At 42.9% G+C, this 72089-nt stretch overlaps 1 protein-coding gene across 1 annotated transcript; it reads right to left on the bottom strand.

The window, feature by feature from the left end:
- Nucleotides 1-13332: 13332 nt before the first annotated feature.
- On the bottom strand, nt 13333-60335 carry LOC109904324 (FERM domain-containing protein 6-like). Its single transcript, XM_020501584.2, has 14 exons — nt 59844-60335; nt 34751-35064; nt 34280-34370; nt 32498-32577; nt 30607-30683; nt 29968-30154; nt 28183-28338; nt 28035-28100; nt 27862-27930; nt 21941-22115; nt 21205-21516; nt 19850-19987; nt 19113-19204; nt 13333-16900 (listed from the first exon to the last, which is right to left on the bottom strand). The coding sequence occupies exons 2-14, from the start codon at nt 34850-34852 to the stop codon at nt 16604-16606; spliced, it is 1842 nt and encodes a 613-aa protein (XP_020357173.1). The 5' UTR covers nt 34853-35064; nt 59844-60335; the 3' UTR covers nt 13333-16603.
- Between the last annotated feature and the right edge of the window lie 11754 nt (nt 60336-72089).

The raw sequence follows: 72089 nt of genomic DNA, 5'->3' as shown, positions 1-72089 counted from the left end.
TACATAAACACTATTCACACAACCATAAACACTATTCACTCATACATAAACACTATTCACTCATACATAAACACTATTCACTCATACATAAACACTATTCACACATACATAAACACTATTCACACATACATAAACACTATTCACACATACATAAACACTATTCACTCATACATAAACACTATTCACACATACATAAACACTATTCACACAACCATAAACACTATTCACTCATACATAAACACTATTCACTCATACATAAACACTATTCACTCATTCATAAACACTATTCACACAACCATAAACACTATTCACTCATACATAAACACTATTCACTCATACATAAACACTATTCACTCATACATAAACACTATTCACACATACATAAACACTATTCACACATACATAAACACTATTCACTCATACATAAACACTATTCACTCATACATAAACACTATTCACACATACATAAACACTATTCACACAACCATAAACACTATTCACTCATACATAAACACTATTCACTCATACATAAACACTATTCACTCATACATAAACACTATTCACTCATACCATAAACACTATTCACACAACCATAAACACTATTCACACATACATAAACACTATTCACACATACATAAACACTATTCACACATACATAAACACTATTCACACATACATAAACACTATTCACACATACATAAACACTATTCACACATACATAAACACTATTCACACATACATAAACACTATTCACACATACATAAACACTATTCACACATACATAAACACTATTCACTCATACATAAACACTATTCACACATACATAAACACTATTCACTCATACATAAACACTATTCACTCATACATAAACACTATTCACTCATTCATAAACACTATTCACACATACATAAACACTATTCACACATACATAAACACTATTCACAATACATAAACACTATTCACACATACATAAACACTATTCACACATACATAAACACTATTCACACATACATAAACACTATTCACACATACATAAACACTATTCACACATACATAAACACTATTCACACATACATAAACACTATTCACACATACATAAACACTATTCACACATACATAAACACTATTCACTCATACATAAACACTATTCACTCATACATAAACACTATTCACACATACATAAACACTATTCACACATACATAAACACTATTCACACATACACAAGCTTTGAGAAATTGATATTAGTAACAACGTTCTCTGACCTGTTTCCTTGGAGACAGAGCACATAGTGAGGGGCAATAGAGAGACAGGCATGTCCAATCTATGTGCAATGTTTGTGTGTGTGTGACTAAACATTATGTAGCGTCATGATCCCTCATGTCTCCATTAAAAAACTTGCAGTTATGGTTTGTCAACTTGATACACAGACAATTAATTTATCATATTGAATGTTGAATTACATTGAAATATAATTTTAAAACTATATTCATTCAGTTCAGTATCAAAACATGAAATACAAGTTCAATTTATGAATTCAATGATTCAATTTGTGAATTACAAATGCAACAATATTGAATTAAAATAGTTAGGGTTAAGGTTATTTTTTGGGACACAGTCAACCCTTCTCAGACTGCACAGCTCTGGCACAGTGTTTTGGGACAAAGACAACACTGCCACTTGGTGGCTAACTATAGTATGATGAGGCAGAAAACTAATGACTGCAGAGGTGAGATGTTTTCTACGGGCAGCAGAGGGGAGCATGTCTCCATGGATACAGAATGTTGGCTTCTCCCAGTGTTCTCAGAATGTCAGTCGAGAGGAGAGGTCTCAGTTCCAATACTTCCCTCTTTTAAGTAATTATCGATCTGACATTATTTGGACATAAAGCAGGGACTCCACCACATATATTTGCTTTGATAAGCCCACTGTTAGATCAGTGAAAATGTCAAGGAAGGTTTAGGTATAAGAGCATTAGTCATTTAGTATACGCAATTTACAGTCAGTGGTGCATTCAAAAAAGTTTTTGAGTAGGGCACTGCGTTTGACTCTGTTTTCATTGCTCCGTCTGTTATACACAGAGTATACCAAAAACTAAAGACAACTTCCTGATATTGTCACCTAAAACTGTCAGGAGAATTCTATACTCCTGTTAATTTACTAATTAAATTATGTTACCTTCAGTCTGTTATATCAGGATATATCAGTCCCAGTCTACCAAAGTTAAATGTTTATTCACGGGGACGTTCTGACGGGTACAGTACAGGACCTTCAATTTATAGCAACACACATACTTCCACACCAACCATCAAATCCGCCCACCAATAGAGCCTAGGGGAGTACGTGAGAATAGTGTCTTCCTACCCTCCCCTAAGATAGGGAGAGACCTGGGACTGGGAAGTGTGCCAGCCAAGGTCTCCCCGGATCTGGCTCAGAAAGATAGTCTGTTCTCAAAACACTAGACACACTGTTCCCAAAACGTTGATTCTATCTAAAACCACACACAGTATTATAATATAATCATCGAATGAGTCTAACACTTACACACATGTATTATAATAATCTATTGATTCAAATTAATTTCATACAATCACATGGTATCAGACCTATGGTTTCAGGACTGTAACATTCTAATCATTTATTCAAACACATTTCCTTATCAAAAACCCTGACAAACTTTTACAGATGCACAATTGAGAGCATCCTATTTGGGTTATATCACCACCTGGTATGGCAATTGCACCGCCCTCAATCGCAAGGCTCTCCAGAGGGTAGTGCGGTCTGCAGAAAACATCACTGGGGGCAAACTACCTGCCCTCCTGGACACCTACACCACCCGATGTCACAGAAAGGCCAAACAGATCATCAAGGACAACAACCACCCAAGCCACGGCCTGTTCACCCTGCTACCATCCAGAAGGTGAGGTCAGCATAGGTGCATCAAAGCTGGGACCGAGAGACTGAAAAACAGCTTTGATCTCAAGGCCATCAGCCTGTTAAACAGCCATCACTAACACAGAGAGGCTGCTACCTACAGTTAAAGTTGGAAGTTTACATACACTTAGCTTGGAATCATTAAAACAAATTTTTCAACCACTCCACAAATTTCTTGTTAATTCTTGATGCACCCATCCCGTTAGCGGGATCAATTTCGTCAACATCCGCTGATTGCAGAGTGCCAAATTAAAATTAAAATACTAACAATATTTAATTTTCATGAAATCACAAGTGCAATATAGCAAAACAGAGCTTAGCTTGTTGTTAATCCACCTGGCGTGTCAGATTTCAATAAAGCTTTTCGGCGAAAGCATACCAAGCGTTTATGTGAGGACATCTCAGTAGACAAAATATTACAAACAGCTACCAGCCAAATAGATTGGTCAGAAAAGCAATAAATTAAATCGCTTACCTTTGATGATCTTCAGATGTTTGCACTCACGAGACTCCCAGTTACACAATAAATGTTCCTTTTGTTCCATAAAGATTATTTTTATATCCAAAATACCTCCATTTGGTTGGCGCGTTATGTTCAGAAATCCACAGGCTCGAGCGTTCACGACATCGCAGACGAAAATTCCAAATAGTATCCGTAAAGTTCGTAGAAACATGTCAAACGTTTTTTTTATAATCAATCCTCAGGTTGTTTTTACAATATAAAATCAATAATATTTCAACTGGGACTGTAGCTTCTTCAATAGGAGAGAGAGAGAAATGACTGCTCCAAGCTGTTGGCGCATGCAAAACGCTGCTGGCACCCAGCCATCCACTGACGCGATGTGATCTTTCTCGCTCATTTTTCAAAATAAAAGCCTGAAACTATGTCTAAAGACTCTGTTCACACCATGGGGAAGCCATAGGAAAGGGAATCTGGTTGATATCCCTTTAAATGGAGCGAAGGCAGGAAATGGAACAAAGCTCTTTCAGGAAAAACAGCACTTCTGGGTTGGATTTTCCTCAGGTTTTTGCCTGCAATATCAGTTCTGTTATACTCACAGACACTATTTTGACAGTTTTGACTATTTTGACAGTATGTTTTTCATCCAAACATCAAAATACTGCCCCCTACACTCAACAGGTTTTAACAAACTATAGTTTTGGCAAGACCGAATTTTCCAACAACTGTTTACAGACAGATTATTTAACTTATAATTCACTGCATCACAATTCCAGTGAGTCAGAAGTTTACATACATTAAGTTGACTGTGCCTTTAAACAGCTTGGAAAATTCCAGAAATTAATGTCATGACTTTAGAAGCTTCTGATAGGCTAATTGACATAATTTGAGTCAATTGTAGGTATACCTGTGGATGTATTTCAAGGCCTACCTTCAAACTCACTGCCTCTTTGCTTGACATCATGGGAAAATCGGCCAAGACCTCAGAAAAAATCATTGTAGACCTCCACAAGTCTGGTTCATCTTTGGGAGCAATTTCCAAACGCCTGAAGGTACCATATTCATCTGTAAAAACAATAGTGCGCAAGTATAAACATCATGGGACCACGCAGCCGTCATACCTCTCAGGAAGGAGATGCGTTCTCCTAGAGATGAACGTACTTGGTGCGAAAAGTGCAAATCAATCCCAGAACAACAACAAAGGGCCTTGTGAAGATGCTGGAGGAAACAGGTACTAAAGTATCTATTTCCACAGTAAAACGAGTCCTATATCGACATAACCTGAAAGGCCGCTCAGCAAGGAAGAAGCCACTACTCCAAAACCGCCATTAAAAAGCCAGACCACAGTTTGCAAATGCACATGGGGACAAAGATCATACTTTCTGGAGAAATGTCCTCTGGTCTGATGAAACAAAAATATAATTGTTTGGCCATAATGTTTGGCCATCGTTATGTTTGGAGGAAAAATGGGGAGGCTTGCAAGCCGAAGACACCATCCCAACCGTGAAGCACGGGGGTGGCAGCATCATGTTGTGGGGGTGCTTTGCTGCAGGAGGGACTGGTGCACTTCACAAAATAGATGGCGTCATGAGGTAGGAAAATTATGTGGATATATTTCAGCAACATCAAGACATCAGTCAGGAAGTTAAAGCTTGTTCGCAAATGGGTCTTTAAAATGGACAATGACCCCAAGCATATTTCCAATGTTGTGGCAAAATGGCTTAAGGACAACAAAGTCAAGGTATTGGAGTGGGCATCGCAACGCCCTGACCTCAAATTTGTGGGCAGAACTGAAGAAGTGAGTGTGAGCAAGGAGGCCAACAAATCTGACTCAGTTACACCAGCTCTGTCAGGAGGAATGGGACAAAATTCACCCAATTTATTGTGGGAAGCTTGTGGAAGGCTACCCGTAACATTTGACCCAAGTTAAACAATTTAAAGGCAATGTTACCAAATACTAATTGAGAGTATGTAAACTTCTGACTCACTGGAAATGTGATGAAAGAAATAAAAGCTGAAATAAATCATTCTCTCTACTATTTGAACATCTTGGCCATGTTCTGTTATAATCTCCACCCGGCACAGCCAGAAGAGGACTGGCCACCCCTCATAGCCTGGTTCCTCTCTAGGTTTCTTCCTTGGTTCTGGCCTTTCTAGGGAGGTTTTCCTAGCCACCGTGGTTCTACACCTGCATTGCTTCCTGTTTAGGGTTTTAGGCTGGGTTTCTGTACAGCACTTTGTGACATCAGCTGATGTAAGAAGTGCTTTCTAAATAAATGTGATATTATACTGACATTTCATATTCTTAAAATAAAGTGGTGGTCCTAACGGACCAAAATCTGGGAATTTCTACTAGGATTAAATGTCAGGAATCGGGAAAAACTGAGTTGAAATGTATTTGGCTGAGGTGTATGTAAACTTCCGACTTCATCTGTACAAACTGACTAGAAATATCGGCCACTTTAATAAATGGATCACTATAATTCCACTTTAATAATGTTTACATATCTTGCATTTCTCATCTCATATGTATATACTGTATTTCATACCATCTATTGTATCTTGCCTGTGCCGCTCACCCATATATTTATAGGTACATATTCTTATTCCATCCCATTAGATTTGTGTGTATTAGGTAGTTGTTGGGGAATTGTAAGATTACTTGTTTGATATTACTGCACTGTCAGAACTTGATGCACAAGTGTAACAATTGCTTAACACGAAAGCTTAAACCCTATTGGACCAGTTAGGTTCTCTATTGGACCAGTTAGGTTCTCTATTGGACCAGTTAGGTTCTCTATTGGACCAGTTAGGTTCTCTATTGGACCAGTTAGGTTCTCTATTGGACCAGTTAGGTTCTCTATTGGACCAGTTAGGTTCGCTATTGGACCAGTTAGGTTCTCTATTGGACCAGTTAAGTTCTCTATTGGACCAGTTAGGTTCTCTCTTGGACCAGTTAGGTTCTCTTTTGGACCAGTTAGGTTCGCTATTGGACCAGTTAGGTTCTCTATTGGACCAGTTAGGTTCTCTATTGGACCAGTTAGGTTCTCTATTGGACCAGTTAGGTTCTCTATTGGACCAGTTAGGTTCGCTATTGGACCAGTTAGGTTCTCTATTGGACCAGTTAGGTTCTCTATTGGACCAGTTAGGTTCTCTATTGGACCAGTTAGGTTCTCTATTGGACCAGTTAGGTTTTCTATTGGACCAGTTAGGTTCTCTATTGGACTAGTTAGGTTCTCTATTGGACTAGTTAGGTTCTCTATTGAATCAAATCAAATCAAATTTATTTATATAGCCCTTCGTACATCAGCTGATATCTCAAAGTGCTGTACAGAAACCCAGCCTAAAACCCCAAACAGCAAGCAATGCAGGTGTAGAAGCACGGTGGCTAGGAAAAACTCCCTAGAAAGGCCAATACCTAGGAAGAAACCTAGAGAGGAACCAGGCTATGTGGGGTGGCCAGTCCTCTTCTGGCTGTGCCGGGTGGAGATTATAACAGAACATGGTCAAGATGTTCAATGTTCATAAATGACCAGCATGGTCGAATAATAATAAGGCAGAACAGTTGAAACTAGAGCAGCAGCACAGTCAGGTGGAAGTTGAAACTGGAGCAGCAGCATGGCCAGGTAGACTGGGGACAGCAAGGAGTCATCATGTCAGGTAGTCCTGGGGCATGGTCCTAGGGCTCAGGTCAGTTGAAACTGGAACAGCAGCATGGCCAGGTGGACTGGGGACAGCAAGGAGTCATCATGTCAGGTAGTCCTGGGGCATGGTCCTAGGGCTCAGGTCCTCTGAGAGAGAGAAAGAAAGAGAGAAGGAGAGAATTAGAGAACGCACACTTAGATTCACACAGGACACCGAATAGGACAGGAGAAGTACTCCAGATATAACAAACTGACCCCAGCCCCCCGACACATAAACTACTGCAGCATAAATACTGGAGGCTGAGACAGGAGGGGTCAGGAGACACTGTGGCCCCATCCGAGGACACCCCCGGACCAGTTAGGTTCTCTATTGGACCAGTTAGGTTCTCTATTGGACCAGTTAGGTTCTCTACTGGAGCAGTTAGGTTCTCTACTGGAGCAGTTAGGTTCTCTACTGGAGCAGTTAGGTTCGCTACTGGAGCAGTTAGGTTCTCTACTGGAGCAGTTAGGTTCTCTATTGGACTAGTTAGGTTCTCTACTGGAGCAGTTAGGTTCTCTACTGGAGCAGTTAGGTTCGCTACTGGAGCAGTTAGGTTCTCTACTGGAGCAGTTAGGTTCTCTATTGGACTAGTTAGGTTCTCTATTGGACCAGTTAGGTTCTCTATTGGACCAGTTAGGTTCTCTATTGGACCAGTTAGGTTCTCTACTGGAGCAGTTAGGTTCTCTACTGGAGCAGTTAGGTTCTCTACTGGAGCAGTTAGGTTCTCTACTGGAGCAGTTAGGTTCTCTACTGGAGCAGTTAGGTTCTCTACTGGAGCAGTTAGGTTCGCTACTGGAGCAGTTAGGTTCGCTACTGGAGCAGTTAGGTTCGCTACTGGAGCAGTTAGGTTCGCTACTGGAGCAGTTAGGTTCGCTACTGGAGCAGTTAGGTTCGCTACTGGAGCAGTTAGGTTCGCTACTGGAGCAGTTAGGTTCGCTACTGGAGCAGTTAGGTTCGCTACTGGAGCAGTTAGGTTCGCTACTGGAGCAGTTAGGTTCGCTACTGGAGCAGTTAGGTTCTCTATTGGACCAGTTAGGTTCTCTATTGGACCAGTTAGGTTCTCTACTGGAGCAGTTAGGTTCGCTACTGGAGCAGTTAGGTTCGCTACTGGAGCAGTTAGGTTCTCTATTGGACCAGTTAGGTTCGCTACTGGAGCAGTTAGGTTCGCTACTGGAGCAGTTAGGTTCGCTACTGGAGCAGTTAGGTTCGCTACTGGAGCAGTTAGGTTCTCTACTGGAGCAGTTAGGTTCGCTACTGGAGCAGTTAGGTTCGCTACTGGAGCAGTTAGGTTCTCTACTGGAGCAGTTAGGTTCGCTACTGGAGCAGTTAGGTTCGCTACTGGAGCAGTTAGGTTCGCTACTGGAGCAGTTAGGTTCGCTACTGGAGCAGTTAGGTTCGCTACTGGAGCAGTTAGGTTCGCTACTGGAGCAGTTAGGTTCGCTACTGGAGCAGTTAGGTTCGCTACTGGAGCAGTTAGGTTCGCTACTGGAGCAGTTAGGTTCTCTATTGGACCAGTTAGGTTCTCTATTAGACCAGTTAGGTTCTCTACTGGAGCAGTTAGGTTCGCTACTGGAGCAGTTAGGTTCGCTACTGGAGCAGTTAGGTTCGCTACTGGAGCAGTTAGGTTCTCTATTGGACCAGTTAGGTTCGCTACTGGAGCAGTTAGGTTCGCTACTGGAGCAGTTAGGTTCGCTACTGGAGCAGTTAGGTTCGCTACTGGAGCAGTTAGGTTCTCTACTGGAGCAGTTAGGTTCGCTACTGGAGCAGTTAGGTTCTCTACTGGAGCAGTTAGGTTCGCTACTGGAGCAGTTAGGTTCTCTACTGGAGCAGTTAGGTTCGCTACTGGAGCAGTTAGGTTCTCTACTGGAGCAGTTAGGTTCGCTACTGGAGCAGTTAGGTTCGCTACTGGAGCAGTTAGGTTCTCTACTGGAGCAGTTAGGTTCGCTACTGGAGCAGTTAGGTTCTCTACTGGAGCAGTTAGGTTCGCTACTGGAGCAGTTAGGTTCGCTACTGGAGCAGTTAGGTTCTCTACTGGAGCAGTTAGGTTCGCTACTGGAGCAGTTAGGTTCGCTACTGGAGCAGTTAGGTTCTCTACTGGAGCAGTTAGGTTCTCTACTGGAGCAGTTAGGTTCGCTACTGGAGCAGTTAGGTTCTCTATTGGACCAGTTAGGTTCTCTACTGGAGCAGTTAGGTTCTCTACTGGAGCAGTTAGGTTCTCTACTGGAGCAGTTAGGTTCGCTACTGGAGCAGTTAGGTTCTCTACTGGAGCAGTTAGGTTCTCTACTGGAGCAGTTAGGTTCTCTACTGGAGCAGTTAGGTTCGCTACTGGAGCAGTTAGGTTCGCTACTGGAGCAGTTAGGTTCGCTACTGGAGCAGTTAGGTTCTCTACTGGAGCAGTTAGGTTCTCTACTGGAGCAGTTAGGTTCTCTACTGGAGCAGTTAGGTTCGCTACTGAGCAGTTAGGTTAGGTTCTCTACTGGAGCAGTTAGGTTCTCTACTGGAGCAGTTAGGTTCTCTACTGGAGCAGTTAGGTTCTCTACTGGAGCAGTTAGGTTCGCTACTGGAGCAGTTAGGTTCGCTACTGGAGCAGTTAGGTTCGCTACTGGAGCAGTTAGGTTCGCTACTGGAGCAGTTAGGTTCGCTACTGGAGCAGTTAGGTTCGCTACTGGAGCAGTTAGGTTCGCTACTGGAGCAGTTAGGTTCGCTACTGGAGCAGTTAGGTTCGCTACTGGAGCAGTTAGGTTCGCTACTGGAGCAGTTAGGTTCGCTACTGGAGCAGTTAGGTTCTCTATTGGACCAGTTAGGTTCTCTATTGGACCAGTTAGGTTCTCTACTGGAGCAGTTAGGTTCGCTACTGGAGCAGTTAGGTTCGCTACTGGAGCAGTTAGGTTCTCTATTGGACCAGTTAGGTTCGCTACTGGAGCAGTTAGGTTCGCTACTGGAGCAGTTAGGTTCGCTACTGGAGCAGTTAGGTTCGCTACTGGAGCAGTTAGGTTCGCTACTGGAGCAGTTAGGTTCGCTACTGGAGCAGTTAGGTTCTCTATTGGACCAGTTAGGTTCTCTATTGGACCAGTTAGGTTCTCTACTGGAGCAGTTAGGTTCGCTACTGGAGCAGTTAGGTTCGCTACTGGAGCAGTTAGGTTCTCTATTGGACCAGTTAGGTTCGCTACTGGAGCAGTTAGGTTCGCTACTGGAGCAGTTAGGTTCGCTACTGGAGCAGTTAGGTTCGCTACTGGAGCAGTTAGGTTCTCTACTGGAGCAGTTAGGTTCGCTACTGGAGCAGTTAGGTTCGCTACTGGAGCAGTTAGGTTCGCTACTGGAGCAGTTAGGTTCTCTATTGGACCAGTTAGGTTCGCTACTGGAGCAGTTAGGTTCGCTACTGGAGCAGTTAGGTTCGCTACTGGAGCAGTTAGGTTCGCTACTGGAGCAGTTAGGTTCTCTACTGGAGCAGTTAGGTTCGCTACTGGAGCAGTTAGGTTCTCTACTGGAGCAGTTAGGTTCGCTACTGGAGCAGTTAGGTTCTCTACTGGAGCAGTTAGGTTCGCTACTGGAGCAGTTAGGTTCTCTACTGGAGCAGTTAGGTTCGCTACTGGAGCAGTTAGGTTCGCTACTGGAGCAGTTAGGTTCTCTACTGGAGCAGTTAGGTTCTCTACTGGAGCAGTTAGGTTCGCTACTGGAGCAGTTAGGTTCTCTATTGGACCAGTTAGGTTCTCTACTGGAGCAGTTAGGTTCTCTACTGGAGCAGTTAGGTTCTCTACTGGAGCAGTTAGGTTCGCTACTGGAGCAGTTAGGTTCTCTACTGGAGCAGTTAGGTTCTCTACTGGAGCAGTTAGGTTCTCTACTGGAGCAGTTAGGTTCGCTACTGGAGCAGTTAGGTTCGCTACTGGAGCAGTTAGGTTCTCTACTGGAGCAGTTAGGTTCTCTACTGGAGCAGTTAGGTTCTCTACTGGAGCAGTTAGGTTCTCTACTGGAGCAGTTAGGTTCGCTACTGGAGCAGTTAGGTTCGCTACTGGAGCAGTTAGGTTCTCTACTGGAGCAGTTAGGTTCTCTACTGGAGCAGTTAGGTTCTCTACTGGAGCAGTTAGGTTCTCTACTGGAGCAGTTAGGTTCTCTACTGGAGCAGTTAGGTTCTCTACTGGAGCAGTTAGGTTCTCTACTGGAGCAGTTAGGTTCTCTACTGGAGCAGTTAGGTTCGCTACTGGAGCAGTTAGGTTCGCTACTGGAGCAGTTAGGTTCTCTACTGGAGCAGTTAGGTTCTCTACTGGAGCAGTTAGGTTCTCTACTGGACCAGTTAGGTTCGCTACTGGAGCAGTTAGGTTCGCTACTGGAGCAGTTAGGTTCTCTACTGGAGCAGTTAGGTTCTCTACTGGAGCAGTTAGGTTCTCTATTGGAGCAGTTAGGTTCGCTACTGGAGCAGTTAGGTTCTCTACTGGAGCAGTTAGGTTCTCTACTGGAGCAGTTAGGTTCTCTACTGGAGCAGTTAGGTTCGCTACTGGAGCAGTTAGGTTCGCTACTGGAGCAGTTAGGTTCTCTACTGGAGCAGTTAGGTTCTCTACTGGAGCAGTTAGGTTCTCTACTGGAGCAGTTAGGTTCTCTATTGGACCAGTTAGGTTCTCTACTGGAGCAGTTAGGTTCTCTACTGGAGCAGTTAGGTTCTCTACTGGAGCAGTTAGGTTCTCTACTGGAGCAGTTAGGTTCTCTACTGGAGCAGTTAGGTTCTCTACTGGAGCAGTTAGGTTCGCTACTGGAGCAGTTAGGTTCTCTACTGGAGCAGTTAGGTTCTCTACTGGAGCAGTTAGGTTCTCTACTGGAGCAGTTAGGTTCTCTACTGGAGCAGTTAGGTTCTCTACTGGAGCAGTTAGGTTCTCTACTGGAGCAGTTAGGTTCTCTACTGGAGCAGTTAGGTTCTCTACTGGAGCAGTTAGGTTCTCTACTGGAGCAGTAGGGAGAAATGAATAATAATAACAACTGAATCATTTAGGGGGAAAAATGCCAACGTTTATATTGTAAATAAAAATACTTACAGGAAATGAATCACCTTGAGTAAATACTGATGTGTGAAATTTGTACAATGAGCTCAATATGAATGAAATACATCAATAGTACAATAGACTTAGATATGGGCCATATATCCTGCCTATAGTTTACTAGGGTCACCCAACTCTATCTTAATCCGAGGGTCTCTCAGATGTCAACGTTCAAAGTTCAATAGCAATACAATAAACATGAATCCACAGAAAAACACAACCCAATTCACAAATACTGACTTTTCCCTCAATCCCTTCACAGCATGTGGATTAATATCCAGTTCTCTCAGTTTTATACAACTTCTCAACATTTTGAAACTTAGTTTTTTCTTCATGGAATGGCGGTAGCTATTCAGGTTACGTTCTAGCTCTTTTTTTTCCAGAATGTTGGCGCCAATTGGTGTATAACTTGAGGTTAGACGGACTAAGACGGACTAAGAGAATATTGAGTTTTGATTGGCTCAAGATAAACTGCTCGTCATGCAGCTTCTGACAGCTAATTTGTAATAGCTGTCAACTTAAACATATTAATAGCAATATAGTATAATATGATTGGTTACTGGAATCCCACAAGTAACGATAAGTATTCAACATTAGTTGACCTGCGTTACACAAGCATTAACATCTGCTAACCATGTGTATGTGACCAATAAAATTTGATTTGTACCTCCCACTTTTGCCCTCAGAACAGCCTCAATTCGTGGGGACATGGACTCTACAAGTTGTTGAAAGCGTTCCACAGGGATGTTGACCCATGTTGACTCCAATGCTTCCCACAGTTGTGTCAAGTTGGCTGGATGTCCTTTGGGTGGTGGACCATTCTCGATACACATGGGAACCTGTTTAGTGTGAAAAACCCAGCACCTTTGTAGTTCTTGACACACTCAAACGGGTACACCTGACACCTACTATAATACCTCGTTCAAAGGCACTTAAATCATTTGTCTTGCCCATTCACCCTCTGAATGGCACACATACACAATCCATGTCTCAATTGTCTCAAGTCCTAAAAATCCTTCTTTAACCTGTCTCCTCCCCTTCATCTACACTGATTGAAGTGGATTTAACAGGTTAAATCAATAAGGGATCATAGATTGACCAGGGGAAAGCTGTCATGGAAAGTAGGTGTTCTAGTAGGTGTAGGAGTAGGTGTTCTTAATGTTTTGTACACTCAGTGTATAACGTCTTGCACAACAATGACCAAACAGAATATCAGAGAGGTCAGGACAGCTTAGACAAATAAATGTATTTTTTTTATTGAATATTGTTTCACTACAACAGGGTTTGACAAAACAACTAAATCATTCATTTTTTCCTGAAGGGCGATCCTTTCACAGAAAGGACTATGGATACTTAGTTGCAGACATACAGTAAGGGGTGGGTGTAGAAGCTAAGCCACCAAAGGAGAGAGTTTAACAAAATGCTAAGGTTTTTCAGGTTGTTGTTCTGGTTTTATGGCGGTGCACCTGGACACACACTGGCTTTATACAGCATAGAACATCAATGATCTACCAGAAAAATATTTCAACTTGTGAACAAGTCTTTGTTTGCTCGGATACCCAATATTAATAAGTATAAATTATAAGAGTAAAAAAAGAGAAGCTAGGTACATGTCGTTAGAAATAAAATGTTACAGTATGCGCTTTTACTTTGAAATCACACAATATACATTTTATAAGTGTATTCATTATTACACATTTCTTTCCAACAATCACGTCTTTCTGCCTTGGCCTGATCTGTGGTTCTAGATCAAGACACCTTGCTCTGTGGTTCTAGGCCGACGTGTCCAGCTGATGAGACCAGCTGTGAAGAGAAGTGGAACTGTCAGGTCTCTCCACTGTACCACAGCAGAGCTGTTTCTAGAACATTCTAAAAAAAAAGGTTCTAGAGCATACGTAGCTCCCTGGAGCAGCAATGGAAGAGCTCAGCTAGAATGTTGATCCAAAACAATGACTTAACTGAGGGACATAGTGGTCTATAATTCCAAATACATCAGGAAGTCGCATTTTGTTTATTTCTCCAGAGATATTAGGTAACACAAATGAGGATAGGATTACAAATGTACATGCATAGTGTACTATTACCATACATGTAATGAAGAGGTTTAAGAAACTGACACGGCCTTCTCAATAAGGTTTTACTGAGTGGGGAAGAAATGCAAAAGTACTGTGTGAAAGACATTTGGAAGACAAACTCTACTTTCCATTTCTATTGAGAAGGTATGGTTTGGAGATTTATTAGTTAGAACTCTAAGAGAATAATAGATCATTGGAAAAAAAAGAAGAACAAAAAGAGGCCAGACAGCCTTGTCTGGATCCACACACAGTAAGGTATAATACAGCCATCTTTATATGAACATGACTTGTGTAGTTGTGTGTTTCAAACCTTGTGAAAATTGTTTAGCTCTTGGCCAATTAACTGAGCAATGTAAAAATCATTAGGCATCAACTTTCTTCAGCTACTGTAAGATGAAATGAGACTATCGCTGAGTTTAAAAAAAAAAGGGCACAATATTTTTTTTAAAAGTGAATTTGATTTCACAGGTTTGTAATACTGTCACATAAATGTGCACTGCTTATAATACTGACTGACATCAACCGCACACAAAGAATAACTTTTCAAAAAAATACAATGCATCTCATTGTTCTAAAAATGCTCCATTCCAAAAATATTACTTAAAACTTCCAATTAGCTAAAATGATCAAATAAAAAGTAACAAAAATGTTGTAACAAGTTCCAGTTTGAAATAATAAATTGAGACAGAACAAACACGACAACCCCCAAAACTAACAAAGACAGCTGAGTGAATAATAATATCATAATGTTTCAGCATACAGAAAGAAAAGTCTAAATCCCAGTTTGAGAGCTGGCCTAAACACTACCAAACTCCATTTTGTCTGTGTGTGGATTACGTCTAGGATTTTCTCAGCTCTGCACACACAGACAGGTAAAGGCATGTAGAAACTCTTCCTGCCCCAAGCAACAGAGCAGACCTGAAAAAGCCAATGACGTCGCCCGTTCTCCACGTGGCGTGACAGGAAACTAACTGTCACAGATTCAAATATGTCTGTTATAAGGATGGTAGGATAGGGAAGGTAGATGACATCATTATAGAGGTAATCCCCTTCAATGATTACTGGTTAAAAAACAGACTGTTTGAATAATGATTTTTAAAGTCTGATGTCAATGATTAAATACCAAATATACTGCTGACCAACAATAAAGGTAGAGGGGAGCCTTATGACATAAAAACTGATCTCCGTGATTCGTGTGGGCAAGTGTTGCTAAGCGAGAAGCTGGGATTGATTGTCAAGGCACGGTTGTGGTTCAGGACTTGCATAGGTGTAATGAAGGCATGTGGGGTGTGTTCCTAATTTCAGTCTACTCCCCACACTAGCAGACAGCTCTACAGAGGAACTGTTGGCACATTGCACTTCCTGGCAAAGAGAGGAGAAATGGCGTGTCATGTCTAATCTCAGACTAGCGCATGCTGGATTTGGTTCTGGGCTCCGAGATGATGTCATATCATGTCATACATACTACATACTGGAGACCGAGGGAAGGGAGATGCAGGACATCATCAGTGTTTCTTCTTCTGGATCAATCCAGATCCTGCTCATTGTGACGTCATAATATCCTGTCATGGACTCACAAAGCTGTATCATTTCATTGATTGGTTACACACTACAATAATAATAATAATAAGTGGACATGACGTTTTTTCTTTAGTTTAATGCAACTTGTCTTTGGTTCATAGCACAAATAGCTTCACTATGTATTTTTGTAGGGGAAGGAGTGGGATCTACTCTTCATGGCAGAACATTTTGATATTGGCTGTGTGTGTTTTATGGTATGTGTGTACTGCGTTAGTAAAGTCATAGTAGGCAAACACAAGACGTTGATTTTAGTTTTCTGTGAAAGCATTATTTTGCTTAGCACACCCAAGGTTCAGATCCCCAAAAAACATTCTGAAAAAAGTACATGCTTTGGAAACACAGAAGGTCAGAGGTTGTATAAATAACAGGGTGATGGTGAGATATTCCTTGACGTTCCTTAACTTTTCCCTTTACTCTCCCAACCAGAGTGTCACTGTGGACTATTATCAGTCCGATTAAAAGATGCTGTCAGCTTTTCTGGAAACCCAGAAAAGGTTTATCCTTTTATTTTTTAAATATTTGTTATTATACCCCCGTTTTGGCAAAAGATTCCTCTTAAAGGGCTTTCGTTATCAGTTATCTGTCTCTCCGGTGTTACCATGGTTACGTTGACTGGTGATGTCATTCTGGTGGATTATAGGGCTTTTAACCTCCATCTGACTCTTCCCAGTACGGTGCAGATGGCTGTTATGGCTGACAGGTTATGGCAACAGACAGATAAACCAAGCATCACCTCTCCAAACGCTCTTCTCTCGTCCCATCCTGTTTCCTGAGGCACCTACAGGTCTGAGCGGTGGAGGCAGGGGTCATGAGGTCACCCTTTTTTGCCTCCCCCATCCATCCATCACACCACAAACTCTGGGACCTCGTCGCTGGTCAGCTCCAGAGAGAAGTACTTGCTGGTCCTCTTGATGGGGAAGCCGTCAAGCTGATCACCGCGGATCCCGGCGCACTGCTCGGCAAGGTTGCCCTGGTAACCACTGCTGTCACTCAGCTCCTGGGCACAGCCGAAGGTGTAGCTGTGGGCGGTGTCCTGGCATAGCTCCGCCCATTGGAGGCAGCCCTTCTGGTAGAGACGCACATCGTCCAGGGATTGGCTGTGGCGGTCCGTCGATGTCTGAGGCTTCCTGCACACCGTCGTCTGGGGAACAGAAGGAAAACGAAACAATCAGTAAATGTATTCCATTTTTTTAACAATGTAAAAACGGCTGTACTTACTATTTCTAGCCAGAGAGCAGATATTTTTTGTGAAGGTTTTACTTGACAATTTAAAGGAATAAGTGATCAAAATGGATCAAAATTGAGTTCAATGCACTGATTGTAAGTCATTCTGGATAGGAGGGTCTGCTAAGTAACTCAAATGTAAAATGTCAGCACTAGGGATGCACATTTTGGTCAATGTTGATGCAAAGTAACAGACCCTCATTAACCCGGTTAACAAACGGTTAAATTTGTTCCAAATAGTTAAATGACCAATAAAAAAAATACAAGGAACAGACATGTTTCATTATAGAGCTTACTTGAATCATGCAACAGTAGCAAGCCAATCGTCTCACTGTCAAAAGACTGGTATTGAACATACAACTACTGTAACGAAGCAGCCAATGTAAAACAACATTTGCCAAAATGCAATTCCCAGGAAAACACTGTTCTATACAGCGAACCAGATGTCAGCAGCTCCATATGTGAGAGATGAAAACATCTGTTAGAAACGTAGAATGAGGGAGACTCTAAAGATGCAACAACTAGGATGGGGGTTGTTAATATGACTAGGATGGGGGTTGGTAATATGACTAGGATTGGGGGTTGGTAATATGACTAGGATTGGGGGTTGGTAATATGACTAGGATGGGGGTTGTTAATATGACTAGGATTGGGGGTTGCTAATATGACTAGGATGGGGGTTGCTAATATGACTAGGATGGGGGTTGCTAATATGACTAGGATGGGGGTTGTTAATATGACTAGGATGGGGGTTGTTAATATGACTAGGATTGTGTTGCTAATATGACTAGGATGGGGGTTGGTAATATGACTAGGATTGGGGGTTGGTAATATGACTAGGATTGGGGGTTGGTAATATGACTAGGATTGTGTTGCTAATATGACTAGGACTGTGTTGCTAATATGACTAGTATTGTGTCTTTGGCTTCTGGACAACAAAATAGAATTCATATGAATACCAATAGAACAGGTCTCACTGACCAACCGGTGATTTTGTTGTGCTCATGTAGCATATGCTGTGCGCTTGTTATAAAGAAGTTGCATGACGAACTAACGACAATACACACGCATCCATTTAATTCCATTGCGCAAATTGACCTATAGGCCGATAAGCATGACCGGTAAACGGTTAACTGTTAAATCTTTTTTGGGATAGGGGGCAGCATTTTCACTTTTGGATGAATAGCGTGCCCAGAGTTAACTGCCTCCTACTCAGTCCCAGATGCTAATATATGCATATTATTATTAGTATTGGATAGAAAACACTTTGAAATTTCTAAAACTGTTTGAATGATGTCTGTGAGTATAACAGAACTCATATGGCAGGGAAAAACCTGAGAAAAAATCCAAACAGGAAGTGGGAAATCTGAGGTTTGTAGTTTTTGAACTCAGCCCTATTGAATACACAGTGGGATATGGGCCTAGATGCACTTCCTAAGGCTTCCACTAGATGTCAACAGTCTTTAGAAACTTGAATGAGGCTTCTACTGTGAAGTGGGACCGGATGAGAGCTCTTTGAGTCAGTGTTCTGGCAGAGTGTCACAGCCTCATGACGCGCGATCACGAGAGAGTTAGCTCTCGTTCCATGGCTTTTCTACAGACAATGGAATTCTCCGGTTGGAACATTATTGAACTTTTATGATAAAAACATCCTAAAGATTGATTCTATACTTAGTTTGACAAGTTTCTTCGACCTGTAATATAACTTTGTGAACGTTTCGTCCGACTGGACCAGATCACGCTTTTGGATTTGTTTACCAAACGCCCTAACAAAAGAAGCTATTGGACATAAATGGACATAAATGGACATAATCGAACAAAACAAGCATTTATTGTGGAACTCCGATTCCTGGGAGTGCATTCTGATGAAGATCATCAAAGGTAAGTTAATATTTATAATGCTATTTCTGAATAATGTTGACTACCCAACATGGCGGATATTTCTCTGGCTGGTTTTCATCAACATTTATAATGAGTATTTCTGTGAATTCATGTGGCTCTCTGCACAATCACAACATGTTTTAGAACTACTGAACGTAACGCGCCAATGTAAAATTCGAACTGAACGGGGTTCCGCGAGACAGGTTAACATCCCTAGTCAGTACCAAACAGGATAAACTGTCACTGACCTGAGGAAGAGACTCAATGCTCTGGCCTCTCATCTTCACAACGGTCTCAGAGGAACTGGAGGTGGATGAGCTGACGTCCTTCACTATGAGTCCTACAGTGCAGACAGAGAGGATGACATTCATAAAAACAACAACTAATACAACACCATCTGTTGACCACCCAACCAAATACAATTCAACCAGTCTCACTGAGATAGGAGGCTGTCCTAAATGAGTGAATGAAGACAGCAAGACAGTAAGAGGTTGTATGTACCAGAGTATCCATTGGTCTGGTCTGGGTAGAAAAGCTAAGACAGTGGTTGTATGTACCAGATTATCCGTTGATCTGGTCTGGGTAGATAAGATAAGACAGTGGTTGTATGTACCAGAGTATCCGTTGGTCTGGGTAGAAAAGCTAAGACAGTGGTTGTATGTACCAGAGTATCCGTTGGTCTGGTGTGGGTAGATAAGATAAGACAGTGGTTGTATGTACCAGTGTATCCGTTGGTCTGGTGTGGGTAGATAGGATAAGACAATGGTTGTATGTACCAGAGTATCCATTGGTCTGGGTAGAAAAGCTAAGACAGTGGTTGTATGTACCAGAGTATCCATTGGTCTGGTGTGGGTAGATAAGACAGTGGTTGTATGTACCAGAGTATCCGTTGGTCTGGTGTGGGTAGATAAGATAAGACAGTGGTTGTATGTACCAGAGTATCCGTTGGTCTAGTGTGGGTAGATAAGACAGTGGTTGTATGTACCAGAGTATCCATTGGTCTGGTCAGGGGACATGGTCAGCATGTCCTCGGTGATGTGGATGCACAGGTCCTGGTTCAGGTCCAGGGTCAGCTCATGGAGCTCCTCATAGTCTTTTGGGTCGTCCACTAACATCTCAATCTCTGGAGGGAAAGACAGACACTAATATTAACCTCTGGGGGGACGGACAGTCAGACAGACACTAATATTAACCTCTGGTGGGACAGTCAGACAGACAGACACTAATATTAACCTCTGGTGGGACAGTCAGACAGACAGACACTAATATTAACCTCTGGTGGGACAGTCAGACAGACACTAATATTAACCTCTGGGGGGACAGTCAGACAGACACTAATATTAACCTCTGGTGGGACAGTCAGACAGACAGACACTAATATTAATCTCTGGGGTGACAGTCAGACAGACACTAATATTAACCTCTGGGGGGACAGTCACACAGACACTAATATTAATCTCTGAGGGGACAGTTAGACAGACACTAATATTAATGTCTGGGGGGACAGACACTAATATTAACCTCTGGGGGAACAGTCAGACAGACACTAATATTAACCTCTAGGGGGACAGTCAGACAGACACTAATATTAACCTCTAGGGGGACAGTCAGACAGACACTAATATTAACCTCTAGGGGGACAGTCAGACAGACACTAATATTAATCTCTGGGGGGGACAGTCAGACAGACACTAATATTAACCTCTAGGGGGACAGTCAGACAGACACTAATATTAATCTCTGGGGGGACAGTCAGTCAGACAGACACTAATATTAATCTCTGGGAGGACAGTCAGACAGAAAGACACTAATATTAACCTCTGGTGGGACAGTCAGACAGACACTAATATTAATCTCTGGGGTGACAGTCAGACAGACACTAATATTAATCTCTGGGGGGACAGTCAGTCAGACAGACACTAATATTAATCTCTGGGGTGACAGTCAGACAGAAAGACACTAATATTAATCTCTGGGGGGACAGTCAGACAGACACTAATATTAACCTCTAGGGGGACAGTCAGACAGACACTAATATTAATCTCTGGGGGGGACAGTCAGACAGACAGAGGGCCCGTGATGATCACTAGTGGAGCAGGGGAGAAGGCATGACAAAAAAAAGTTTGCACGCGCGTCCCTTGCCGTGTGCGCGTCCCTTGCCGTGTGTGCGCGTCCCTTGCCGTGTGTGCGCGTCCCTTGCCGTGTGTGCGCGTCCCTTGCCGTGTGTGCGCGTCCCTTGCCGTGTGTGCGTCCCTTGACGTGTGTGCGTCCCTTGACGTGTGCGCGCGTCCCTTGCCGTGTGCGCGCGTCCCTTGCCGTGTGTGCAATTGATTGCCTTACCATCATCGTCCAGCATCCGCTCCTTGCCTCCGCTCTCGACCCCCGAGGTGTGTGAGCTCCCATGGCTAGTAGTTGAAGAGCTGCAGGTTCTCAGGGCCCTGTGTAGGGCCCCTCCAGGGGCCAGGAAACTGTCTGTCTCCACCCCAGAGGTTCGTGAGCTGCTGTGGCTGGCGGTGGAGTGGCGAGAAAGGCGTTTGAGGTGAGACACGGTGCTGCCGGCGCTGCTGCCGCTTGCCCGGGAACGCTTGTCCAGCCCGTCCATATCCAGCTCCAACGCATCGCTGATGTACGACTCACGGTACTGCTTCTTGTCTGGAGAGGACGGATAGACAGAGAGTTAGACACAGCAGTACCACAGATAAAGTGCATCACAGGAGCTGGTCAGAATAGAGAATTCACTCCTAAGGAATCATGGATATGCCCTACAGGTATATGTGGCGGCAGGTAGCCTAGTGGTTTAAGAGCGAAAAGGTAGCTGGGTCATATCCCAGAGCAGACTAGCTTAAAAATCTGTCTGTGCCCTGGAGCAAGGCACTTAACCCTAATTGCTTCTATAAGTCACTCTGGAAAAGAGTGTGTGCTAAATGGCTAAAATGTAAATATCAACCTTACAACTGGCTAAGGGAAGGAATGCTGAATTACACAGGAGACACCAGGAGAATCCTGGGAGTCAAATATCTCCAGTATGGCAAGATGGCAGCATGGCCAGGTAGGTGTGTCCAGGTATGTAATGTACCTTCGTTCTCCTCCAGCCTTCGGACTTGTTTGAGAACAGGCTGCAGGTTCATGTAGAGGCGATGGCTGTTGCTGAGTAACTGTAGGAGGTGGCGGGACCGCAGGGGACAACCGGTGTAGTAGATCAGTTTACGGGCCGACGGGAGACCATCCGGCAGGATCTCAAACTTCTTACCCTGAAAACAGACAAGAGAGAGAGGAATAGGAGTTAGAATCCTTGTAGGATATCTTTATGCTATCTATGCTATCTACACGTCATCCAGCTGATGTAACACTATGATCATGGAAGATCTTGGTGTCTGAGCTCCTAATGGAACGACGATCCTGTGTGATTCAACAGACACCAGTGTGAGTGTTGCATCTTTTTGAATGATCAGTTTGTTTGCAGAGGGATATACATGAGAGGATTCAGACACTTCGCTAGAGAGCCAGATATCCCCACAGGCAAAAACACACAATGGGGGGGGAGGGGGGTGCAGAACCGTCTCTTCTTTGAAAACTATTCTGCGGCACTTCTTACAACCAAAACAAGAGCTGAATCTCCAGATTGAGGGACACAAACCAAACTGCAGACAAGTTTCAAAGTTTCCTTATTTGTTTATTAGGATCCCCATTAGCTTTTGTAGCAGCAGCTACTCTTGCTGGGGTCCACAAACAACACAAAGCATGACAAGTCACAAAACACTGATACAGTGATAGACGAGGACAAGTCACGCAAACTCAAAATACGATAAGCAATAATACTAAAAAATACATGAGCATTAATAAAAATATATATGAACAATAAAACTAAAAAAAGTGTGTGTGTTAGAGTGTCTGTGTGTCTCTTCACAGTCCTCGCCGTTCCATGAGATGTTGTTTAATCTGATTTTTAAAAGGTCATTTTGCTGTTTGAGTAATTGGAGATAGAAGGGAATTGCATGTGATCATGGCTCTGTATATTACGGTGCACTGCTGTGAATTCAATTTTAACATTCTGATCAGAATGTTAGTTGATTACGCAGACAGAAATCTGGAATTTTCATCACAGTAATATTCATCATTAAAACTAAGAGAAGCAGTTAATCTCTTTTCAACACTCAACCAGGAAAGAATGGCATGCATGCTGTTGTTGTTGTTAGTTCTGTATGTGCAGTTAAGGGCGAGGCGTGCTGCTCTGTTTTGAGTCAGCTGCGGCTTTGTTAGGTCTTTCTTTGCTGCATTTGACCACATTACCGGACAGTAATCAAAATGGGACAAGACCACAGTCTAAACAACTAGTACCGTTGATTTGTGTCAAAAACGCAGAACATCTTTTTTTATAAACAGACATAGCCCTCCCCATCTTCACAACTACTTTGTCAATATGACTTGACCATAATTGACCATCCAATGTTATACCTAGGAGATTAGCTTCCTCAACGGTCACACACTTCACACACAGCTCCAGTTGAGGTTTAGTTCTTTGAGAATGTATTTGGTTCAAAACAATGTTATTAGTTTTAGATGTATTGAAGATCACTTTATTATTACACCATGAGAGTCTCAGCCGTGTCTAAGCTTGGGGATATTATTATATTATTAAACCATGAGAGTCTCAGCCGTGTCTAAGCTTGGGGATATTATTATATTATTAAACCATGAGAGTCTCAGCCGTGTCTAAGCTTGGGGATATTATTATATTATTAAACCATGAGAGTCTCAGCCGTGTCTAAGCTTGGGGATATTATTATATTATTACACCATGAGAGTCTCAGCCGTGTCTAAGCTTGGGGATATTATTATATTATTAAACCATGAGAGTCTCAGCCGTGTCTAAGCTTGGGGATATTATTATATTATTAAACCATGAGAGTCTCAGCCGTGTCTAAGCTTGGGGATATTATTATATTATTAAACCATGAGAGTCTCAGCCGTGTCTAAGCTTGGGGATATTATTATATTATTAAACCATGAGAGTCTCAGCCGTGTCTAAGCTTGGGGATATTATTATATTATTACACCATGAGAGTCTCAGCCGTGTCTAAGCTTGGGGATATTATTATATTATTAAACCATGAGAGTCTCAGCCGTGTCTAAGCTTGGGGATATTATTATATTATTAAACCATGAGAGTCTCAGCCGTGTCTAAGCTTGGGGATATTATTATATTATTAAACCATGAGAGTCTCAGCCGTGTCTAAGCTTGGGGATATTATTATATTATTAAACCATGAGAGTCTCAGCCGTGTCTAAGCTTGGGGATATTATTATATTATTAAACCATGAGAGTCTCAGCCGTGTCTAAGCTTGGGGATATTATTATATTATTACACCATGAGAGTCTCAGCCGTGTCTAAGCTTGGGGATATTATTATATTATTAAACCATGAGAGTCTCAGCCGTGTCTAAGCTTGGGGATATTATTATATTATTAAACCATGAGAGTCTCAGCCGTGTCTAAGCTTGGGGATATTATTATATTATTAAACCATGAGAGTCTCAGCCGTGTCTAAGCTTGGGGATATTATTATATTATTAAACCATGAGAGTCTCAGCCGTGTCTAAGCTTGGGGAGTGTCTACTAGGCTATATGAAATTGTTTTAAGAAGGTCATACCAAGGATCATTTGGCTATTTGATTTTAAATCTTAAGACCCCTTGATGTATAAATTTAAAAGAAAAGAAAAAATGGTATTTGGCCTTACTGCTATTAGCCTATACAAAAGCATTGAATAACAGATTCACTACATAGAACAACTGTCGTGTATACTCCCACTCCCCTCCGGCGCCCGAGGTCGGCAGGCTGCTCATTATTACACACACCTGTCACCATCGTTAAGCGCATCATCAGACCTAATTACCTGCCTGATGAACCTTCCTGATTAACATGTCACTCCCTTTGGTTCTTTCCCTTTGGTTCGTTCCCTTTGGTTCTTTCCCTTTGGTTCCCTAGGCGCTGTTTCTGTTCCTTTGTTGCATGTCTGTACGCTACTAGTGTTTCTTGTTTTGTTCCTTGTGTATTTATTATAAAGTCACTCCCTGAACTTGCTTCCCGACTTCCAGCGTAGACGTTACAACAACAAATAGCCCCCCCCAAATGAAAAGTGCATGTCCTATATCTGAGAGACATAAGAAAGATCAGAAAACATGTATTTAACCCCTTATTTTTTGCACTTTTCAACTGATATCAGGGGACCTGCAGACGAGTCGTGAGGCCTGTGGGTGTCCTAGAGAACAACAACCGGCATGTTTGTGTTCGTGAGAGTCTCACCTTTACATGGAGGGGTCATACTAGTGTGTAGGCCAAACTGTTTGGACGCTAGAGACAGAAGTTGGCAGATCAACTGAACCAAATTCAGACGAGTTCCATGCAGAAGATCAAAGCGGAGAACACCATCTTGTTCGTGAGAGTCATCTTTCTATAGAAAGATTGGTTCTGGTTGACCTGAACATTGACTAGCTATCCTCCCAAGGGGTAGTTTCTATCCATGACTAACGCCAGTAATATGACTCAGGATATCACTAAACCATATATCACTAAACCAACTAGAGTGTATACCAATAGTGTTGGTTCTGTAACATCCAGTTGTATCGATCATATCGTCACTAATGCTGCAGAGCTTTTCTACAAAGCAATATCAGTTCGCATTGGCTATAGTGACCATAACAAGGAAAGCCAAAGTGCCAAAGTTTGGATAATTATCAGGACTCTTTTGTTGAAGATGTAAAAAAATGTATGTGGGTCTGAAGTGAATGAGGAAGTGAATCCAGATGTGAATGCAGAAGTGAATCCAGATGTGAATGCAGAAGTGAATCCAGATGTGAATGAGGAAGTGAATCCAGCTGTGAATGAGGAAGTGAATCCAGATGTGAATGAGGAAGTGAATCCAGATGTGAATGAGGAAGTGAATCCAGATGTGAATGAGGAAGTGAATCCAGATGCAGCACTGGAAGTATTTGTAAAATGATTCATGCTAATGATTGACAAGCATACACCTGTTATGAAACACGTGCCACCTTTCCAACTAGTTAGTTCATCCAATTTATGCCCTGCTAGAGCTGCCCCGGGTCAAATGTAAGTACTGCTATTGTAAAGTGGAAACGTCTAGGAGCAACAACGGCTCAGCCGCAAAGTGGTAGGCCACACAAGCTCACAGAACTGTCAAGTGCTGAAGCGCAGAACGTGTAGAAATCGTCTGTCCTCAGTTGCAACACTCACTACCGAGTTCCAAACTGCCTCTGGAAGCAACGTCAGAATAGGAACTGTTCATCAGGAGCTTCATGAAATGGGTTTCCATGGCCGAGCAGCTGCACGCAAGCCTAAGATCACCATACACAATGCCAAGCGTCGGCTGGAGTGGGGTAAAGCTCGCCGCCATTGGATTCTGTAGCAGTTGAAATGTGTTCTCTGTAGTGATTAATCACGCTTCACCATCTGGCAGTCCGACGGACTAATATGGGTTTGGCAAATGCCAGGAGAACACTACCTGCTCGAATACATAGTGCCAACTGTAAAGTTTGGTGGAGGAGGAATAATGGTCTGGGGGTGTTTTTCATGGTTTGGGCTAGGCCCCTTAGTTCCAGTGAAGGGAAATCTTTACACTACAGCATACAATTACATTCTAGACAATTCTGTGATTCTTGTGGCAACAGTTCGGGGAAGATCATTTCCTGTTTCAGCATGACAATGCACCTGTGCACAAAGAGAAGTTTGCACAAAAGGGCTTTATTACAGAAAGAAATACTCCTCAATTTCATCAGCTGTCCGGGTGGCTGGTCTCAGATGAATATGCCAGATGAGGAGGTCCTGGGCTGGCAAGGTTACACGTGGTCTGTGGTTGTGAGGCTGGTTGGATGTAGTGCCAAATTCTCTAAAACAACATTGGAGGCAGCTTATGGTAGAGAAATGAACATCGGCAAATGCTCCCCTTCGATGGCCAATGGCACGCTGGAGAAATGTGCTCTTCACAGATTCATTTAGGTTTCAACTGTACTGGGCAGATGGCAGACAGTGTGTATGGCATTGTGTGGGTGAGCGGTTTGCAGATGTCAATGTTGTGAACAGAGTGCCCCATGGTGGCGGTGGGGTTATGGTATGGGCAGGCAACGAACACAATAGAATTTTAGCGATGGCCATTTGAATGCACAGAGATACCATGACGAGATCCTTCACCCGCTGTCATCACCTCATGTTTCAGCATGATAATGCACGGACCCTTGTTGCAAGGATCTGTAGACAATTCCTGGAAGCTGAAAATGTCCCAGTTCTTCCATGGCCTGCATACTTACCATACATGTCCCCCATTGAGCATGTTTGGGATGCCCTGGAACGGTGTACGACAGCGTGTTCCAGTTCCCGCCGATAACCAGCAACTTCGCACATTCATTGAAGAGGATTGGGACAACATTCCACAATCAACAGCCTGATCAACTCTATGCGAAGGAGATATGTCGTGCTGCATGAGGCAAAGGGTGGTCAAGCCAGATACTGGACTGGTTTTCTGATCCACGCCCCTATCTCTTGTGCATGGGAATACTTTGGAACAGATTTCCAAAACTGAAATCGATTTGAGATGATTTTCTGTAGTTTAAACAACATTTTCTGTCCAACACTAAATTTACAAAACTTGTGGTTCCAAATAAAATCACCTGCGGGGCCCTGCCTTTTGGTAGTGAATTGACTGTAGCAGCTAGGGGTAAGACCCAACAGAGAAGACGAGCTCTGTGTCACTATTTGCACAACTATAGTCTGTGTAGGAGCTGAACTTTCACTAACCACTGCCATAAGTCAAGACTGGCTTCAAGTTTCAAAGACGTCATCGCTGGGATCATGAGAGAAAGAAACAGAACTTCCAGTAAGAGAGAGACTCCCCTAGGCCCTCAAAGTGCCTAATGACGTCCGACTTCTGACATCGTCTCAGCCTTACCTCTTAGTATATACCATCTCCATGGCTCTACTCACCACAAATACCAGTTTGCCCACATTGGTCCAGGGGAAATCATACAGGAGCTCTTTCACTGTCCCCACGTTCTGAGAGAAACAGAAACATGATATAAATCGTCATAGAAACCATACATATTAATAACACATGACCTAGACACATTTATCCCTCACAGCCACCCTTCCTACTGTACCTGAAATATTTGGATCCCACGCAAGGTCAGTCCTAAAGTCATGGAACCCTCCACATCCTTTTTGTCCTGGGGAAGAGATAGATGTTTATTAGTAATTATATGTTTGTGTTTGTGTGTGTGGGTGTGGGTGTCCAGGTTGACCTCTGACCTTATAGAGTCTGTAGTAGTGGACTGTAACATCATCCAGCTGGGCACACTCCTTGATGTATTTGAGATGAGCCTCTGAGGCGGTGAGGGAAAACAGGTCTTTGTGCATGTTGGGGATGTGTCTCAGGATGTAATCCCGGCCTCGCTTGGCCCTCACCTGCAAGAGACAGAGACAAATAGGCTGGTTTCAGTGAGGAGACAAAGGAATTCTCTTATACAAGCATCTCAGTAGAGTGAACTCCATCTGCTGGTTCTGATGTCAGCTCACTGGCAGAAGGAAGGAAGGAAGGCTTGCCAGTTGGGTTAATGGAGGTTGATGAAACCCCCGCCCAGGGGAAGACAGATGCCTCATATACTGATATTACATTCCAAAAGGCGTCGTCCAGTACATTGAGTATACAAAACATTAAGTACCCCTGCACTAGCCATAACATAGACTTCACCTGGATTCACCTAGTCAGCCTATGATCCCTTATTGATGTCACCCGTTAAATCAACTGCATTCAGTGTAGACGAATGGGAGGAGACCGGTTAAAGAAGGATTTTTAAGCCTCGAGACAATTGAGTCATGGATTGTGTATGTGTGCCATTCAGACGGTGAATGGGGCAAGACAAAAGATTGAAGTGCCCTTTGAACAGAGTATGGTAGTAGGTGCCAGACGCACCGGTTTGTGTCAAGAATGGTCCACCACCCAAAGGACATTCAGCCAAATTGATACAACTGTGGGAAGCATTGGAGTCAACATGGGCCAGCATCTCTGTGGAACGCTTTCGACACCTTGTAGAGTCCATGTCCCGACGAACTGAGGCTGTTCTGAGGGCAATGGAGGGGGAGGGGGGGAGGATGCAACTCAATATTAGGAAGGTGTTCTTAAAGTTTGGGATACTCAGTGTGTAGTGCACTACTTTTGTCCAGAGCCCTATGGACCATGGTCAGAGTAGTGCACTATATAGGCGATAGGGTGCTATTTTGGGAGGGACCCACAATCCCACTGGACTCAGTCAGTTTCAGGTCTGGATTTGGGGCGTTTCTCCGGAACCCAGCCACTCACTCAGAACCAGTTAGAGAACACCCTGGGAGGATGTATTTATGTACCATTCCTGAATGTACAACCATTTCCTGACCCTGTTGCTTCAAAGTGGATATGGGACCAATGGGACGGCAACAGACTAATCACAGGAAGTGGTTGGTAATTAGAGGGGTGGGGCACCGTCGTGTCCGGGAGGGGAGGGGGACATGTCGAATAGGAGAGGAGAGGCAGCAAGTTTAGCCAGCTCGCATGCAGATCCTTTCTCTAAAGAGTCAACCGTGCTGTGTGCCACTACCAGGGACGAAAATAAAACTAGCGTCCTAGATCCAGCATGTTCCAATGAGGTAGCGTCCTCAAATTGTTGGAGCTCAGTGATGAATGAAACTGGCCACAGACCTACATTCAGGCTGTGTGCTAGACTACACTTAGCTGGTCCCAATTGACTCCTTATCCCTTTTCCCTCGGTCCTAACCCTTCCATGTTTTCATATCTGTAGCAATATGGTGGAAATTTCAACACTACACTGACTATACCCATTTTCAGGTCTGCAAACAATGAAGGGTTATGGGGGCTAGGGGGGATGGAGAGGAAGGCCATGATACTGCCTGGGCAACTCCAATCAATCACATTGGGCAGTTGTCATAAAGTGCTTTACAGATACCCAACCTAAAACAAAAGAAAAGAGCAAGCAATGCAGATGCACAGTGAAAAACTCAATTTGGTATTGGTTAGGTCAGACGGATAGATCTATTTACCCATGGAGGGAAGTAGGCCTCAGGTTCAAAGTACTTTCCAAAGTGCTTGTTGCGTTTGAAGTTGCCCAAGTCGGCCTGGAGGGCGAAGGCTGCCAACAGGAAGTAGGCCTCTTCTCTCTGCATACACTGCGATAGCAACACCTGTTTCCTCAGGTGCCAGTAGTAGTAGTACCGGGCTGAGCGGTCACTGGAAGTGAAGAGAGAAGAAGACATGATACAAACACATCCCACTAGGCTAGATCACCATTCTCAGGTTCCTGTAGTACAGTAGGGGAAGACATTACCCTGGGGGAGGAGACGTTACCCTGGGGGAGGAGATGTTACCCTGGGGGAGGAGATGTTACCCTGGGGGAGGAGACGTTACCTTCGTAACGTACTTACTTACTTAATCCTTTTAACCCCCATTGGGACCTTATGCCACAATGAGCTCCCTCACTTTTCTATCCTCGTCCTCAGAAACACGTCATCATATTAGATCTAATCAAGCAGCTTAAGTATCAATCAATCCAAACCACTTATTCAGAATGATTTCACACTTGTCTCTGATTGTTAAACTTAAGTATGTGTAAGAGGAAATTACTCACAGAATTGCATACAGAATCAAATAGTAATTTATAGGATCTCTGTGGGACTACTTGCCTTATTAATCTCCCATTCTCAACGTAATATTGAGCCCTGAAGTGGATGATCATAGGAGGCCCAAATTGATCGATGCCCTGAAAACAACAAGATACAAATGAAAAACATTGGTTTTGTTATTTTCTAGCAAATCAAACAATCAAGACAGTATATTCATTCTACAAATACGAAATCAAAAACGTCCATCATGACAGTGAAAACAACAGCAGTTGCTCACAAATTTACATTTAATTTTGACTGTCTGTTGGGGGGTAATCTTGCAAATCTTGAAACCCTGATAACCGCTTGCTGTTGAAACAATAGTTTAATAAAGGATTCAGTCGGTGCCATAGTCATACAGTTAAAGTCGGAAGTTCACATACACCTTAGCCAAATACATTTAAATTCAGTTTCACAATTCCTGACATATTATCCTAGTAAAAATTCCCTGTTTTCGGTCAGTTAGGATCTCCACTTTATTTTAAGAATGTGAAATGTCAGTATTATTATTCTGAGAGAATTATTTATTTTAGGTGTTATTTCTTTCATCACATCCCCAGTGGGTCAGAAGTTAACATACACTCAATTAGTATTTGGTAGCATTGCCTTTAAATTCCTTCATTTGGGTCAAACATTTCGGGTAGCCTTCCACAAGCTTCCCACAATAAGTTGGGTGAATTTTGGCCCATTCCTCCTGACAGAGCTGGTGTATCTGAGTCAGGTTTGTAGTCCTGTAGCTTTTTCAGTTCTGCCCACAAATTTTCTATGGGATTGAGGTCAGGGCTTTGTGATGGCCACTCCAATACCTTGACTTTGTTGTCCTTAAGCCATTTTGCAACAACTTTGGAAGTATGCTTGGGGCCATTGTTCATTCGGAAGAAGCATTTGCCATCTATTTTGTGGAGGTTACCAGTCCCTCCTGCAGCAAAGCACCCCCAAAACATGCTGCCACCCCCGTGCTTCATGGTTGGGATGGTGTTCTTCGGCTTGCAAGCCTCCCCCTTTTTCCTCCAAACATAACGATGGTCATTATGGACAAACAGTTCTATTTCATCAGACCAGAGGACATTTCTCCAAAAAGTACAATCTTTGCCCCAATTTGCAGTTGCAAACCGTAGTCTGGCTTTTTTTAATGGTGGTTTTGGAGCAGTGGCTTCTTCCTTGCTGAGCGGCCTTTCTGTGGAAATAGATACTTTTGTACCCGTTCCCTCCAGCATCTTCATAAGGTCCTTTGCTGTTGATCTGGGATTGATTTACACTTTTCGCACAAAAGTACATTAATCTCTAGAAAACAGAACACGTCTCCTTCCTGAGCGGTATGATGGCTGCGTGGTCCCATGGTGTTAATACTTGCGTACTATTGTTACTATTGCATTTGGAAATTGCTCCCAAGGATGAACCAGACTTGTGGAGGTCGACCATTTTTTTCTGAAGTCTTGGCTGATTTCTTTTGATTTTCCCATGACGTCAAGCCAAAGAGGCACTGAGTTTAAAGGTAGGCCTTGCAATACGTCCACAGGTACACCTCCAATTGACTGAACAATAAGGAAACGTTATGCTGAAGTACTGAAATTTCTAAATAAGGTTGTTAATAAACTATTTGAGAACATTCCCAATGTCAAACCAGCTGTAGAACGTTCATAGAATATTACCATTTGTCACCATTTGAACTTTTGGGAAACATTCTGTTGGAAGTAATGAAATACCAACTAATTAAAGTTGTTTTAGTCAAATTCCTTACATTTGCTGAGCAAAGCCAAGCAACTATCCTGCACCTTTCCCAGAAAGTTGAGGGAGGTTTTATGCAAAATAACCATAGGACAACCACGCTCACACCAAGGCCTAAGAAACATATGGTTCTCAGAACGTTATGTGCTTGCTGGGTACTATTTGGTTGTGCAGACTGACTCACCTTGCTGGCCTCTCTCTTCCACTCCTTGGGACAGTACTTGGACAGCTTCTGACCCAACTCCATGTAGATGTGCTCATTGTCTGGAAGGACACACACAAAGGGTTAACTTAAGTCGCTTTATGATGACAGAGTTGTCTCTGCGTCGGTGATATGCATGGAATGAGTCACCCATTGACTCCTGTATAGCAGACAGACATAGGTAGTTGATAGACAAAGGCAATGACAATTGCAAGCAGCTGCAAAGGAAAACAAATCACAGCAGGGCCAGTCAGTCAGTGCTGTTCTGAAAATTGGTTCATCTCATCTGATGGCAATCATATGCCCTGCAGGACAGGTCTATTGAACAGGAACCAGTGGGGCTGATTTAGGGACATTCCTGAGCTGCTTGTCAGAACAGTGCAAAATCACAAGGCAAACAGTGACTAACCACCCACACTAACCCCTATCCCAAACCCAGTTCTATACCTACCACCCATGCCCAACCCCCTGCTCTACCCCCAGCTCCACCCCCCAGCTCCAACCCCCTCGCACTGACCAATCACTCTACCCACATACTTCTGTCACCCCACCCAACCCTCGATCTAGCGCAGCTAGGTAGCAGACTAGTCAGCTGTTTTTGGGGAAGGACATTGTTTGTATCCATGAGCTAGCTAGCTTCTTTTTTTTTTAAATGACCAGCACTGTAGGTGCACGAGACAACTTTACCAGCATCATAGCCTACATGTCGATGAATCGTTGTCACATATGAAATACGAGTGATAGTGTAATCAATGTGAAACAACTACGTAAATAATGAATGAACGCGTTAAATGATGTGACGTGCGGTCATATTCAGGTCCTGATTGGTCACATTGTGTTATTTGACGTGTATCTTTCTTTGACAGCAAAGACCCAAACTGCGTTCCATAGAAATCCTGGTTGAGAATGAAACGACTGAACAAATGAACAAGGAAACAGCACAGCAAGTAAGTGAAATAAATACGTTTTGATTATATTTGACTGGTAATGGGGACATATGTAAATGCCAACAAAATAACTTTTTGGTCAGTGTGGTGTGTGTGTAACCTTTATTTAACTAGGCAAGTCAGTTAAGAACAAATTCTTATTTACAATGACGGCCTACCCCGAACGATGCTTGCCAATTGTGCACCGCCCTATGGGACTCCCAATCACGGCCGGATGTGATATAGCCTGGATTCGAACCAGGGATTGTAGTGACGCCTCTTTCACTGAGATGCAGTGCCTTAGACCACTGCGTCCATGTGTGTGTGTTAACTATTTAACTGTACTAGAATGCTTAAAAGGCTCCTAAAATGTTAAATATCGGTATTGTTTTTTTTGGCAAGGAAAATATTGGATATCGATAACGTCCAAAAATGTAATATCGATGCATCACTAACAGAGACAGAGAAACCGACAGACAAAGAAACCGACAGACAGAGAGACAGACAGAGAGACAGACAGACATCACCAGAAGGACTGGTTAAGGCTGTTTGACAGAGATGGCTCCTCCCATGTATACACACCACTACAATGCTTTTCAATGTGTGGGGAGAAGTGCACACTTCTGGAGAATTGAGGTGTAACTCATTGGGACTGTACAGAGGGAAGGTTAACTACTCATAGCGCTGATATAACACACAGTAAACTATGCTGTGACTTTGACCACAGAGACAATGGGCCCCATTCAGTAAGGCTGAGATGGGAAAAGACATTACAGTGAGGTGAGAGATGTCAGACACAGCAAACAGAGACACACACAAAATGGTAAACCATTCTTACTCTGAATGACGCTGAGTCCAAACAGGTGACAGTCCTTCAGTCGGAGCAGGTCACACACCTGGACCAGCAGCTCCTGACACAATGTCTTCACCTGAGCAGAGAGAGAACACACAGCATGGGGTTAGAGGTCAGGACATACAGGAGGAGATCAGAGAGTCATTTAGACACACTGTGAAACAACCATGAATGGTATTGCCAGTTTGAAAACAATTACTGCCGTTCCTGACCCTGGCTTTTGGACAATACACTATAATATATGTGTTACTCACAAATATAATCCAATCATACATATAACTGTTTCCCTGCTGCAGTCTTCATACCAGTGGTCTTATCTCATATGTACCTGAAAAGTATTGAGGTACTATAGACACACATTTCCATTTGAGTCATTTAGCAGACGGTCTTATCCAGAGCCACTTACAGTAAGGCCATTAATCTTAAACAGCTAGGTGAGACCCCCACAGAACTCACATTGACAATTACGTTGAGAGTGTCGTCGTTGGGGAGGAAGACGCAGACACAGCGGCGGTCCTGCATAGCTTTGTTGTTGTGGAAGCTGGTCAGTTTGTTCATCTTCGTGTGTCTGGGAGGTGGTCCGGAGAGGCCCCTTGGCCCAGACGGACTAGGCTCCTCCAGGCCCCTGGGATGGGACACTCACCAGCACCAGTAGAAGCCCTGGTTCAGCTCTAGCCCAAGCCCAGCGAGCAGACACCAGACCCAGCAGCAGCCACAGCCTCAGCAGGCCAGGACATGGGAGGCACCAGGACACAGGGCAGTCCCACACACTGTAGAAGACAGACAGAGGGGACATCACGTTAGCACTGCTGCATGGGAATGTAGAGTTCGGGGAACCCCCAGTTGTTCTATGTATTTGAACTATTCCAGAGCTAGCACACCTGATTCCACTTGTCAACCAACTACCAAGCCCTTAACTAGGTGAATTAGGTGAGCTAGTTCTGGGCTACAACACAATTGTGAAACATCTGGGGGTTCCCGAGGAGAGGTTTGAAAAACAATGAGTTAATACTAGAGGTCGACCGATTAATCGGAATGGCCGATTAATTAGGGGCGATTTCAAGTTTTCATAACAATCGGAAATCGGTATTTTTGGACACCATTTAAAAAGTAAAAAAATGTACACCTTTATTTAATCTTTAACTAGGCAAGTCAGTTAAGAACACATTCTTATTTTCAATGACGGCCTAGGAATGGTGGGTTAACTGCCTTGTTCAGGGGCAGTACGACAGATTTTCACATTGTCAGCTCGGGGGATTGTTGTAATTGTCATTATTACAAAAAATATATAACCGGCTGATTAATCGGGATTGGCTTTTTTTGGGCCTCCAATAATCAGTATTGGTATCGGCGTTGACAAATCAGAATCAGTCGACCTCTAGTTAATACACAACATAATAAACCGATAAAATAACATATTATACACATATCAGGGACTATAAAATGGTATATGTCTCCCTCCAACAAGTGTGGGAAAACAATGTAACAAATTACCTTAAAGTTTATAATAAAAGCACCAAACTGCAAAATGGACAGAGCTTTTTCACAGCTTAACTGTGACGAGTATATTTGAGAAGAGTGTACAGTTCAGTAGACAACTGAAAACAGACTTCGTCATGTGTGATCTCACAGAAGAATATCATGTTGCCGTAGTCCCTATGGCACCCTATTCCCTATATAGTGCACTACTTTTGAGAATTAGTAGAGAGCGCAGGTAAAAAAGTAGTGCACAATATAGGGAATAGTGTGCCATTTGAAACATAACCCTGACTGAGTCCAGGGGAACATCTGTCGGTCTCTGTCTGGAGAGGAACTGGATGAAAGTTGATGATGGCGATGGTGTGGCTGCGAGGGAGGAAGATGAGGGTGGGCGTGCCGTGCAACCAATGATGTATATAAACCCTGGATTGCTGATGCTATGCAATGAACATTAAGAGGCTTTGAAACTGTCAAATAATTTTGTGTAACTGATTCCCCTGCTTAGTGCAACGATAACGCAACTGTTCTTGGAGATCTATTTCATCCCTATTCAAAACGTGTTCTGATATACCATCCCCCGCACTACAGAGCAGAACAGCCATCCCCCGCACTACAGAGCAGAACAGCCATGCCCCGCACTACAGAGCAGAACAGCCATGCCCCGCACTACAGAGCAGAACAGCCATGCCCCGCACTACAGAACAGCAGGTGTGTGTGTGTGTGTGATGGCATGAAGGTTAATTAGGAGAAATATTGACATAACTGGATCACACTCTCTCTCTACAACAAAACACAGCACACACACACAGAGAAAGAGACAGAGAGACAGAGAGACAGAGAGACAGAGAGACAGAGAGACAGAGAGACAGAGACAGAGAGAGAGAAAGAATTCGAAAACAAATCCAATTTTGAAAAACTCCCATATCTACTGGGTGAAATTCCACAGTGTGCCATCACAGCAGCAAGATTTGTGACCTGTTGCCACGAGAAAAGGGCAACCAGTGAAGAACAAACACCATTGTAAATACAACCCATATTTATGCTTATTTATTTTATCTTGTGTCCTTTAGCCATTTGTACATTGTTAGAACACTGTATATATATATAATATGACATTTGTAATGTCTTTACTGTTTTGAAACGTCTGTATGTGTAATGTTTACTGTTAATTTTTGTTGTTTTTCACTTTATATATTCACTTTGTATGTTGTCTACCTCACTTGCTTTGGCAATGTTAACACATGTTTCCCATGCCAATAAAGCCCTTGAATTGAATTGAATTGAATTGAATTGAATTGAATTGAGAGAGAGAGAGAGAGAGAGAGAGAGAGAGAGAGAGAGAGAGAGAGAGAGAGAGAGAGAGAGAGAGAGAGAGAGAGAGAGAGGGCATGCTAACAACCACCATTATCCATAATGTCTGACCTTTTCTTTACCTACTGTCTCTAGTACCAAACATAAATAAAATCAATGACTTATGTAATAAAATATTTGTCTTTATGTGCGAGACCCCAACTGTGTATATACATTTATATACAATATAAATAATCATATTATTCTGTTTTCCTTATGGTCATGAGATGTATTTAAAAATATATATATATATATATATATTTCACCTTTATTTAACCAGGTAGGCTAGTTGAGAACAAGTTCTCATTTACAACTGCGACCTGGCCAAGATAAAGCATAGCAGTGTGAACAGACAACAACAGAGTTACACATGGAGTAAACAATTAACAAGTCAATAACACAGTAGAAAAAAAAGTCTATATACATTGTGTACAAAAGGCATGAGGAGGTAGGAGAATAATAGACCATAGGAGAGAATAATTACAATTTAGCAGATTAACACTGGAGTGATAAATGATCAGATGGTCATGTGCAGGTAGAACTGGTGAGGTAAGAATTCCATTAGTTATTAATAGCATCCTGTAAGTTGTATTATCTTGTTAAGTAAAGACGTTAGTCGAATGCTGTGGTTTCAGCTGTGTCCTCCACTAAAATCACATCCTTTTACACTTTCAGGTAGGAATATAATCCTCACTCCCAACGTAGTAGTTGTGCACGTGACAATAGAAGAAAAGGGAAACTTGAAACTACAGTTGAGCTAAATGATGAGGATGCCTGTGTTGGGCGGGCCGGGTGAGGAGGGGTAAACCGCCAGTCAATAAGACACTGTGTGAGAGAGGGGTGAGTCATCAGATCACTAATGGTTTAGAACCCGATTGTGTCATGTCTAATCAACACATTAGACATCCCAGTGTTCCATAGACTGTTAGAGACGGAGCTCTACACAGATTCCCCCTGCTCTTTCATCCAGCCAGGAGTCCACACTGATATGCTCATTTTCACCATGGTTTCACCATGGTTTCCATGGTGGTTAATACGGCCTTCCATCCCCTATTCAGCCACAGCAGCCCAGTAGACTAGTGATGAAATACCAGAGCAGTGTCCACAGCAGCCCAGTAGACTAGTGATGAAATACCAGAGCAGTGTCCACAGCAGCCCAGTAGACTAGTGATGAAATACCAGAGCAGTGTCCACAGCAGTCCAGTAGACTAGTGATGAAATACCAGAGCAATGTCCACAGCAGTCCAGTAGACTAGTGATGAAATACCAGAACAGTGTCCACAGCAGTCCAGTAGACTAGTGATGAAATACCAGAAGAGTGTCCACAGCAGTCCAGTAGACTAGTGATGAAATACCAGAACAGTGTCCACAGCAGCCCAGCAGACTAGTGATGAAATACCAGAACAGTGTCCACAGCAGCCCAGCAGACTAGTGATGAAATACCAGAGCAATGTCCACAGCAGCCCAGTAGACTAGTGATGAAATACCAGAACAGTGTCCACAGCAGTCCAGGAGACTAGTGATGAAATACCAGAAGTGTCCATAGCAGTCCAGGAGACTAGTGATGAAATACTAGAACAGTGTCCACAGCAGCCCAGCAGACTAGTGATGAAATACCAGAACAGTGTCCACAGCAGCCCAGCAGACTAGTGATGAAATACTAGAACAGTGTCCACAGCAGCCCAGCAGACTAGTGATGAAATACCAGAACAGTGTCCACAGCAGCCCAGCAGACTAGTGATGAAATACCAGAACAGTGTCCACAGCAGCCCAGTGATGAAATACCAGAGCAGTGTCCACAGCAGTCCAGTAGACTAGTGATGAAATACTAGAACAGTGTCCACAGCAGCCCAGTAGACTAGTGATGAAATACCAGAACAGTGTCCACAGCAGCCCAGTAGACTAGTGATGAAATACCAGAAGTGTCCACAGCAGTCCAGGAGACTAGTGATGAAATACTAGAACAGTGTCCACAGCAGCCCAGTAGACTAGTGATGAAATACCAGAACAGTGTCCACAGCAGCCCAGTGATGAAATACTAGAACAGTGTCCACAGCAGCCCAGTGATGAAATACTAGAACAGTGTCCCCAGCAGTCCAGTGATGAAATACTAGAACAGTGTCCACAGCAGTCCAGGAGACTAGTGATGAAATACTAGAACAGTGTCCACAGCAGCCCAGTAGACTAGTGATGAAATACCAGAACAGTGTCCACAGCAGCCCAGTGATGAAATACTAGAACAGTGTCCACAGCAGCCCAGTGATGAAATACTAGAACAGTGTCCACAGCAGTCCAGTGATGAAATACTAGAACAGTGTCCACAGCAGTCCAGGAGACTAGTGATGAAATACTAGAACAGTGTCCACAGCAGCCCAGTAGACTAGTGATGAAATACCAGAACAGTGTCCACAGCAGCCCAGTGATGAAATACTAGAACAGTGTCCACAGCAGCCCAGTGATGAAATACTAGAACAGTGTCCACAGCAGTCCAGGAGACTAGTGATGAAATACTAGAACAGTGTCCACAGCAGCCCAGTAGACTAGTGATGAAATACCAGAACAGTGTCCACAGCAGCCCAGTGATGAAATACTAGAACAGTGTCCACAGCAGCCCAGTGATGAAATACCAGAACAGTGTCCACAGCAGTAATTAGCGATGTGCAGTTGGCGAACAAGTCATTCTTTTTGCATGACTCTTTACTGACCCAAGAGTCATCATTCGTTAATTTTAGTTGCACGTTCAACTTGCTGGAAAGAATGAATGCAATTAATTGATTATTGAATATTACGATGGACACAGCTTTGTAGAACCAAAACACACACAGCCTCTGGTCAACAAACTCAAACTAATCGTTCAGGGGGGGGGGGCTGCAGTGCACGAACAACTGTGCTTATCACCCTCACGGCAGTCAAGCAATGCATGAGTTCACAATCTAGTCCGGTAGCGACCACAACTAGACCTTGATTCAAATGTATCAAGAAAGAATCGTATTTGTTTGCCAATTCAATCAACACATTTACATTGTTTCAAACACACGTTTACAAGTCTCATTCAAACAAATGACTGCTCCAATAAGCCCCCTATGGTGAACAACATGTGAACGAGAGGCTCGTAGAATCATGACTCAAGTTTTCAGTTCGTCGTTCGCCCCTAAGTGTTCCTGCATGCTCTGGGCAGTAATGTCAGTAAAGTCAGTAAAAAAGAGCTGAACTTCCCATCATTAAACAGTGATTCAACACCAGAGCAGTGTCCACAGCAGCAGCCCAGCAGTCAAACAAAAAGAGAGACCCACTTCCTGCCTTCAGCCCGGGATAGCGGCCAGGATGGAGTATTTCTGTCAACGTGGCAAGCTAGCGTCAGAGCCAGGCAGACAGAACACAGAAGAGCCCCGGAATACAACAGAGCAGTGGTGGAAAAAGTACCTCAAATGTCCTACTTGAATGAAAGTAAAAGACACCTTAATAGAAAATGACTCAAGTAAAAGTCACCCAGTAAAATACTATTTGAGTAAAAGTCCAAAAGTATCTGGTTTAAATGTACTACAGTACTGTTGTGGAAAAAGTACTAAATTGTCATAATTGGGTAAAAAGTAAAAGCTATACATCAAACTCCTGATATTATGTAAACCGAACGGCACGATTCCTGATTTGTTTTTTTCACGGACAGACAGGGGCACACGCCAACACTCAGACATCCTTTACAAACACTCCAGTTGTGTTTAGTGAGTCCGCCAGATCAGAGGCTGTAGGGATGACAACGTGCTATATTGATAGGTGTGTGGATTGGAACATATTGCTGTCCTGACAGAGGATTCGAAGCATAACGAATACGTTTGGGTGTCAGGGAAAATGTATGTAAAGTAAAAAGTACATTATTTTCTTTAGGAATGTAGTGGAGTAAAAGTTGTCAAAAATAGTAAAGTACAGATACTCCCAAAAACTTAACAAAAAAATACTTGAAACTACTACTTAAGTATTTAACACCATTCAGACAGAGAATTTTTTAAATATCTGAATGTCTCGGTCTCTCCCAATGCCTTGTTTGACATCACAGTGGTGGGATGCTTCTCTATGAGCCCTTCCAGAACTACAGACTGAGGTTGGGCCAGAAATCCCCTGGAACACAAACAGAGAGACTAAAACCAGAGGGAGGCTGAGAAATACATTTGAATCTTACAGAGAGAGAGGAGGAAGAGAGAAACTGACTGGGGGAAAAAAATAACAGTTTTAGATAGAAAATACATGTAGAGATTAAGACAGGATAGAGAGAGAGAGACATGGAGAGAGAGCCAGAGAGAGGGGGGGGAGAGAGAGACACCACCAAAGATAAGAGTGAGGGAGAGCGAAAGAGACATGGAGAGAGAGCCAGAGAGAGAGAAAAGGAGAGGGAGAGAGGGAGAGAGAGATAGAGAAAAGGAGAGGGAGAGAGAGGATAGAGAGAGAGCCAGAGAGAGAGGAAAAAGGGAAAGAGGGAAGCTCAAAGCACAGCCGTGAGAAACTGCTGCAGTCAGGAGAATTCCATTCTAACATCTGTTTCTCATTCCAACAACGGAGGCCTTTGACACCCACCCACGTCTCCATGTACCCCGACTCCTGCATACACAGTCTCCATGTACCCCGACTCCTGCATACACATGCTCCATGTACCCCGACTCCTGCATACACAGGCTCCATGTACCCCGACTCCTGCATACACAGTCTCCATGTACCCCGACTCCTGCATACACATGCTCCATGTACCCCGACTCCTGCATACACATGCTCCATGTACCCCGACTCCTGCATACACATGCTCCATGTACCCCGACTCCTGCTTACACAGGCTCCATGTACCCCGACTCCTGCATACACAGTCTCCATGTACCCCGACTCCTGCATACACATTCACCATGTACCCCGACTCCTGCTTACACAGGCTCCATGTACCCCAACTCCTGCATACACAGTCTCCATGTACTCCGACTCCTGCTTACACAGGCTACATGTACCCCGACTCCTGCATACACAGTCTCCATGTACCCCGACTCCTGCATACACATGCTCCATGTACCCCGACTCCTGCTTACACAGGCTCCATGTACCCCGACTCCTGCATACACAGTCTCCATGTACCCCGACTCCTGCATACACAGTCTCCATGTACCCCGACTCCTGCATACACATGCTCCATGTACCCCGACTCCTGCTTACACAGGCTCCATGTACCCCAACTCCTGCATACACAGTCTCCATGTACCCCGACTCCTGCTTACACAGGCTCCATGTACCCAGACTCCTGCTTACACAGGCTACATGCAAAAATTCCTGACAGCTCCACGGGATAGGGAATGTTTTGATTCAACAGGAATGTTAGGGATGTAGAGACATGTACAGAACGGTGGGGGAGTGAGCTACACGTTTAGAACCTTGTTCATCACCAACAAACCTTTTTATTCTATTCAGAACCTTTTAGTAATTACATGGAACCTTGTATTATCGAAAGGGTTCCACTTGGAACCAAAAATTTTTATTTTCATAAGGTCTTCCTATGAGGACAATTGAAGAACCTTCTTTCTAAGAGTGTTGCTAGTGGGAAAGGAAAGACCAGAATGTGGGGGACGATGGATGAACATGATGTTTCTACTATCCCAGTGGTTCCCAAACTGTGGCGTCGGCAGGGGGAACCCAGTCCGGCTTTAAACTTACTCTTGAATGTTGTAATAGTAGAATGCACAAGAAGCAATTTCCAAAATTGGGTAGCGCATCATCAGTTCCTCTTGTCATATTAGTGATTGCATTCCTTAGTGAGATGGTTACTCAGGGGGCCAGAATATTAAAGGTTGGGAACCCCTGTACGATCCCTTTTGACTCCTCCACTGTGTTTAGAAGACATGGACTGTATGTTGAGCAAGAAAAACAGTCAGTGTACCACGGAGCTCCAGGAAGTTATGGAAATAGAGACAGGAAGGACTGACAGACAGCACTACGATATCCCCAAGGCATGCTGTAATCGTAAACATTACCCGATAGAGATTATGAAGAAGAGGAACATGAAGAAAAGAAGTGCGGAGAAGAAGAGTCATGAAGATGCTAGGTCAATACAGACAGGATACAGTAGTGTCGTCAGACTGAGGTGACCTTGTTTTCCCTCTCCAGTTGGAAGTGCTGTTCTAAACAGTCATACAGCTGGACCCTGGTACAGGTCAGTGTGGCCCTCCCCTGGTCTCACTTGGTTTTTGCATTTGGTAGGGAAATGTTGCCCTCAATCATACACTGTATATCAGCTGCATCTCAAATGTATAGTCCCAGATGTGTTCGTGCTCTTGACAAATTCACTGTCATTGTCAGACAAAACATGTTTGTTTTGGCACACAGACTGACTCCGGCTAGAAATCACCTCTGTGGACCCCCAAAACCACTTCCTACTTCTTCCTAGCATCTGTCCCAGATCAAACACAGCGGCCCGAAGAGGATATGACTATTTAGTGTGGTCCTCTGGCCAACTCTGCTTTATCAGGGGCGGCAGGTAGCCTACTGGTTAGAGTGTTGGACCAAAAGGTTGCAAGATCAAATCCCACCGAGCTGACAACGTAAAAAGCTGTCGTTCTGCCTCCTGAACAAGGCAGTTAACCCCGTTTCTAGGCCGTCATTGTTCATAGGCTGAATTTGTTCCTAACTGACTTGCCTAGTTAAATCAAATAAAGATGTAGATAAAGAAAATATCAGCTGAGTAGCTTACAATCTGCAGTAGGCCTGGCTGGCAGAGCTCCACTGGAACAGGGAGAGAGGGAAGATGTACGCTACTCAGCTGAAGATGGATCAGAAATGTGGGCGGGGCACTGGGCAGATTGTATCATATCATATGAACCAATGTGATGCAACGCTTTGTAATAAGGGGAATGGCCCATTATACTACATCCACTCTGTATCTATGCCAGCCTGCAGGAATAGCCGTGAGATCAAACTTCACGTGGTCTTCTACACCTCAGAGCACCAGGATAAGCCTCAGACAAATAACTGTTGAGAGGTTATGACAAAGTGTTTCCTTGGCAATCAAATATCACTCATCGTCTCCAGCACCTAACAATCCACTCACACTGCCAAGGGCAGGCATCCGAGTAGAGGTCAGAGGTGTCTGCCTTTGCCAAGCATGTCATCGTTGTGTTTCACTATGAAACGTTGTAACCAACTGTGTTATTACCATGGTTACCAGCTACCACTTTATTCCGTGCTGTAAGTGCTGGCGTAAAAAAGACATTCAGGTCGATATCAGCGTCAAATTCCATCCCACATCCCACTCCATAAGATCAGCCTCCAGACATGTTTGTTTGTCAGACGGGGAAATAACTGCCTATAATAGCCTATTTTAGGGTGCTAAGTAGGACGCAGACTGACTGGACCCAACTAGATTTCCATCAGCACGGCCTAACTGAAGTAGAAAGTTGTGAATGTTATTAACTCTATACTACAGGGCGTCATGGTGCTGTGTTCATGACATGTGAATGGTATTAACTATATACTAGAGGGCATCAAGGTGCTGTGTTCATGAAATGTGAATGGTACTCTATACTACAGGGCATCAAGGTGCTGTGTTCATGACACGTGAATGGTATTAACTATATACTACAGGGCATCATGGTGCTGTGTTCATGACATGTGAATGGTACTATATACTAGAGGGCATCAAGGTGCTGTGTTCATGACATGTGAATGGTATTAACTATATACTAGAGGGCATCAAGGTGCTGTGTTCATGAAATGTGAATGGTACTCTATACTACAGGGCATCAAGGTGCTGTGTTCATGACATGTGAATGGTACTATATACTACAGGGCATCATGTTTCACCCAGTTGATAAGAGCACTAACACCCAAGGTTGTGGGTTCAGTTCCCGCAGAGATCATATACATGACTAAAGATTCAGTGGTTTTTCAACCACTCCACAAATTTCTTGTTAACAAATTATTGTTTTGGCAAGTCGGTTAGAACATCTACTTTGTGCATGACACAAGTCATTTTTCCAACAATTGTTTACAGACAGATTTATTCACTTATAATTCACTGTATGACAATTCCAGTGGGTCAGAAGTTTACATACACTAAGTTGACTGTGGCTTTAAACAGCTTGGAAAATTCCAGAAAATGATGTCATTGCTTTAGAAGCTTCTGATAAGCTAATTTACATAATTTGAGTCAATTGGAGGTGTACATGTGGATGTATTTCAAGGCCTACCTTCAAACTCACTGCCTCTTTGCTTGACATCATGGGAAAATCTAAAGAAATGAGAAATCAGAGTCCCTGTGCCACTCGGGAGCCCCTATGATGATAGCAGCAGTATGATGATGTATGATAAGCAGATGGTGGGGAACTGACACCGTCGTTAAGGTATAGAACTGATAAGTGGTTTATAAACTAATGTATTAGTGTATAAATAGTTAACACATTGGTTGATATTATGCCAAATTGGGGGGGGGGGGCACTAATCCTGCATAGCCTTAGCCTTATATAGTTTCAAGTGTCATCATCAGAATCCAGCAAATCTTCTAAGTTAATTTTGGTATTCACGGAGGTGTCACGATACCTGATCATGGAGGTGTTTTATTAAAATACAGAGCCAGTTTAACAGGTTAAGCCAAGGAATCAAGAGACTCAACAGTCTGTAGCAGTCTGAACGCCTGATCTACGTCCCAAATGGCACCCTATATAGTGCCCTACTTTTAACCAGATCACCTATATAGTGCCCTACTTTTAACCAGATCACCTATATAGTGCCCTACTTTTAACCAGATCCCCTATATAGTGCCCTACTTTTAACCAGATCACCTATATAGTGCCCTACTTTTAACCAGATCACCTATATAGTGCCCTACTTTTAACCAGATCCCCTATATAGTGCCCTACTTTTAACCAGATCCCCTATATAGTGCCCTACTTTTAACCAGATCACCTATATAGTGCCCTACTTTACATATACACCCCACTTCCATTTTTTAGAATTTTTTGAAAACAAGTTATTTTTTTATTTCACTTCACCAATTTGGACTATTTTGTGTATGTTCATTACATGAAATCCACATAAAAATATATTTAAATTACAGGTTGTAATGCAACAAAATAGGAAAAACGCCAAGGGGGATGAATAATTTTGCAAGGCACTGTATGTCAGTGTTGGAGTGTGCCCCTGGCTATCCTTAATAAGGAATTTGAAATGATTTATACTTGATTCTTAAGTATATTTAAACCAAATACTTTCCCTCAAGTAGGATTTTACTGGGTACTTTTTCCACCACTGGTGCCATGTAAGAGTAAATGTTGTAACATAGCCGACAGCCAGACAACATCATCAAGGTGTGTTTGAGGTCATGAAAGGTGACTAACGGTTATTATGATTGACTAAATGAATAGTAATTTCCTGTCATAGTTTGACTCAACTTGTCTACACATTCATGGTGAATGTATAGACTGCAATCACACTTATTTAGTTGTGATAATTTAATTGTCATAGTGAATTAACAAAAACATTTTTCAACTGTGCTTCTGGACAGGGAAGTTGTAAATCATTTTTAAACCATTTTGTTACCTTTCACTACCTTTAGATAAAAAAAAGTACTTCAGAGTAGAACCTTAATGTTAAATCAAGAGAAAATGTCACCATTATGATTCTTGCTGAGCTGGAACAGACCAACAGTTTTAGAGTGTTAATAATAATTTTTAAAAGGTTAGGAATAATATTATTTTTTTTTTTTAAAGTTTCAAATCATTTCACATTTTGTTCCCAGATTCATTCGATTTTATGGTTTTCGGCACGTTATTCCAAATGCCTGTATCACAAGAATCTAGTTGTATTTTTCGTTTTTATGAGTGTTTATGTCCGCTTGTTCTCATGTTGTCTTTGGTGTCGTCGTCGCCACCTTCCCATTAACACACACCCCTACACATATTTTGCAGATGTTAGCAGGTGTAGCAAAATGTTGATGTTCTTCCAACAGTTCTTCCTCTCTGACAAGTGGTTGTAACTTGCTATTGCATTTGAGGTTCTATAATGCCTGCTAGTCATTATTAGTGAATGTACATTATGTATGCATGGTTCTGGTTAAATTTATCTTCAAAATTGCATTTTTCATAGACAAACCTGTAAGCCAGAGCAGTGATTTTTGCAAAAAAATTATAATCACGTTGCGCAAGGCTTATATTTAGCCTAGGTATACATTCACAAGCCCTGAATTACGTAGATTACTGCTGACTGTTTGAAATGCACTAAATTTGACCTTTAAATATTGTACAACCAAGCTTATTTCGAGATTTGTTTTAAGCGAGATACTCTACATACAGTGAATCGGCCATAAGTTTGAAAACAATATAGATATGATTTATAGGCCATATCGCCCAGCCCTACATACTACACTCACACACACCCCAAACACACACCCGTAGTATACACACACAACCTCAAACCGCCCGAGCTTCCAGGCATGTTTAAACAGTCAGCAGCAGTCTCTCTTTCTCACCTCGCTCTTTCACCTGCTCCTCTCTCGCTCCTCTCCTCCCTCCCCTCCACTCACTCACTCACTCACTCACTCACCTCACTCACCTCACTCACCTCACTCACTCACTCACTCACTCACCTCACTCACCTCACCTCACTCACTCACTCACCTCACTCACTCACCTCACTCCCTCCCCCCTCGCTCTCTCCCCTCCCCCCCACTCCCTCCCCTCCCCTCCTCCCTCCCTCCCTCCCTCCCTCCCTCCCTCCCTCCCTCCCTCCCTCCCTCCCTCCCTCCCTCCCTCCCTCCCTCCCTCCCTCCCTCCCTCCCTCCCTCCCTCCCTCCCTCCCTCTCTCTCTCCCTCCCTCTCTCCCTCCCTCCCTCCCTCCCTCCCCTCCCCTCTCTCCCTCCCCTCCCCTCCCCTCCCCTCCCCTCCCCTCCCTCGAGGCTCATCATGGAGCTCTGTATTCAGCTCTGTGACATGCTAAACTAGCACAAGAAGACCCATGCTCTGAGAAGAGAAATCACCTCAACCGTTATATCCGCTCAGAACAGAGTATGTGGCCATAAATAAAAGGGTTGGGAAAAACAAACGGGTATTATTCATATACAATACACCCACAGCCTGGCCTTTTATTTTAAATGAGGCAAATCCTTCTGTTAAAAACAACTTAGCTGATGAAAGGTATTGTATGACACAACAGGATATGCACACAGTCATATCAATACAAAATCTGGGATACTCCCCTGGTTCTGAAAATCATGTTTACAGTCACAGTCAATAGAAGCCTGGGATACTCCCCTGGTTCTGAATATCATGTTTACAAGTCACAGTCAATAGAAGCCTGGGATACTCCCCTGGTTCTGAAGATCATGTTTACAACCACAGTCAATAGAAGCCTGGGATACTCCCCTGGTTCTGAAGATCATGTTTACAACCACAGTCAATAGAAGCCTGGGATACTCCCCTGGTTCTGAAGATCATGTTTACAACCACAGTCAACCACAGCCACAGTCAACTCCCAGTGAGTTGAACATGATGTGAGACACTATGGCTGCGTCTAGCACCGCTGGTAGTCTGGTAGTCTAGCACCGCTTGTAGTCTGGTAGTCCAGCACCGCTGGTAGTCTGGTAGTCCAGCACCGCTGGTAGTCTGGTAGTCCAGCACCGCTGGTAGTCCAGTAGTCTAGCACCGCTGGTAGTCCAGCACCGCTGGTAGTCTGGTAGTCCAGCACTGCTGGTAGTCCAGCACCGCTGGTAGTCCAGTAGTCTAGCACCGCTGGTTGTCTAGCACCGCTGGTAGTCTAGCACCGCTGGTTGTCCAGCACCGCTGGTAGGCTAGCACCGCTGGTAGTCTAGCACCGCTGGTTGTCTAGCACCGCTGGTAGTCTAGCACCGCTGGTAGTCTAGCACCGCTGGTAGTCTAGCACCGCTGGTAGTCCAGCACCGTTGGTAGTCCAGCACCGTTGGTAGTCTAGCACCGTTGGTAGTCTAGCACCATTGGTAGTCTAGCACCGCTGGTAGTCTAGCACCGCTGGTAGTCTAGCACCGTTGGTAGTCTAGCACTGTTGGTAGTCTAGCACCGCTGGTAGTCCAGCACCGCTGGTAGTCTAGCACCGCTGGTAGTCCAGCACCGCTGGTAGTCTAGCACCGCTGGTAGTCCAGTAGTCTAGCCCCGCTGGTAGTCCAGCACCGCTGGTAGTCCAGTAGTCTAGCACCGTTGGTAGTCTAGCACCGCTGGTAGTCCAGTAGTCTAGCACCGTTGGTAGTCTAGCACCGCTGGTAGTCCAGTAGTCTAGCACCGCTGGTAGTCCAGCACCGCTGGTAGTCCAGTAGTCTAGCACCGCTGGTAGTCTAGCACCGCTGGTAGTCCAGCACCGCTGGTAGTCCAGTACTCTAGCACCGCTGATAGTCTAGCACCGCTGGTAGTCTAGCACCGCTGGCAGTCCAGCACCGCTGTAAGCGCCAACTCCAGAAGGAGACCAAGTATAACTGGTAGGGGAAAGCAATCCAATAAGGGAAACAGACACCTGCAGGAAGGATGGGAGCTAGCCAACGGCATCTTTCTGCTTTACAACTTTACAATGAGAGGGAGGTTCGAGTGAGTAAAATCTAATTTGATATGTCACATGCACTGAATACAAGGTGCTGACCTTACCGTGAAATGCTTACTTACAAGCCCTTAACCACATATGCAGTTTTAAGAAAATCAGAGTTAAAATGTGTGTGTGTGTGTGTGTGTGTGTGTGTGTACCAACCTTCGAGGAGTTGGAGATAAAAGACAGGCAGAATGGAAGGGAGAGTATCTCTCCGTTTCAATGATGATATCTGTCGCCCCATCCTTTCTCATGGTGCCATCAGTCTTACGTTACTGTGCCATATTGTCCTCAGACACTTACAACTCCAGGAACACAGTTCACAGATAAGATATGACTAAAGGGTAAAGTATACTCATGGACTGTCCCCCAAATAGCGCCACATTACTTATATAGTGTAGGACAAGTAACAGACTTAAAAATGGCCAGTGCATTCGGAAAAGTATTCAGACCCCATTACTTTTTCCATATTTTGTTAACGTTACAGCCTTATTCTAAATTGATTAAATTTTTGTTTTTTTCATCAATCTATACACCATAATGACAAAGCAAAAACAGGTTTAGACATTTTTGAAAATGTACATAAGTATGTGGACCCTTTACTCAGTACTTTGTTGAAGCACCTTTGGCAGCAATTACAGCCTCGAGTCTTCTTGAGTGTGACGCTACAAGCTTGGCACACCTGTAATTGGGGAGTTTCTCCCATTCTTCTCTGCAGATCTTCTCAAGCTCTGTCTAGTTGGATGGGGAGCATCGCTGCACAGCTATTTTCAGGTCTCCCCAGGTTAAAGTCCGTGCTCTGGCTTAGCCGCTCAAGGACATTTAGAGACTTCTCACGAAGACACTCCTGCGTTGTCTTGGCTGTGTGCTTAGGATCATTGTCCTGTTGGAAGGTGAACCTTCGCCTCAGTCTGAGGTCCTGAGCGCTCTGGAGCAGGTTTTCATCAAGGCTCTCTGTACTTTGCTTCGTTCATCTTTCCCTCGATCTTGACTAGTCTCCCAGTCCCTGCCGTGGAAAAACATTCCCACAGCATGATGCTGCCACCACTATGCTTCACCATAGGGATGGTGCCAGGTTTCCTGCAGATGTAATGCTTGGCATTCAGGCCAAAGAGTTCAATCTGGGTTTCATCCAGAGAATCTTGTTTCTCATGGTCAGAGTCCATTTTGGTAAACACCAAGTGGGCTGTCATGTGCCTTTTACTGAGGAGTGGCTTCCATCTGGCCTCTACAATAAATGGTGAAGTGCTACAGAAATGGTTGTCTTTCTGGAAGGTTCTCCCAACTCCACAGAGGAACTCTGGAGCGTGACCCGAGTGACCATCGGGTTCTTGGTCACCTCCCTGACCAAGGCACTTCTCCCCCGATTGCTCACAGCGGCCAGCTCTAGGAAGAGTCTTGGTGGTTACAAACTTCTTCCATTTAAGAATGGAGGCCACTGTGTTCTTGGGGACTTTCTATGCTACAGACATGTTTTGGTACCCTTCCCCAAATCTGTGCCTCGACACAATCCTGTCTCGGAGCTCTATGGACAATTCCTTTGACCTCATGTCTTGGTTTTTGCTCTGTCATGCACTGTCAACTGTGGGACCTTATATAGACAGGTGTGTAGCTTTTAAAATCATGTCCAATAAATAGAATTTACCGCAGGTGGACTCCAATCACGTTGTAGAAACATCAAGGATGATCAAAGGAAACAGGATGCACCCGAGCTCAATTTCGAGTCTCACAGCAAAGAGACTAAATACAATTTTTGCTTTGTCATTGGGGTATTGTATGTAGATTGATGAGGGAAAAAAACATTTAATCCATTTTAGAATAAGGCTGTAACATAACAAAATGTGAAAAAGGGGTCTGAATACTTTCCAAATGCCCTGTATACCAAACAAAAATCTTTGATTTCAAAGGTGAACAAATTATACAACAAAATGACAATTTTACAAAAACACATTTTCTGGAAGAACAGTGCAGATGCCAAGTTTGGTAACAGAATTTCTGTAAAATCCCCCTCAGTTTTTTTATTCCCACGTTTTCCAAAAATTTTAATATCCAAATGAAGATTCAACGATGTCTGCGGAAAGAAGGGGGTGTCAGCTATGATATGACACATTGAAAAACATATATTTTGATAGTTTAAGTGGGTTTAGATCCTGTAACGGAATTGTGAAAAAGGAATTTCATCATGGGTTCCGGATCTGTACAACAAATAAATGCATAATGATGGATATGAATGTCATTCTCTTCACGGTGAAGTATCCTATATAGATACACAAATATAAATATGCAAAATCCTCTTTGTATATAAGGGTATTATTCTACACACCTGGATATTATTTTAATGAGCTCTGACCCCAAACAAGACCAAATTTGGATGGCCCAGACCAAATCTGAAGCAATCCTAGAAGTTAAGAATATTTCGAAGATAACGCAGAGAGAGGACGACAGAGGACGAGAGGTCAATAAAGTACTAAGGATCAAGGGAAATTGTGGATTTTCTGTAACAGGGGATTAATGCAGAGACATGGGAGGAATTTGTCTATATATTGAGTCTGAAACAGGATAGTTGGTATTTGGCCATTGGCACAGTTTTATTGCAAATAATTCTAATTGGTCAACCACAGGCTAGGGCGGGGTTATAAACTACATCCTGTCTCTTTGTTCAGGAGAGAATCACTGAACACATGAACATCTACCTCCCCGCATGATTCCTACTATTTGAATGAGAATACTTCCATTTTCCTTTCCCTAATTTGCTTTGGGGGTCTGTGTTATTGAAGAGTAACATCATCTGCTAACAAAGTCTACCGTTTCACAAGTTTGGACATCAAAGTACAGCACAGTAGAGTTCAGTACAGTAGAGTTCAGTATAGTACAGCACAGTAGAGTTCAGTACAGTAGAGTTCAGTACAGTAGAGTTCAGCACAGTACAGCACAGTAGAGTTCAGTATAGTAGAGTTCAGTATAGTAGAGTTCAGTATAGTACAGCACAGTAGAGTTCAGTATAGTAGAGTTCAGTATAGTACAGCACAGTAGAGTTCAGTATAGTAGAGTTCAGTACAGTAGAGTTCAGCACAGTAGAGTTCAGTACAGTACAGCACAGTAGAGTTCAGTATAGTAGAGTTCAGTATAGTAGAGTTCAGTATAGTACAGCACAGTAGAGTTCAGTATAGTAGAGTTCAGTATAGTACAGCACAGTAGAGTTCAGTATAGTAGAGTTCAGTACAGTAGAGTTCAGCACAGTAGAGTTCAGTACAGTACAGCACAGTAGAGTTCAGTATAGTAGAGTTCAGTACAGTACAGCACAGTAGAGTTCAGCACAGTAGAGTTCAGCACAGTAGAGTTCAGCACAGTAGAGTTCAGTATAGTAGAGTTCAGTACAGTAGAGTTCAGCACAGTAGAGTTCAGCACAGTAGAGTTCAGTATAGTTCAGCACAGTAGAGTTCAGTATAGTACAGCACAGTAGAGTTCAGTATAGTACAACACAGTAGAGTTCAGCACAGTAGAGTTCAGTATAGTAGAGTTCAGTATAGTAGAGTTCAGTACAGTAGAGTTCAGCACAGTAGAGTTCAGCACAGTAGAGTTCAGTATAGTTCAGCACAGTAGAGTTCAGTATAGTACAGCACAGTAGAGTTCAGTATAGTACAGCACAGTAGAGTTCAGTATAGTACAACACAGTATAGTACAACACAGTAGAGTTCAGCACAGTAGAGTTCAGTATAGTAGAGTTCAGTATAGTAGAGTTCAGCACAGTAGAGTTCAGCACAGTAGAGTTCAGCACAGTAGAGTTCAGCACAGTAGAGTTCAGCACAGTAGAGTTCAGTACAGTACAGCACAGTAGAGTTCAGCACAGTAGAGTTCAGTATAGTACAGCACAGTAGAGTTCAGTATAGTACAGCACAGTAGAGTTCAGTATAGTACAACACAGTATAGTTCAGCACAGTAGAGTTCAGTATAGTACAGCACAGTAGAGTTCAGCACAGTAGAGTTCAGTATAGTACAGCACAGTAGAGTTCAGTATAGTAGAGTTCAGCATAGTAGTACAACACAGTAGAGTTCAGCACAGTAGAGTGTAGTCCATTATAATATATTCAACTTGAAATCATTGGTCACTTTAATAAATGGAACACTAGTTACTTTAATAATGTTTACATATCTTGCATTACTCATTTCATATGCATATACTGTATTTTATACCATCTATTGTATCTTAGCCTATGCCACTCTGTCATTGCTCATCCATATATTTATATATTATTATTAATTTCCTTTAATTAGATTTGTGTGTATTAGGTATTTGTTGTGGAATTTTTAGATATTACTTGTTAGATATTGCTGCACTAGAAGTACAAGCATTTCGCTACACTCACAATAACATCTGCTAACCGTGTGTATGTGACCAATAACATCTGCTAACCATGTGTATGTGCCCAATAACATCTGCTAACCATGTGTATGTGACCAATAACATCTGCTAACCATGTGTATGTGACCAATAACATCTGCTAACCATGTGTATGTGCCCAATAACATCTGCTAGTTAACCCACTGTTCCCAGGCCGTCATTGAAAATAAGAATGTGTTCTTAACTGACTTGCCTGGTTAAATAAAGGTAAAAAATTTAAAAATAAAAATAAAATAACCATGTGTATGTGACCAATAACATCTGCTAACCATGTGACCAATAACATCTGCTAACCATGTGACCAATAACATCTGCTAACCATGTGACCAATAACATCTGCTAACCATGTGACCAATAACATCTGCTAACCATGTGTATGTGACCAATAACATCTGCTAACCATGTGTATGTGACCAATAACATCTGCTAACCATGTGTATGTGACAATAACATCTGCTAACCATGTGTATGTGACCAATAACATCTGCTAACCATGTGTATGTGACCAATAACATCTGCTAACCATGTGTATGTGACCAATAACATCTGCTAACCATGTGTATGTGACCAATAACATCTGCTAACCATGTGTATGTGCCCAATAACATCTGCTAACCATGTGTATGTGACCAATAACATCTGCTAACCATGTGTATGTGACCAATAACATCTGCTAACCATGTGTATGTGACCAATAACATCTGCTAACCATGTGTATGTGCCCAATAACATCTGCTAACCATGTGTATGTGCCCAATAACATCTGCTAACCATGTGTATGTGACCAATAACATCTGCTAACCATGTGTATGTGACCAATAACATCTCATTTGATTTCATCTCGTGTGCTGTACTGTACAGGACTATACTTTTCTTTACTCTACAGAACTTTGTGACTACTCTGACCTCTCATTGTAGCCAATTCAACTGCAGAAATTCTGATTTTTCATTAATTGCCTTCGAATTTCGAGTTTCAAACACTTAATAATTCATAAACAAAACTGATATCAGTAAAAACACTAACTAATTGATAGGCCGACCTTTACTTGTTACTTTGTGAACTTTCATTATCCCTCTCCTCATGAGGGACAGAAATTAGACAATATCTTCAAGATGATGGGAAAATGAGGTGGTAACTGAGCTGCACTTCCCAACCTCCTGCCCAATGTATGACCATATTAGAGAGACATATTTCCCTCAGATTACACAGACACACAAGGAATTTCAAAACGAATCCAATCTTGATAAACTCCCATATCTACTGGGTGGAATACCACAGTGTGCCGTCACAGCAGCAAGATGTGTGACCTGTTGCCACAAGAAAAGGGAAACCAGTGGAGCGACAACACCATAGTAAATACAACCTTTATTTAACCGTATGTATTTTCCTTTCATATTTCAACTATTTGTACATTGTTACAACACTGCCAACAACCTTTGAAATGTCTACACATATTGTTTTTACTTGTGTGTGTAATATTTACTGTTCATGGTTTATTTTCCCTTTTCTTTGTTGTCTATTTCACTTGCTTCGGTAATGTAAACATATGTTTCCCATGCCAATAAAGCCCTTTGAATTGAATGTAAGAGTCTATGTCAGCTTTGCGAGCTCCAGTTCCAGCACCCAGAACTATGTTTTCTGGTTATCACTGCAGAATAGATTGCGACAGTAGCAGTGAAAGAGAGAGAGCCCTGAGGTTATGGTCTTTGGTGTGGAGGAGGAGGAGTCAGTGAATCAGTCAGGTTTTACACATAAAACCAAACAGCAAGTGTAAATCCAAACTGAAGATCCTCAGGAGGATAGAGGGACCCAGGCTCAATAATTAAAAACAAAGGTAGGATGCTTTTGGTAGGATGACTTGGGCATGGGCAGAAACAAATAGGTTCAATTGAAACAGCACAAACAGCTGCTCAGAGGAAAAAAGGTCTGTCCCGTGTAGAGCTGGACGGCCCTGGAAAGACCTACTTACATAAATAATAAAAAATATATATTTGTTTAAATATTTTGGTTGATACTTTTACCCCTTTTCTCCCCAATTTCGTGATATCCAGTCTTGTCCCATCGCTGCAACTCCTTTACGGACTCAGGTCGAGCCATGCATTCTTCGAAACTTGACCCTGCCAAGCCGCACTGTTTCTTGACACACTGCTTGCTTAACTCAGAAACCAGCCGCACCAATGTGTCGGAGGAAACACCATACAGCTGGCGACCGTGTCAGCGTGCATTGCGCCCGGCCGCCACAAGGAGTCACTAGAGCGCGATGGGACAAGGACATCCCAGCTGGCCAAACCTTCCCCTAACCCGGACGACGCTGGGCCAATTATGCTCCACCTCATGGGTCTCACGGTCGCGGCACAGCCTGGGATCGAACCCGGATCTGTAGTGACGCCTCTAGCACTGCGATGCAGCGCCACTCGGGAGGCTTACTTAAAACATGTCATTTTGTTTCCTGCTCAGGCAGTGGAGACTTCATTCCTGTCCCGACAGACACAGCACCATTCACTTTACTGTCTCTGTGTCTCTTTCCGATCTATGTGTCTCGATCTCTACGGTCTTTAATATGGCTCTGTCTCTCTACTCTGGTTCTACTGTCTCTAGTTTTACCAGAGAACATCAGTTTGGAGCAGGTGGGGCTGCTCTGTATCCTCAATCAACTAGACAAATAAGCACAAAAACAGGCAATTGTTTTTCTTCTGTTTTCTTTCAACAGCTGGAGAAGGAAACATAGAATGTATGTAGTAGCCAGAGGTAGCTGATTGGACTGCCATGTGTTAAGCCGGACTGTACCATTTTAGCCGTCTTATGTGACGATTTCGCTGTCCTTGACAAAATGTCCACGTTGTGGGCAAATTCGTAGGTCATAGACGATTGTCAGACGTCTTGGCCCGTTCAGCGTGACAGGGTCTACGTCTTGGCCCGTTCAGCGTGACAGGGTCTACGTCTTGGCCCGTTCAGCGTGACAGGGTCTACGTCTTGGCCCGTTCAGCGTGACAGGGTCTACGTCTTGGCCCGTTCAGCGTGACAGGGTCTACGTCTTGGCCTGTTCATCGGCTGGTGTTACAAGCCGATCCCGGTGACTGACCAATAGGAACATGGCCGGCACGGAGTGTGCACACCATAAAACAATTATTGTGAATAGTCAGAATAATATAATACTGTAGTTTGATTTAAACGTTTTCATGCTGTGCAAGAAGAGGGATTTCCCAAATAATGTTGTTTATATGATACATCTGAAATCAGGCTACCTGATAGGATTTTAAGAAATGCACAAAATGACCAATCAAAATAGAATGTTCTACTACAAGTGCTGCTGGTGCTGGCACATTGGCAGATCAAATACACCGCTGCAGAGGACGTAGCCTACGTTGGCTGACGTAGCCTCTCAAGCTAATCGCAGAATGTGACGACAGAACTGAAGCGAATCGTACAATCTGGTCAGGTTGATATCAAGATTTGAATTTAGTAACATCGCACAGTGTGACGTGATGATCGTAAAAGACTGAATCCGACGTACAGTCTGCAACGGCCTTTAGGGGGCTGCATGCCTATCCACCAAGCTACCAGATCCTGTCAGCCATAAGGCCTAGTGTTACAGCTGATCCCAAACCAGGTAGAGCAACGAAGGCATAAACTACAGCTTCACTAGTACTCCTTAAACTATTAGGCATAATTGTGTGGAGGAAACTACCACTGGGTTATTGGATTGGTCTACATAGGTAAACATATTTTCCAGGTAATTCAATCACACAGGTATTCAGGTCGAAATATGGAAAGGAGTTATACAGTACGTTAAATTGAGTTATATAAGAAAATATGACGATATCATCTGCACAAAGTAATTGTATGTCTTTAGTTCAGAATAAAACGTGCAGAGATTTCCCCTGCCTCTTGTCCATTATAGAAATTAAATGGAAGGAAAGCCACAGGGAGGGAATTGTTGGCATTCCTGAATACTGAAGCAAACAGGAAGACAGGTCCCCAACAAGCAAACATACAGGCCTGCTGCAACCTGGTCTCAGAGCATATCCTATTATTCTGTATGTAAATCCAAGACAATCCATTTAGTATGATATGTTGTTTTGTATCGTATGTATTAATTTGTGGATGTCCATCACATGTATCTTATGATATGTTACGAATTACAATTTGTATTACATACTGAACCAGAATATAAAACACAACATGTAAAGTGTTGATCCCATGTTTCATGAGCTCAAATAAAAGATCCCAGAAATGTTCCATACGCACAAAAAGCTTATTTCTCTCAAATGTTGTGAAATAATTTGTTTACATCCCTGTTAGTGAGCATTTCTCCTTTGCCAAGATAATCTATCCACCTGACGGGTGTGACATATCAAGAAGCTGATTAAACAGCATGGTCATTACACAGGTGCACCTTTATTGTGCACCTTATGCTGGGGACAATAAAAGGCCACTAAAATGTGCTGTTTTGTCACACAACAAACAATGCCACAGATGTCTCAGGTTTTGAGGGAGCGTGCAATTGACATGCTGACTGCAGGAATGTCCACCAGAGCTGTTGCCAGATAACTGAATGTCCATTTACCACAAACCGTCTCTGTCGTTTTAGATCATTTGGCAGTACGTCCAACTAGCCTCACAACCGCAGACCACATGTATCCACACCACCCCTGGACCTCCACATCCGGCTTCTAATTTCAGTTTCCCAAATGTATATTTACTATGTTACGTCTAGGTTATGAGACCAGGCTGGACACACACACACACACACACCTCTCTTCTACCACATTTCCTAGTTTTTCCTAGTTCTATGCTAGTTGTATCCTTCTATATCAATTTCTAATATTCTATTCGATTTCTATACAGTCTCCCCTTCAATAGCCTACATGTCTCTCCGTACAGAGTCATTTCATTCCAGAACCGTATTATAGCATGGTTATAATCGAATGCCAGATTCCATTCCAGAGGACAGGAAGGCTAAAATAAGAAGTCAAAAAAAGTGTGACCCCTTCCAGAATGGAACAGTGATGATGTTCTAGGGAAGACATTTAAGTAATGTGCAACTTAATCACAAATTGAGCATGCTGGCTGCTGTTATTAGGTTTGAAAAACATACCACTTCCAGGTGGCATTTGACACGAGAGACCGCATCCTACAGTAAACTTGGTGGCAGTCTTTTTTTTTACGGAAAGAACGACTATAGCCAACTGCAATGATAACAAGTACTGCACTAGCTGGTGTATGTAAATGCATTGGAACGAAACAGTGAGGGGAGGGTCATATAAAAAGCAATACGTCGATGAGCCAGATGCATTAAATAACGATGAGAGGGTCAAATTAGTGCTCACAAAATGTAGAATAAACATCAGCCATTATAGTGAGAAAGATCGTTACATTGTTGCAACAAAATGCATCTCTGTTTCAAGTTCGTAATGTTGCCTATAACGGATAGCGGCAACATTCTGACAGCATCGCTAGCCAAATTGTAGGCACAGGAATTGATCGGGTCCGGGTTGTTTTGAACAACCAACCGTTGACCACACTTTAATCAGTTTTGAAATACTGTTTGAAAACATATATTGCAAACATAGAACGAGTGAATACATTTTATAACATTCGTGTAGCCTAATATAGTTTAGAAATGTTGGAATAGCAGGACAGAATAACTTCGTCCATGCGCGCAGAGGAGGTGGATCACTTAAATTAGTGGCAAGAGAAATGACAAAGAACGAAAGCAGAGATGTAAAATGCAGCTTTTGAAATAAACTTACCTTTCATGACAAAAACTAATCCTAACTCCTTTAAAACAAAAAGTATTATCCGATGAAGTTGTATCCAAACGCTTTAGTAAATCCAATTTATCGTCAGCAAATGCAGGCTAAAGTTTGAAATATAGACGGGGCAGAGCTGCTTCGTAGAGCGCCACATTTATATGCCTTTGGATCAGTAACAAGTAGCCTAGGATTACATGTGCAATTGCTGGAAAGACGGCTTCAAATCACGGATGGCGGGGGTTCGTTTAGATTTGACATCATTTCGTTTTTGTTTTAATAGCAAATGTTCTTCAGTGAAAATATCCTTAAATTCATGTTAATTATAATAATCCAAACATTATCATACAGATATTCCGTTGCTCTTTTGATATGTAAAAAAAAATACTATATAGAACGTACTGATACCCCTCAACGACCAATAGTTGGTATCGCTAACGGCTGCCTGTCATTCCATTCCTCCCGTCCCATTCCCGACTGTAGCAGTGCAGCAGTATTTTGGAAGCCTGGTGGCAGTGAAGAGGGAAATACTACCGGCGCTTAGAATACCCATTCGTAGGAAGCGGGTTCAGCCTGGGGACATTAACGCCCTATAGGTTTAGAGTTTCATGGTTTTATATGCATAAATCATAGACTTTGGATAGGGAGAATAAAATAACAGACTACCTTTTCCAACAAAGAATAACAGAATGTTCTCAGAATGTAGACGTTCTACTACAGTAAGCTTACCTACTTGGGAGAGTAGAAGGCTACAGACTACACAAGTCTGAGCATTGTAGAAGTGGATCAGTTTTAGAGAGAAGGTGTCTGTCTGTATTTTCCCATTGTGGAGAAGTGACATGGTGTGGCCCTACTACTCTTGTTACATAGGGCTCTGGAGGGCCATAAGACTTTCTCCTGCTAGGCCAGAGCTTCTTCCCTTACAGCAGGTCAAGAAATAATATGGAACAGAGACAGCATGCCTCCTACATGGTACCCTGTTCCCTATATTGTCCACTACTTTTGACCAGAGCTCGATAGGGCCCTGGTTTAAAGTAGTGCACTAAATAGGGAATATTGGATTACATTTGGGACACAAACAGAGTTAAGGAACCGTATGGTGGGGACTCTTAAACTCTTAAGGTGAAACAAAGACGTAGTTTGAAAATAATGCAACAACATCCTGCTAGTGCACATAACCTACACAGTATGCTATACATGTGACAGTATTTGTATGTGTCCAAGACTGGGTTAAGGCTCATGCACCAGATATTCTCCCCAAGCTCTGTGCAAAGCCTGGGGATGAGTTTAGACTGAGTTTGATGAAAAGGAACCCCCGAGGAGTATGTCAATACATGTGTAATACTTCCACGACATAGAGTTAGTCATTCTATGAATCATCTCACAGCCCTAGCTGCAACACCTACCTAAGAGAGAAAATGTCTGCAATACCAAATGGCACCCTATTCCCTACATAGTGCACCTGTGGGCCCTGGTCAAAACGAGTGCACTATATAGGGAATAAGGTGCCATGTGGGATACAGACATCCCCTGTCTTGCCCTTTCCAGTATGATACCATTCTGTCAGTAGTAATGGGATTAAGCATTTGCAACGTTGTCAACAAGGAGTGGGTTGCATCACAAATGCCTCCTTATTCCCTATATAGTGCAGTCATTTCGACCAGGGCCCATAGGGTAGTATATAGTGCACTATATAGGGAATAGGGTGCCATTTGGAAAGAACTGCGATCTCTGATTGGGACGCACTGTGATACCGTTGTTGCTCTGTTGACCTGTAATTAGGGTTAGGAGTTGAGGTCCAGGCCAACCATAGAAATATAATTACCAGAACAGGCAAAGCCCCTCAGACCACCATTAATTTATACATTATTGGGAGTGCTCGTACTAGTAATTCAATTTTTATGGACCCAATCAAATGCAGACAGCCTGCCTGTCAGTTTAGAGAAATAGAGTGGCCAACATTAAAGGGGCATGGACTGAAGTACGCCTTCTAAGGCCTCCCTAAGCCCCTTTGGCTCTGCCCGGGTCACAATGCTTTGATGTGACTGTAGAAAAGCTGAGACCTTAGAACTACAAAAGCCACCGAGACGATCTACCCCCAGGACCCATAGATCACAAATCTCCAATCTCTGTCCTGTCTGTCTCCACCACGGAACTCCTCAGGTTACTCACTCTGTTATGTCGAGGGAGGGAGGGATGGTAACAGGTCAGGAACACAAGCTATGCAATGCACACACACACACACACACACACACACACACACACACACACACACACACACACACACACACACACACACACACACACACAGACACAGACACACACACACACACACACAGACACAGACACACACACACAGCACATGCACTCTACACACACACACACACACACACAGACACACACACACAGCACATGCACTCTACACACACACACACACACACACACACACACACACACACACAGACACACACACACAGCACATGCACTCTACACACACAGACACAGACACACACACACACACACACAGACACAGACACACACACACAGCACATGCACTCTACACACAGCACATTGTAATATTGTTGTATGGTGGTATTAGATTTGTATGTATTATGGATCTTCATTAATTGCCAAGGCAGCAGCTACTATTCCTGACATCCAAATGCATTAAGACAGTTACATCACACAAACAACAAAAAATACACCATAGAACACTATTACACCACTAAATATTTAGAAGACAAAATGTATACCACCAACAAAATTGCAATGTAGTGTGGAATAGAGTTTGATGTAGTCATGGCTCTATGTAGTAATGTGTGTTTCCTGGAATGTGTTCTGGACTTGGGGATTGTGAAGAGACCCCTGGTGGCATGTCTTGTGGGGTATGCATGGGTGTCTGAGCTGTGTGCTAGTAGTTTAAACAGACCCCGGGTGGCATGTCTTGTGGGGAATGCATGGGTGTCTGAGCCGTGTGCTAGTAGTTTGAACAGACCCCTGGTGGTATGTCTTGTGGGGTATGCATGGGTGTCTGAGCTGTGGGCTAGTCATTTGAACAGACAGCTCAGCACTTTCAACACGTCAATACCTCTCACAAAGACAAGTAGTGATGAAGTCAATCGCTCCTCCACTTTGAGCCATGAGAGATTGACATGCACGTTATTGATGTTAGTTCTCTGTGTATATTTAAGGGCCAGCCATGCTGCTCTGTTCTGGGCCAACTGTAATTTATCTATGTCCCTCATTGTGGCACTTGACCATACCCAATTGAAGTCAGAAGTTTACATCCACCTTAGCCAAGTACATTTAAACTCAGTTTTTCACAATTTTATCAACAAACAAAAATAATCCCTGTTTTAGGTCAGTAAGGATCACCACTTTATTTTAAGAATGTGAAATGTCAGAATAATAGTACAGATAATGATTTATTTCAGATGTTATTTCTTTCATCACATTCCCAGTGGGTCAGAAGTTTACATACACTAAATTAGTATTTGGTAGCATTGCCTTTAAATTGTTTAACTTGGCTCAAACGTTTCAGGTAGCCTTCCACAAGTTTCCCACAATAAGTTTGGTGAATTTTGGCCAAATCCTCCTGACAGAGCTGGTGTAACTGAGTCAGGTTTGTAGGCCTCCTTGCTCGCACATACTTTTTCAGTTCTGCCTGCAAATTTTCTATAGGCTTGTGGTCAGGGCTTTGTGATGGCCACTCCAATACCTTGACTTTGTTGTCCTTAAGCCATTTTGCCACAGCTTTGGAAGTATGCTTGGGGTCATTCTCTATTTGGAAGACCCATTTGCGACCAAGGTTTAACTTACTGACTGATGTCTTGAGATGTTGCTTCAATATATCCACATAATTTTCTGTCATCATGATGCCATCTATTTTGTGAAGTACACCAGTCCGTCCTGCAGCAAGGCACCCCCACAACATGATGCTGCCACCCCGTGCTTCACGGTTGGGATTGTGTTGTTCGGCTTGCAAGCCTCCCTCTTTTTCCTCCAAACATAATGATGGTCATTATGGCCAAACAGTTCTATGTTTGTTTCATCAGACCAGAGGACATTTCTCCAAAAGGTACGATCTTTGTCCCGATGTGCAGTTGCTAACCGTAGTCTGGCTTTTTTTATGGCGGTTTTGGAGCAGTGGCTTCTTCCTTGCTGAGTGACCTTTCAGGTTATGTCGATATAGGACTCGTTTTACTGTGGATATGGATACTTTTGTACCTGTTTCCTCCAGCATCTTCACAAGGTCCTTTGCGGTTGTTCTGGGATTAATTTGTACTTTTTGCACCAAAGTACGTTCATGGCGGCGTGGTCCCATGGTGTTTATACTTGCATACTATTGTTTGTACAGGTGAACATGGTACCTTCAGGCATTTGGACATTTCTCCCAATGATGAACCAGACTTGTGGAGGTCAACAATTATTTGTCTGAGGTCTTGGCCAATTTCTTTTGAATTTCCCATGATGTCAAGCAAAGAGGCAGTGAGTTTGAAGTTAGGCCTTGAAATACATCCACAGGTACACCTCCAATTGACTCAAATTATGTCAATTAGTCTATCAGAAGCAGATTATGATCGATAATGTCAAAAGCTGCACTGAAGTTTAATAAAACAGCCAATCATCAGTAATTGTGTGTAAGTGCCATACATGTTGAGTGCCCTTCCCTATAAGCATGCTGAAAGTCAGTTGTTCATTTGTTTACTGTGAAATAGCATTGTATCTGGCCAAACACATTTTTTCTTGAATGGTTTACTAAGGGTTGGTAGCAGGCTGATTGATCGGCTGTTTGAGACAGTAAAGGGTGTTTTGCTATTCTTGGGTAGTGGAATGATGTTTGCTTCCCTCCAGGCCTGAGGAAACACACTTTCCTCTAGGCTTAGATGGAATAGATGGCAAATAGGAGTGGAAATATAGTTCACTACCATCCTCCTCCTCACGCCTTCATCTACCTGTACATCACTTATCTTCTTACATCTCCTGAGTGATTAGACTCTCCAGCTAAACACATTACATCCCAGAGCCCCACACTAATGTGCTACAGACACCACACATCTCCCCTCCCTACTCCACCCCACCCCTCATGTCCGCCTCTCCTAGCCTCCTTCCGTGTCTGAAAAACAAATCTTGATTTGATTAGTTGTTCAGAGCCAGGCTGAGTCTGTGGAGGGAGAGGTGGTAGGCTTTTTGATTAGTTGTTCAGAGCCAGGCTGAGTCTGTGGAGGGAGAGGTGGTGGACATTTTGTTGTGGCAGAATCCCACTAATTAAAATTTCTCCCCCCTGTGTCTCACTCCTGGCCCCCTCCTTCTGCCTCCTCCTTTCACATTCTCTCTTTTGTCCCTCCCCTCCCCCATTCCTCCCCTTGCATCCTCTCTCACCTTTCCTTCCCCGGTAACTCCCCCTCTCTTTCCCTGCCTCGGGGGAGGTTCTGTCATTATGGAAAGCGCTGCACAGAGCTCGGCCTTTAGCTTTAATGAGCGACGTGCTGCGTTTTCACACCTCAGAGCAACAGTACATCCGCTTCTCATTGAAATGTGGCTGTCACCTATACTGAGACATCAATACACATGTATAATTTAGTATTTTGGAAATGTTGGGGCATAGGTGTGTGTGTGTGTGTGTGTGTGTGTGTGTGTGTGTGTGTGTGTGTGTGTGTGTGTGTGTGTGTGTGTGTGTGTGTGTGTGTGTGTGTGTGTGTGTGTGTGTGTGTGTGTGTGTGTGTGTGTGTGTGTGTGTGTGTGTGTGTGTATGTGTGTGTGTGTGTGTGTGTGTGCGTGTGTGTGTGCGTGTGTGTGTGTGTGTGAGAGAGAGAGAGAGAGAAAGAGAGAGAGAAAGAGAGAGTGAGAAAGGGAAAGGGAAAGAGAGCTGGTTGGGTGATATGATCTGTATATATTTTTTAATGGTCATTACACTTATTGTGACATGTTATCTGTCTTTGATGATTGTTGTACATCACTCACAACACATTCTAAATCCACAGCACCAGATATACTTTCTCTCCATCTTCACTTAATCAGTCGTTCCTTTAGAATAACAACAGTCACCAAGCTACCTGCTTGAAGTCATTCCTCTTCATGTAACACTGTATCCTTGCCTTGAGTGGGATGCTTTAGAGATGGCTTCTATCCTACTCTGACAACAACAGGCATCTGTTTTTCCAAACCCCGGGAGCTGGCTTTGAAATCGGAGAAGGCAAGCAGTATAAAAATGAAAGCTGAGCAGATGTTCTCTAATTGCTGCTCTTTAGTGCTGGGTCTTATGTAAGAATGATGCCGAACACTCCTGGCTTCTCTGGACCAATCCAGGGTCTGGAAAAGGGAAAAGAAAAGGAAACCACACAATTCTGGCTGCCAGGTCAAACATCGTCGGCATCCTAAATGGCACACTATTCCCTGGCACCTACTACTGTGTTCAGGTAATAGGATGCCATTTGTGATGCAACCATTACCACCAGAACTCTGAGCTCCAGAACTTTAACAGCCTTGTTAATCTAGATCTGTTAAAAGTCTCTGTGCTCCAGAATTTTAACAGCCTTGTTTATCTAGATCTTTTAGAAGTCTCTGAGCTCCAGAACAAGCCCAGTAATACTTTTCCTTCTTTTGGTTTGGGTTTGCTAATAGATTTTAAAATAACATTTTAATCTCTGTGTGTTCTGCAATCTCTCGTAACATCTTTCTCATGATGTCCCTTTTTACTGGGTGGAGCGTGGTGCTTGCAGCGCAATTGTTGTGGATTTGATTCCCATGGGAGAACAGTATGGAGAAAATGTACTGTATGTACTCACTACTGTAAGTTTCTCTGGAAAAGAGTGCTTGCTAAATGACTAAAATGTAAATATACTCAAGCCTGTGTCCCAAACTGAATTGATTCACTATACAATATTGTGATGTTAAGAGGAGGAGGAGGAGGAGGAGTAAATTAATGGGGGAGGAGGGGGAGACAGCAAGCTAAGGAGGTGAGGTTAGAGGGGGAGGATAAACAGTGTCCAGGGGTCAGGAATAGTCTCGTAATAGTCTCTTGGTAGTTTGCATAAGTTGTAGATAAAGTCCTTATCATCTGATGGAGATGTGAACTGAGGATGGTGATAATATAATGTAGAGCCCCTGGTGAATTGTACAGTATGTCCTTCAGAGGCACACAGAAGTCTGAGGATCCCTGTAGAAAGAAAGAGGGAGGGAGGGAGGGAGGGAGGGAGGGAGGGAGGGAGGGAGGGAGGGAGGGAGGGAGGGAGGGAGGGAGGGGCATTGATTTTAGTAATTTTGCCAAAGACTTTTTCCTTCCTTTGCGGTCTGCAGAATCCATATGGCTGTCATTAGTCTTCATCCACAGCACTAATGTTATTATAATGCTACAAGTCACAAAATATGATATCTAGCTTCACAAATACAGCCTGTTTTTATTGCAGTTATATTAAATGTACTGAATATGCCAGTGTTTATATTATTATTTATAAATGTACTGTATGTGTTATTAGTATTATTAGTATTTGAAAAAGCCATTTCCAGGGCCCCTGGTTTAGAAACGGCTTTACTGTATTTAAGTGGAGAGAATTTTAACATTTGAACTGAGAAATTATTGTTTTTCATCATCAATAAAATATAACATTTGTACATTTTAGTAAATTAGCAGACACTCTTATCCAGAGAAACATACAGAAGCAATTAGGGTTAAACAAAAACAAATTCACCCGACACCACTCATTCCACTAATTTACAGTATTACAATTATTTTACCTTTATTTAACTAGGCAAGACAGTTTAGAACAAATGTTTATTTTCAATGACGGCCTAGGAACAATGGGTTAACTGCCTTGTTCAGGGACAGAATGACAGATTTTTTTTACCTTGTCAGCTCGGGGATTCAATCTTGCAACCTTTTGGTTGTTGTGGAAAATTGTTGTGGAAATCTGTCGCAGCTCAAGTCGACTACAAAATCCACAATGCAACGCTCTCTCTATGGGCTGGCTGACTAGCTAGCTAGCTAGGTAGCTAGATAGCAAACATAGCTACACATAATAATAACAAAGTCAACATCAGCATGTAAAGTAGCTAGTTAGCTGTAAAATCACCTAAACAAACTTCACTATCAATTTAGGAGTCTAGAATCTCACTATGTCCAATCTGAAGATCGATTTGCCTCACAGAGTGGAGTCTAACATTCACAACGGCAGATATTGTGAAGCCTAATTGGTTATTGTGAAGCCTAATTGGTTATTGTGACGCCTAATTGGTTATTGTGAAGCCTAATTGGTTATTGTGACGCCTAATTGGTTATTGTGAAGCCTAATTGGTTATTGTGAAGCCTAATTGGTTATTGTGACGCCTAATTGGTTATTGTGAAGCCTAATTGGTTATTGTGAAGCCTAATTGGTTATTGTGAAGCCTAATTGGTTATTGTGACGCCTAATTGGTTATTGTGACGCCTAATTGGTTATTGTGAAGCCTAATTGGTTATTGTGAAGCCTAATTGGTTGTTGTTTTTGTATAAAGTAAAGTTGATCCAAATGTGGAACAGGCTCTTTGTATTTCCATTATTATTGGACCTGATTTAGACATCCACAATTACAGAAAGTTTTATTTTATTAAGTAAACCGTAATTGGATATGATGATATTGTTAATTGACAGTAAAAAAAAAAAAAAATATATATATATATATATATAATAATCTGTAAAGTGTTTAATAAAAAAAATTAAGTAAAAATATATAAATAAATAATAAAATAATAAAATAAATACTTTTGAGGAGATTGGAAACGTGCTACGCAATGGGCCGAGCAGTGCATTCTGGGCAATTCTGGGACAAGGAACATTCTCCTTCAAGGAGTGAATGGGAGTCTATTGGGCTCTAGCTCAAAAACCCAACATTAGCACAAATATTTTGTCAACAAAAAGTACAACACTTCAAATCTTTTCCGATGTGAGATAACTAACTTGCTTTTTGTAGTATCGTATAGCTTTGGAATCGTGACATTACGTATTTTTGAGGAATATAGGCACATTTCTCCACATATACATACACTGACTTTGAGAAGGGATTGCGTGATGTTTAGCTTAGCAACCGCATGACGCAGCATGACAACTCGAATGCGACAGACTGCTGAGTGGGGAACTATATCCAGTGCAGACATTGTTTGTCGTTCTCCAGTGTACATTTGAGTTTTTTTTGTCTTTCTTTGTATATATTTCAATATATTTCAATCTCTTTTTCCATTTTTAAATTAAATATACCTTCCGGCAACCCACCTCACCCAATGTGATACGGATCTGCTATTTTTAGACCTTATAGCCAGAACCTCCATCAAAAGCTAGCCATCAGAAGCTAACCAGCTACTAGCTATTTAGTCATTGTTAGCCACTGATAGCGGCCTTTACCTGTAGTACAGACACCAGACACTTTTAGAAAAACTTTTTGGTTTTTCTCCACAACAACACCGGATTCCTGCCGTAAGCCCTGGATCATTACTCCTGTTCATCGCAGCTAGCTAGCTGCTATCGAGTGACCCAGCCCCGAAGCTAGCTTTGAGCCAGACCCATCTCCCGGACTGCTCAGCGGACCCTATGATCCCTCGGCTACACAGCTGATGCCTCCCAGACTCTTCACTAACACCTGCCCGCCCATCTAGCATCACCACCTTAGACGGTTCTGACTTAGAATATGTGGACAACTACAAATACCTAGGTGTCTGGCTAGACTGTAAACTCTCCTTCCAGACTCACATTAAACATCTCCAATCCATAATTAAAACTAGAATCGGCTTCCTATTTCGCAACAAAGCCTCCTTCACTCATGCAGCCAAACATAACCTCGTAAAACTGACTATCCTACTGATCCTCGACTTCGGCGATGTCATTTACAAAATAGCTTCCAATACTCTACTCAGCATACGGGATGCAGTCTATCACAGCGCCATCCGTTGTATCACCAAAGCCCCATATACCACCCACCACTGCAACCTGTATGCTCTCATCGGCTGGACCTTGCTACGTATTCGCTGCCAGACCCACTGGCTCCAGGTCATCTATAAGCGTCTGCTAGGTAAAGCGCCGCCTTATCTCAGCTCACTGGTCACCATAACAACACCCACCCATAGCACGCACTCCAGCAGGTACAGTATATCTCACTGGTCATCCCCAAAGCCAACACCTCATTTGACCACCTTTCCTTCCAGTTCTCTGCTGCCAGTGACTGGAACTTCATTGAAGTTGGAGACTTATATTTCCCTCACTAACTTTAAGCATCAGCTATCTGTGCAGCTTACCGATCGCTGCAGCTGTACACAGCCCATCTGTAAATAGCCCATCCAATCTACCTACCTCATCCCCATATTGTTTTATTTACTTTTTTGCTCTTTTGCACACCAGTATCTCCAGTTTTACTACTTGCACATCATCATCTGCACATCTATCACTCTAGTGTTAATTTGCTAAATTGAAATTACTTCGCTACTATGGCCTATTTATTACCTTACCTCCTTACCTCATTTGCACACAATGTTTATAGACTTTTTCTATTGTGTTATTGACTGTATGCTTGTTTATTCCATGTGTAACTCTGTGTTGTTGTTTTTGTCGCACTGCTTTGCTTTATCTTGGCCAGGTCGCCGTTGTAAATGAGAACTTGTTCTCAACTGGCCTACCTGGTTAAATAAAGGTGAACTGGCCTACCTGGTTAAATAAAGGTGATCTGGCCTACCTGGTTAAATAAAGGTGATCTGGCCTACCTGGTTAAATAAAGGTGATCTGGCCTACCTGGTTAAATAAAGGTGATCTAGCCTACCTGGTTAAATAAAGGTGATCTGGCCTACCTGGTTAAATAAAGGTGATCTGGCCTACCTGGTTAAATAAAGGTGATCTGGCCTACCTGGTTAAATAAAGGTGATCTGGCCTACCTGGTTAAATAAAGGTGATCTGGCCTACCTGGTATAATAAAGGTGAAATAAATAAAATAAATACATTCCTTCCTTTAATTGGATTCCTATCTCCTTTCTATAGTACTGTATCTCTGGCAATGTCACCATGCAATGCACCCTGGACAAAAGATGCAGAAAAAATTGAAAAATGTGCTTGTACCTCCATTAAATTACACATTTCTAAAGGTAGGAATGTGTAAAAAAAAAAAAAAAAAAAAAAAAAAAAAAATATATATATATATATATATATATATATATATATATATATATATATATATGATCAATGGCTCATTCAAGAAAAGACCTGAGGTATGACATCGGCCAGTATTGAAATATGACATTTTCACCATCCAGAAGTTCCTGTTAAGTTCCAGTGTAGTGAGAGAGACTTTATCACGGTGCTACGTCATACTGGCTCTAGTTCTGCCTGCTTGAACACCAAAAACTCAGATACACATGAAAATCATGACATGACCCAGGGAATCAACAGAACATCACTCAGAGATGCACACAAACAATGTAACTTTCAAATTGGGTGACCCTTTCCTTTAAGTTCCTCGCTCAAGGACACATCGGTAGATTTTTCACCTAGTCAGCTTGGGAACTCAAACCAGCGACCTGCCACCCTACTAATTCAGAAGAAAACAAGAACTACCTTGATGCTGCTATTGTTATTGTGAGGTAAACACACACACACACACACACACACACATAGGGAATAGGGTGCCATTTGCGACACATTGCATTCGGAAAGTATTCAGAACCCTTTGACTTTTTCCACATTTTGTTACGTTACAGCCGTATTCTAAAATTGATTAAAAAAATAGTTTTTCCGCCTCATCAATCATTAGGAGTCTACAATCTCACCATGTTCAACCTGAAGATTGATTTGAGTCATCAGGTCGAAGGAATTGTAGAGCTCCAAGACAGGATTGTGTCGAGGCACAGATCTGGGGAAGGATACCAAAACATGTCTGCAGCATTGAAGGTCCCCAAGAACACAGTGGCCTCCATCATTCTAAATCGAAGACATTTGCAACCACCAAGAATTCTTCCTAGAGCTGGCCGCCCGGCCAAACTGAGCAATCTGGGGGAGAAGGGCATTGGCCAGGGAGGTGACCAAGAACCTTATGGTCACTCTGACAGAGCTCCAGAATTCCTCTGTGGAGACAGAGGAACCTTCCAGAAAGACAACCATCTCTGCAGCACTCCACCAATCAGGCCTTTATGACAGAAGCAACTCCTCAGTAAAAGGCACATCAGCCCGCTTGGACTTTGTCAAAAGGCACCTAAAGGACGCTGACCATGAGAAAAAAGATTCTCTGGTCTGAT

This window comes from Oncorhynchus kisutch, linkage group LG14 (assembly GCF_002021735.2).
Source record: "Oncorhynchus kisutch isolate 150728-3 linkage group LG14, Okis_V2, whole genome shotgun sequence".
NCBI lineage: Eukaryota > Metazoa > Chordata > Actinopteri > Salmoniformes > Salmonidae > Oncorhynchus > Oncorhynchus kisutch.
Note: the sequence above shows the minus strand (reverse complement) of the source record. Positions and strands in the feature narration are given on the sequence as shown.

Bases quoted from the DNA above. Each gene is read 5' to 3' on its own strand.
- LOC109904324 (XM_020501584.2), bottom strand. From the start codon at position 34,852: ATGAACAAACTGACCAGCTTCCACAACAACAAAGCTATGCAGGACCGC. The intron at 28,339-29,967 runs GTAAATAGATCT...TGTCTCTTGCAG, and splicing joins AGGCCTACTTCCCTCCATGG to GTGAGGGCCAAGCGAGGCCG. The intron at 19,988-21,204 runs GTAAGGCAATCA...CTTTCCCTCCAG, and splicing joins GCGGATGCTGGACGATGATG to AGATTGAGATGTTAGTGGAC.